Source organism: Macaca fascicularis, chromosome 1, assembly GCF_037993035.2.
Source record: "Macaca fascicularis isolate 582-1 chromosome 1, T2T-MFA8v1.1".
NCBI classification, from domain to species: Eukaryota; Metazoa; Chordata; class Mammalia; order Primates; family Cercopithecidae; genus Macaca; species Macaca fascicularis.
This window is the reverse complement of record NC_088375.1, coordinates 64,812,761-64,867,082: the sequence shown is the minus strand read 5'-3', so window position 1 is coordinate 64,867,082 and position 54,322 is coordinate 64,812,761. Positions and strand designations below refer to the sequence as shown.

At 43.1% G+C, this 54,322-nt stretch overlaps 1 protein-coding gene across 8 annotated transcripts; it reads left to right on the top strand.

Annotated features, from left to right (window-relative positions):
- The first annotated feature begins 7,319 nt into the window (after positions 1-7,319).
- Positions 7,320-24,044, top strand: C1H1orf116 (chromosome 1 C1orf116 homolog). 8 transcript variants are annotated; one of them, XR_012432468.1, is made up of 5 exons: positions 7,320-7,374; positions 12,401-12,586; positions 15,010-15,187; positions 15,644-17,377; positions 23,831-24,044. XR_012432468.1 is itself a non-coding variant. In XM_045396204.3 (4 exons), exons 2-4 carry the CDS (start codon positions 12,482-12,484, stop codon positions 17,194-17,196), a joined length of 1,836 nt encoding a protein of 611 aa, XP_045252139.2. In that variant the 5' UTR covers positions 7,320-7,374; positions 12,401-12,481; the 3' UTR covers positions 17,197-20,625. The 8 variants fall into 8 exon arrangements, 3 of the variants coding, with proteins under 3 accessions (XP_045252139.2, XP_005540723.3, XP_005540724.3); XR_006699478.3 differs by having other exon boundaries at positions 7,325-7,502; XR_012432467.1 differs by having other exon boundaries at positions 7,325-7,502; positions 22,806-24,044.
- Positions 24,045-54,322: the final 30,278 nt, after the last annotated feature.

The following is a 54,322-nucleotide window of genomic DNA, read 5'->3' as shown; positions in this document are numbered from 1 at the left end:
TAATAATCTATTTTTAGCGTCTATTATGTAGGACATTTCATAAAATTACTCTTCCTAATTATGGACAAAATTTTACAGTTGCTGGAATTCCAAACTTTCTTCCACTATGACTTAACTGTTTTGTATTGGGGTTGATAACTCTTTCTCTAACGAATTTTATTGGATTGAGTTACTTCTCCCAGAGCATTAATATTATGGAGTAAATTGATCAATCTGAGTTTTTAAACCTACAAAACTAAGGAGCAGATTTTGCATTATGTTGACATACTGCCAAAGTCACCCTCTCATTAGGTTCATCCTTTAACATCCAAAGATCTAGCCTTATTTTTCTTACTCTTACAACGAAGACCAAGAAAATGATCTTGAATTTGGCTAGGAAAAGCTAAGGTAATAATTTATCTCTGAAAAGTGTTAAATGGTTTAACAAATCCTTATTGAGCTTTTACTTATTGCAAAATATGGTGTCAAATACCTCAAGATTGAGATAATATTAATTCATTGAATAAACATTTTTGAATGCTAATGTCATGCCAGGAACTTCTCTAGGTGGTGGGTATAATTTGGAGGCGAAAAAAAAACAACACTACAAAGAAATAAAAATGCAAGTCCCATAAGATCCTTTTGGCCGGGAGCGGTGGCTCAAGCCTGTAATCCCAGCACTTTGGGAGGCCGAGACGGGTGGATCTCGAGGTCAGGAGATCAAGACCATGCTGGCTAACACGGTGAAACCCCATCTCTACTAAAAGATACAAAAAATTAGCCGGGCAAGGTGGCGGGCGCCTATAGTCCCAGCTACTAGGGAGGCTGAGGCAGGAGAATGGCGTGAACCCGGGAGGCAGAGCTTGCAGTGAGCTGAGATCCAGCCACTGCACTCCAGCCTGGGCAACAGAGCGAGACTCCATCCTCAAAAAAAAAAAAAAAAAAGATCCTTTTGTAGTTCATAAGTGTGATGATGGGGGTTTTGCACTTATGTGTGGGATGTGATGACTCCCACACATGTGGGAATTATTTTAGGAGAAAGGTCAAAATGACGATGCAGGAGAGAAGGTTGCAGGGATAGAGCTGGTGAGATGAGATTCAGAACACACGTGGATGACGGGGTTTTATAGGAAAAACGTTTTGCTGTTGTTGGACCAACAGAGAAAAAGAAGAAAATGGTGCAAAGGAAGGTAGGTTTGTAAATTTGGGGATGCGAATGTGGCATTCCTGCCTCTTGACTACTGTTGTCTTACTGAAGCTTTCAAAATTGATGACAAAGTTGTTATATCAAACTGGAGCGAAAGAGATGTGGACAGTTATGGAGAGAGAAAAAGAGTGGTCTCAGAAAATGCGAAATGCAGCTTCCTAGAGAAAAGTAGTAATTGCCTGCAGTATAGAGTACCCATTTGAGGTTGTTACTCATGAATTTATAGCGGTACCAATCTGCCTGTTATGTGATCAACATAAAGATGTTAGTGACTCCAAGGAATCCAGTAACACCAAATCAAAAGCAACAGCAGGAAATGCTGATATGTGGAGTTGACCATTAACGGTGACATTTCTGGGAACCAAGAAACCAGCAGGTAGGAGACAAGTGGTTACAGTCTATTCAGTCTGCCTTGCTTAGAGCTGTTGGCATGTGATATAGTGTGAATGTTCTGTCCCCTCCAAATCTCATGTTGAAATGTGACCTCCAAAGTTGGAGGTGGACCTAGTGGGAGGTGTTTGGGTCATGGGAACAGATCCCTCATGAATGTCTTGGTGCTGTCCTTTTGTAACGGGTAAGTTCTAAGTTCTCACATGAGATCATGCCCAGCCATACCTCTTTTCTGTATAAATTACTAGGTCTCAGGTATTCCTTTACAGCAATGCAAATAGACTAACACACTATGTGGTAAGTGTATATTCCATGGCCCTATCTACTGTTAATAATGAGTCATTATAGCAAATAAAAGAAATATTAATAAATGTATACAGCGTATGCATGTTAACACCTCCTTCCTCTTTCTTGCTCCCTCTTTCACCGTGTGACACTGCCGGCTCTCCCTTTGCCTTCTGTTATGTAAGCTCCCTGAGACTCTCACCAGAAGCTTAGCAGATGCTGGCACCATGCTTGTACAGTCTGCAGAACCATGAGCAAAAAAATCTCTTTTCTTTTTTTGTTTTTTTTTAAGACAGGGTCTTGCTCTGTCACCAAGGCTGGAGCGCAGTGGCACAATCATGGCTCACTGCAGCCTTTATCTCCCAGTCTCAAGCCATCCTTTCACCTCAACCCCATGAGTAGCTGGGACTACAGGCACGCACCATCATGCCTGGCTAATTTTTGTACTTTTAGTAGAGACAGGGTTTTGTCATGTTGCCCAGGCTGGTCTCGAACTCCTGAGCTCAAGCAATCCCCCTGCCTTGGCCATCCAAAGTGCTGGAATTTTAGGCATGAGCCACCATGCCCAGCCGAACCTCTTTTCTTTATAAATTACTAGGTCTCAGGTATTCCTTTATAGCAATGCAAATTGACTAACATACCATGTGGTTAAGTGTGTATTCCATGGCCCTGTCTACTGTTAATAATGAGTCATTATAGCAAATAAAATAAATATTAATAAATGTATACTGAGTATGCATTTCATGCAAATTTAATGAAGAATGTTCTAAGAAATAACAAATTTGGAAAGCAAAAAATAAAAAATTAGATTGGGAATTTCAACAAGTGATTCTGTGTAGAGCTGTTGGGAGCTTCCTAGGAGATCCAAACAGAATCTAATAAAGTTACCTGACATTTCCATTATTTGAATATTTGCTATAAGCTACAATTCTTTATAAATTCTATTAATCCTGATATTTCTTATTAATTTTTAGATATCCATAATAGTTAGTAAAGAACATGAAGAATGGTAGGAGCATTTTGTTATAAGAAAGATAAAGGAAATCAGTCATCCCATCACTAGATATGTGTTCAATCACTGCAGTGTGAAGCATCATCAACTCAGGGCCTTCATAGGCATCTTAGATTGATAGACATATTCATGACATCAAAAGGTCAAAAGCCTCTGAAAACAATCCTAATGAGCCAATGCTCATTACTTCTAAGAGCAACGCAGAGTTTAATAGCATGTCAAAGGACAAGAATCGGGAAAAAACAATACAAGTAAAATTGTAGTAGTAGAAGGATTATCTTTCAGCTTGATCATGAAGAATAAACTTTTTAGGGCAAGTTTCTTAAGGAGTTCAGTTGCCAAAGAGTTTATCAGCAGTTTTGACATTAATATATAACTATTACAATAGAAAAGAAAAGTAATATATAGAAAAAAAATTAGTGCCTTTCATGAATCTGAAATTTACAGGGAGAGAAAGAGGACAGTTATATCCTAGTGGGTTGAACATACAGATGTGTACATTGTGTTAAGAGACTACAGTGAAGCTGCACCTAATATTCTATTCCAAAAGAAGGTCATGCTTAAGCTGAACCCTGAAGGAAGCATAAGACTAAGCCAGGATGCCAAGGGTGGAAAGAGATCCAAGAAGAGTGTACTGCATGGGCAAAGGCCCAGAAGCACAGCAGTTTCAGAAACAGTGGATGTGGCTGTAGTCCAGAATATAAATGAAGATAGGCTAGGAGAAGCATGTAGGGCCAGCTCATGAAGGTCTTTTTATGTCATAACAGGGACTCTGAAGTTCATCCTGAATGCCATGAAGACCCATCGAAGTATTTTAAGAGGAGGAATGACTACTCAGATGTGTGTCTGTAAAATGGAAGAGGGGTAACAAGTAATTTCTGTAGCCTCCTCCATCTCTAGTGGTCCATGATCTCACTGACAGTGAAAATCTGAACCAGACTAGGGAGGATAAAGAATTGGAAAGAGGTATGAAAGCTATCTCACAGGAGGTATTTGAGAATAACTGTGAAGTATTCTCGAGCCTGGGTGAGAAGAAGTGTGGTGATGCAATTAGCTGGGATGGGGATAGAGGAGAGAGGACATTTGAGGGGTATGGACATGGACAATGTAACTACAATTTTGAACACATTAAGATTTGGTGTTTCTCGCAGAATTCTCTGATGCTAATTGGTGACCTTAGCCCTCGAACTTTCTTTAGTTCTAGGGAGAAAGGGGCAGCTGAATCCTCCAAATTTCCATGATAGATGGGCTGAAGAAACACTGCTCTCAACAAAGAAAGGAGAAAAAAAATACTCCCTAAAACTACTTAACGGTTAAGTGATTTCAGAACTCCTTCATCCAAATTTACTTAATTACATGCTTTAGTTCTCATCAAATTATTATGGTCTTAACACTAATATCACTTCAGTGAGAACTTGGTGATCTATTTGATGTCCTAATCTGTGCTATCCAGTCCCACATCTTACAGCCAAATTATAGTTACCCTCATCTGAATTCTTCCCTAGCTGTGCTCTCTTTAAAGAAAGCTCTTGTTCCCCCAACCCCTATTTGAGGAATAAAACCTTCTCTTCCCCCAGTATTTTAGAGGTCACACTCAGAGCCCCAGCATATAGTATCACGCCCAAACATGAATGCACTGAGTGCCAAGTGTTTCCTAAGGACGGTGACAGCATATGTTCAAAGTAACTTAATTTTTCCTTTGGAGAGGAAAGGGAAAGGAAGACACTGCTAGGGTGTAACTGCAATGTGAATAAATAAGTATCATGAATGGTTAGAATGGAAGTCCACAACTATTTTGCAGAGTCTAACTTTATAAGGGGCCTAAGAGGAAAGTTTGGCCAATGACTGTTTGTGGTATATTTCAGTTTTGAAATGACGTGTGTGTGTGTGCACATGTGCGTGTGTGCACACTTACATGTGCACTTAGGGGGAAGGGAGGTGCCTCAGTGGGGAGGTTGTACTCAGAAAGGAAATCATAAACTAGCCTCTGACAAAGAGATGACCTGACCACAACAGCATATGCAAGAATGGAGAAGGAGGGAACAGATGAATCAGGTGAGCTGGGCTGTAATTAGTTTCCACAGAGTCTGGTGATCAAACAGGCATTTACATACTAAGAGCAATGACACACATACCCCCTCAAATGATGACCGATATCAACCAGGAAGCCTTATTGTTTCAGGCTTTTGACTGACTTAGGAAATCCTTCCTTTTCTGTAGTCCAGGCCTCCTTCCAATTATCTTGGAATGTTAGAGACTTGGTACGTTTCTAAGCAAAAATAAAACAAAGCAAAAACAATATGAATTCCAGGGGAAACATTTAAGTACATGGAGAATGGGAAACAGAAAATTTGAGATAGTGATTTATTTCAGCTAGAACACATGTGTGTTTGCGGGGAAGGGAGGCTCAAGGCTTGTAAGTAACTTCGACTATGATGTTTATGTTTTATTTCCTGAACTGGGTGTTAGGTACAGTTGTGTTTGTTATGCCAGGGTATCTGAAATATTTCATAATTTACAAAAAGAAAACGTTTTTGAGAGGAAAGAGAGGAAAAGAAAGATGATTTTGTCTATGTCCCTGCTTCTACCTGGTAAAAGATAGGGGTTCCTCCTAGTTATCCTAATTTTATTATAACTGAAAAACTGTCTGTTCACAAATAAGACTGCCTACTGTCCTCTTGGAAGTTAATTCTCATAAGTCAATTCATTTTTTTTAGCAAATGTTCAAATCACACACCTATGGAGCTGGATCAACTTCATTGACTTCATCCATGGGTGTGACTCTGGTTGCATGGAACTGCTGATTTGGAGATGCCCTTCCTGTTTTGTTAGTATTATGACATCATACATGTTTGAATGACACACCCGGGAGAGAGGTCATAGCCTGAAGTGTTCATTCAGCTGTGATATCCATAGGCTGCTGACAGGGGACTGGGTTATCCCAAGCTTCCTCCAACCTCCTTCCTATCCATTAGTCCTGCTCCACCTCATCTTTACCTTGGCCCCAGATCACTGTGCTTTTTATTTCCTATCCAACCGTGATCACAGAAAGAGAAAAGATGAAAGCCATGTGTCGTCTTGTTATAAAACATATTAATAGCTTTAAGTAGGAAATGAAATGGAAAAGGACGAATCTAATTGCTAGAATTACACTTGCAAATTATCTGTGTATTTCATGATTTCCACTTGAGATTCTCTCCAAAACAGAGGCAGATTGGCATTATGCTGATTCATGGCAATCTTGATGTTATATTGCCTGAATTAAAATCCCCACCCTGCCTCTTCCTAGCTACATGGCCTTGAAAAAGTTTTTTAACTTCCCTGTAAAATTTAGATATTAATAAATGTCTACTTTTTTAAGTTAAAGACTAAAGACTAAGATACATGAAAACGCTCAGCACAATACCTAGCAAATAGCAAGAACCTAATAAATTTTGGCAATTATTGTGTACATTGATTTTAAATTTTCTCCCTGCCCTTTTAATGCTAGTAAGTGGAATACCTCAAATCCTGATAGGTGTCAAGGATAACCAACCTCTAGGAAAAACCAGCTTCCAGTCAAAAATCATATCTGATAAGAGTGGTCTCTGTACTTGGAGGGAGATTTCTTCCCAAAAGCAGTAGATTCTTCTACCTACTCTCTTCTCCCTACAAGTGCCAAATGTCAGTCCACGAAAGGAGGTAGGAGTTGCTAAACTGGTTAGAAGTTTGTTTTGTTTTTATTTCATAATATGTATTGCCACCTTCCATGAACAACTAAAAGAGAGCAGAGGACCAAATGACAGAGTGCATGCTCTCCCCTTTCAAGCTGTCCAGTCACTCCTCCATCAGGATAGGGACCTCTCAGGGGATGAATGGTTTTATTTCCCCAGAAATAAATTAGGCCAAGGAGATTGTTGTCAAGCACTGGGGCGAGACTGGCCCAACTACAGCAACCCTAGCCTTGGGACACCCTCCTAAGTGAACATGAATGGAATTGCCAGACTTATGAGCTAGGAGTAGGCTTGGGGAAGAAAGTGACTTTCAACAGCTAGAAAAGCTAGCAGCAAAACTGACCACAAATGAGTTTAGCTTAGATAATTCAGGGGAAAACTAATCTCCTAGTGGAAGAAGGTAGTTCTAGATGAAAAACCTATTTCACGTAGACCTATGGAAAAGCACACTGCCCAGAGGACTGTCTGCGTTCCTTTATACCAACATTAAATATATATACTATCTCTGCCTGCTCCCTCCCTGCCACCTGTCCTTCCAGTCTCAGCCCAAACCAGCTCCTCCTCCTTCCAGCCCTCCTTTTTTAAAGAGCTCTTTATTAGCTCTAAACAGGGAAGGGGAGGGCATGAGATGATTGGCTAAGAGGGAGCAGCACCACCCTGCTCATTCCCCTCCCATTCCCTCCCTGAGGAAACAGCTGGAATGAGAGGTAGGGAGGGGAGCCTAGGATTGGCTGAGTCAGTGGCAGGGTGGGGGCCAGGCAGCACAGATGAAGCATTTACCTGTCTAGGTAAGTCAGGAGGAGGTCAAAAGGAGAAGAAAACAGTAGGAGGCAGGGGAAGCAGCCTCTGTCTCCGTCTCTGCCCTTTGAAATAAAAGGGTATTTCTTTCCTGTCTTCAGCCCCCAACCCAGTGGAGGTGAGTTAATCACTAACCAACTACTGCTTATCCTGCAGCAAGAGGAAGGGGTTTCATGGGAAATCAGAACTACAGAGGAAGGAAGGTGTCCCTCTATACCCAAGCTAGGGAGCTTTCCTATCTGTTCCCCAATTCTCTGAGTTCATTCTGGGGTCAGATCAGGTTGGTAGTGACTTGAGATTGTAGTATTTTTGTGGAGACCGGGGCTGGGAGGACCTTCTTTTTCATTTACCTCCTTAGGTTGGATAGGCATATTGTGCAAACAACACGAAAAAGAAAATAGATTTGTTTTGGAAATTTCCATCTCTGAACAATTGAAATTGAGTTGTGATTTTGGAAAATAACAGTTGAAATAGAGGGAGTCAAAACGGGGGAGAGTATCTTGGTTTTCCATCGCGATTATAACCGGAAATTCTCCCGTGGCTTTACCAACTCGGTGTCGATCTTTGTTTAAATAATGGGTGCAGTGTGTGTGTGTGTGTTTGATCATGCTCGTTTGATAATGGAGCTCTCTGTGGACAGGTGTGTTAGGCATGAGCTGCACTAGGTTGTTTGTAAAGGGATATAAGGTTTGGGCATGTGGGGAAAACTTCAACTCCAGCTACCAGCTCATCTTTGGAAAACCCATGGATAATCTAGCTGCAAAGCCAAGTTTATTTGGGTTCTACTCAATTAACTTTCTGACTCTGCCTGTTAATAGATGCAGAGACTGGCAAACAGAAAGCTACTTGGCTGTGCTGGGCCTCACCTACATGAATATTTCGCAGCTGCATGTCAAGTCTAGTTAGAGTTCCAAGTGGGGCTCAGGCCAAGGTAGTGTGGCAGAGTCCACAGACAGAGAATCAGACCAGGGTGGTGGCTTTGTTTTGTTTTCCTGCAGGTGTCCAAGTTGGCAGTTTGTGTGGCAGATTTACCTGCAGAAGGAAGGCAGATGTAGGAGTCGAGTCAGAGTAGCAAGTCGCCTCTCCATTATCCATCTTGGGGGGTTTAACCCTTTGGTCCCTAACTTTGATTCTTTCCCTCCTGCTGCAGAGAAGAGGGAAGTGGGAAGACCTCAGTGCCAGGCTCAAGGGCCTGGCACACACAGTCCTGAGTGAATATATGGGTTTTCCAGTCCTGACAACTGGAGATTCAGACTTGAGCTTACCTCACACCACAGAGCCAGCACCCCACACTCACTGACTGAGGGCTGCCCTAGATGGTGAACTTAGGAGTAAAGACCACCAGCAGTGTCTAACAAAGCTCTCCTATGCAGAGAGTATTTCTCCCTGCTCCTTGCCTCAAATCTACTGGTGAAAAGGAAGATGATAATGTTGCCTAAACACATACAGAAACTTGCCCATGTGCTCATGGAGACGGATATGCACATTGTGCAAGTTTTAGTCTTTCTGATATTTTTCTTAGGATATTTTCCAGCCCAAGGCACATCTCTGGGTAGTCAACAAGAAGCAGAGACACCTGGATTGAAAGATAGGAAACCTCTTTGACTAGTAGGCAGAGAGGCAGAGCTCTTGGAGGACATGTGGGTGAGTTCGTTGGAGGAGGAGGATGAGAGAGACCTGGGTCTGATTAGAAGGTGCAGATAAGCCAACCTGGAACGGAGCTGGAGCCCTCTCTCCACCCCACCCTCTCCAGATGCCAGAACTTCACCTGTTCTTTATTCCCTCTCCTCCAAGACTTGGCAGTATTTAGTATTTTAGTCAGTGGAGTAGTTAATATTTAATTCAGGATGGATGGCCCTGACTATTTAAGTGCTACATATTTCTTAACCCATTCCCTCCTCCCATTAAGTTCCCAAAGAGGTCAAGGGTTAAAAGATACCAAACTCTCACCTTGAGTGTTTTGTTTGTTTCTCAGTCTTCTTATCAGGGTTTCGATGGCTGCCCTGAGACAGCCCCCATCGTTCAAGGTTGTGAAGTCGGTGAAAGGAAATGCAGCTTTCACCTTTCAGATTTTTTAGGTCAGAAAACTAGGTATGGAGATGAGGTGACAGCACCTCACTCAGCTTTGGTTTCAGGTTCAGACTCCTCTCTGCAGGGAGTATGTAATCCCTAAAGACATGAGTTTCCTTGGCAGTTGGTGTCATTTCTTTACTGTGGAAATAGCTGCTGTTGGGGCAATACACCGGCCTGGAAGTATAAAGCTGAAGCAGATCATTTGTAGGGTTTAAGGTATGAAGTAGAAGAAGAAGGGGGTCTTAAGGCTTTTAGTATTTTAGTCAGGGGTGACTAGTAACCATTCTCAGGGGCATGCCCCTCTTGCATCCAGATAGTCCCTGAGATGCCCCGTGGAGGGCTGTCCTGTATATGCAAGTATAGGTCATTTCCTGTGTCCCTTAGGAAGGGCTAGTGGTAAGAGCCATAACTTTCTCACCTGTAAAATGAAGAAAATGTCAGATCCTGCCTATGTTTCCAGTTTATGCTGAAGATCTAATTAGCATATCTGAGAGCACTTTGCAAGCTATGGCATGCTGTGTTCTTGTGAAGCAGTACTTTTCCTACCACTTTTATCTCTTCCAGCTACTTGAAGGTATCCTAGGTTCTGAAACGAAAGTGTCATAGGCTTCGCTGGTAGGAAGGAGAGACTAGAAAACCTCTGTAAAGTCTAAAGCATACTTAGAAGCACAAGGGTAGCAATTTTCTCTGAAAGTAAGAGGCATCATCTGCTCACCCATTCATAGAGAATATTATGCTAATTACAGTGAGTCACTTTAAATATTTACTGCCCTGATTTTATAGAGAAGAAAATTGGAGCCCAAAACTAGACCCTTAGATCTACACTGACTTTTTGACAACAATGCCTTCGTCTTATACGGTTTTGTACCACTAGCACCTATTATTAGGTGCTCACAAATGTTAGTTTAACTGAAAACATTGCCCAAATTTCACTGAGCCATATATTATCCAGGAAATTAAATATTTAAGAAAAAGCTCACAGTAATAGGTTAGAAACCAAGAGGAAACCTTCCAAAAGCTCAACCCAATAGACCCTAGAACAGATGGCAAGTTCATTCATTCAGCATTTTTTGAGTGTTTTCTGTGTGCCTAGACTTACAGAGATGGATCTCCTTTGCTACAGTGGCCTCAGTCCTACAGAATGTTAGGAATGGGTTAGTCCTCCCTGAACTTGAGCATCATTCATGGAGTGGGTAGCTGAGATGACTGAACTTCACCCACGTGGTTTCTCATGTTCCTGTTTCTTTGAGTTTCTGGGTACTGGGGAGCTTAACCTCATGAAGAAACCCTAAGAACTTCCTCACCCCACGTTTATTTATCATTGGGCTTCTTTGGTGTCTCTGTCCCTCCAGTCCCCTCCTTATCTCCTAGGAGGATCTGGACCCCTATGAACCAGATGTCTGGCTCACTAGGGATCTCTCCTCTTTTCCCCCCACTGTCGTGCCCCTCCCTACCTGCCCCTTTTGAGAGACTCCTCCCAAGCAGAAGAGGAGCTCTCTCCATGGGGCTCCATACTTGCCAGCTCTATAGGGCTGGAAGGCTGACTCACCCAACCCAGCCCAAACCTGACTTTGGCACTGGAAGTGATTATTACCGGAGGCCAAGAGGACATCTGCCCTGGCATCCAAAGCCCAAGCCTCCAAATCTCAAATAGATCACGTTTTATTCTAGGACATTTTACCTAGTGTTGGGAGGGTTGGAAAGATGAAAGAAAATACAGGATGGCATTAAAGGGAAAACATGGATTTGAATCAGACAAACTTTATTCTAATTCTGGCTCTCCTCCAACTCTCTGTTTGATCTTGGAACGGTCTTTTCATCCTAATTCTTTTAGAATTTCATTTTAACAGCAGACTCACTTCTGGCCTGCCGTCTCCAGTGGAGTATTTCCCACAAACAGCCACATCAAAATTCTTGGGACTTTCAGAGGGAAGATGGCACTGCCTTCCTTTGCTACTACTTTTGTTACAATGATATTGAAACTTTTTTCCCCTAAGGAATTGGAGTTGGGAGGAAGCTATATGGGACATTTCTCTTGTTCATTTGACATGGGCTCGGGAATCTCATTGGGAATATGTGCAACAACAGAGGCACTAGAAAGAAAGAAATTCACTAGAAAGAAAATAGGTTTGTGTCAACCACTGCAGGTGCCCTGTTTATCCCTCTAGGCTAGGGAGTTAAAGATGGACATCGTAGTGGTGGTTGTGATGATGTTGGTGATATTGACTATGATAGCAGGTGACAATTTGCACCATGCAAAGTGTTTTACATGGTCTCGCAATAACCCTATGAGGTAGGTATTATTAAGGGACCTGTTTCTTCTCTCAAGTCTACAGTCTCCCATTAAACCAAAACCCTTCTTTTCTGAGCTCCTCTTTTTCTTGTTTCAATTTAGTTTGATCCTAGATAGATCTTGTCTTTTTCTTGTTACAAGAACAGTAATAGTTAATTATTGACTCATGAGGTCTTAGGGTATTTACTACCAACTAAACTGTGCTAACTGTCCTCTCATTTAATCCTCATACTAACATTATTTAATGAGGAAAAACAGACTCAGAGTAATTTGCCTCAAGTCACATAACTGTAAACGGCTAAACTGGGATTTGAGCCCAGACCCAACTAACTCCAGAACTCAAGCTATTGACCCCTGTAATATTTATTGCTTATAGTAATGAAAATGTAGGTTAAGCTCCTTGGTTCAGAGAAAAATGTAAGAGAAGTAGTAGAAGCTTCTTTCTGACTAGACTCCCTCTCCACCACCTAAGTCTGTCCTTCTGCATGTATTTGAGCCAGCTCCAGGGTCCTTCCATGCAGGCTGGGGGTTTCACGCCCCTCTTCCAGCTCTCTGCTTGCTTGGTGTCCTTCCCGCCATGCCACCCAGGGCCTGGGCAGAGCCTTGCCGAAGTCTTGGCTCACATGTGGCTTTGATTCTTCTCTTTTCAGGCCCAGCTTGGGACATTGTTCACTTCCCCTCGCTTCCCCTCTGGGAGCCCCCTTTGCCACCCCTGCAACTTGTTTTGGGCGATGCCCGAGAGGGAGCTGTGGCCAGCGGGGCCTGGCTCAGAACCCGTGACTCGTGTCGGCAGCTGTGACAGCATGATGAGCAGCACCTCCACCCGCTCTGGATCTGTACGTAATACTCTCCCTCCCGCAACCTGGTCTGCTCTCTGCACATCTGCCCTGCCCTGCCCTGCCCTGTTCTTTCCTGCCACCCATCCTGGCTCACTACACCTTCTCTTTCATTGTTGGGGAGTGAATCACAACACCAGTGGGTGCTTTCTGCCTGAGTCAGCCCTGGCTCTATAGAGAATAGGATGGGACGACCTTAGAGATCAACTGAGCAAATGAGACTTTTTCCCCCAATTTTCATTAGGTTGGGGGTTGGATTGAGCAGAAAGAGTAGGCCTGTAATCTGAGGTCATGGTGGAAACCAAAACGTAGATTTTCGTAGCACACGGATTATTGAAGTTCTCTGCAATGAGCAGCATTACTTTAGTCTCTTACAAAGATAAAAGAAAATAGGTAATTAGGAGTCTAGGTTCTGGAACCAAACAGATCTAAGTTCTCTACTTATAAGCTGTATGACCTTGGGCAAATTACTTAATTTCTCTAAGCTTTAGCCTCCTCTGTTTTCAAATGTGATAGTGTTCATATCTAATTCAATTTGTGGGGAGTAAATGAGATACAAGTAAAGCACCTATCACATGCCTCCATGTAGAAAAGAATCAGCCTTTCTAGGAGCAGAGACTGAGAATCTTCCAAAGTCACTGTGTTTAGCTACTTGTGAGTGGCATTTAATAAACTGTAATTTTTCTGGGCATGAATTTAAATCTCAGTTGTTGTAAGGTTGGTGAAAGAGTAAATCTGTGCTGCATCCAGACACAAACATTTGTTGTTCATGCTTGTCACATACATAAGAATCCTGGAGAATTTATGCTTTTTTACATTATATCCTATAGAAGTATTTGAAAATTTAAGGATTTTAAGGGTGTCTACTGAATATCAAGGCTGTTTAAGACAACCAATGGATTTTGATATGTAAAAATGGAGTAGAGAAAGAAACATACACGCACAAATCCGAAGTGCAGACCATCAGACAAATTTCATTTTGACCCTAGATAATGGGTCTGTGGAGAAGTCTTTCTATGTCTGTTAGACTGAGGCCAATGTGAATAGTCACATACCATTGGACACAGAATGTGACAGGGATTAAAGGTTTTCAAAGTGAATCATTCATGAAGGAGAAACTAAGAGTCAGCTTATCCTTAGCAAGGCTATTTTAGAAGTAAGAGGACAATAAAGATATTTTTCTTCAAGAAACTCTTGGAGTCAGCTTCAGAGCTTCCAGGGGTTATATTTGGGGCTTCCTTTCACATGTAGGCCCACATCAATCAACAGACAGGTGGCTCTTTAAGGGGCAGAGGCAACTGGAAGGGTTATTCCGCAACCCTCTCCCCTCCTTCCAGGATATTTTTAGAGCTGTCTCAAAATCTTTCCTGGCCATCTGAGTGGGCCTGAAGAATGTACAACTCTGAAGTGTCCCAAATATTAGGAAAAGGGGTGGAGGTGCCAAGAAAAGACTCAGCCCAAATTTCTTATATTCTAATTTGCCTTTTTGTTTTCCCTTCAACTTCCTCTGTGGAAGAGCAACTGTTCCAGCAACCTTCTAGCCCCGTACAACATAGACAGTAACTGTCTGAGATGACCGTTATCATTTTCTTCCAAAAACCTCTATGTACCCCCTCATAATGGATATGATCTACTTTCAGATCTACTTAACATTTAATACTAAGCTGCTTTTCCCTCCTCCCATACCATCTAGTTTCTCCACCAACCTCCCCCTTTAAGTTAATATTTGCTTTAGAAATGCACACTTATTTTAATATTAGCCAGAGCCAAATGCCATCACGAAAGTAAATATACAAGGGGAAAAAGTCCCGTATGGAATGCATTTCAAAGTCAACTACAAATCATTTAGTACATTTATCTATGGCCAGTCATGCCACGGTTCCTACTGGCCTGGCAGCTTATAGCTGGCTGCATTTCCTGCTTTTCCTCATACTGTCCTTGACATACCAGATCAAGTATGCAGAAGTACTTTTAAAAGTTAAAAGCAATACCACTGAAGTTTCAGGTCAAATGGTTATGTTGCCCTTCTTATTTGGAGCTAAATCAGAGGTGCCCAAAGTGAAATGTTTGACAAAGGCTGTCAAACATTGGAACTTGGGACTGCTTCTAATCTGTGCCCCTAAGCATTCCAGCCAGGACTAAGCAAAAGAAAGGCCCCTGCCATGTGCCTGCCCAGCTCCAGAGCTGGGTGCTAGCGGGCCAACCTCCGGACACACTCTGCGCTCCCTGGTGCCTACAGTTTCAGGAGGCAACTCCAGCAGCTTTGCAGAGTAGCAGGAGGGAAAGGTTTCCAGCTCTTCAACATTCCTTCCCCTTCGCAGGGTGGTTCTCAGGCCCCGCCAGTTTCTGCGGAGGGAGCGCTTTCTCACAGCTCTCTCTCCCTCTCCTGTTCTCACCCTTCCCCATCCCCCTGCCCCCAACAGAGTGATAGCAGCTACGACTTCCTGTCCGCTGAAGAGAAGGAGTGTCTGCTCTTCCTGGAGGAGACCATCGGCTCGTTGGACACGGAGGCTGACAGCGGACTGTCCACTGACGAGTCTGAGCCAGCCACAACTCCCAGAGGTTTCCGAGCACTGCCCGTAACCCAGCCCACTCCCCGGGGTAAGGCAGACCCTCTGAGGTAGAACCCCAGCAGAGGAGGGAGTCAGGGAGGGCTGGGTGGTTGGCTCTGGAGAGACTGAGTCAGTCTAGGGAGCTAATCTGGGTGACACAGAGGACAAGGGTAAGAGAGATAAGGAGAGGGAAGGGCTCCCCAGCTGCAGTGGGAAGCACCTCGAGGCCCTCGTTAGAGAGTGTGGAGAGCCAGTGGTGCTCAGGCTCAGCAGAAGGGAAACAAAACAACACACAAGTGTGGCCATGAGTGTGGGGCCGCATGTCCCAGGGTGTGAGGAGCATTTTACTCCTGAGGACAGTCCCTCTGGTATTGGGGCTGCAGTTTTGTGTTGTTTCATTTAGCAAATATTTATTAACAATTAGTTAGCCCCTCCCTGGAGCTAGAGCTCTGCAGCAGGGCCCTCACCTCTGTTCACTCTTTTATGTTCTTTCTGACCCTCACAGGAGGTCCAGAGGAGACCATCACTCAGCAAGGACGAGCGCCACGGACAGTGACTGAGTCCAGCTCATCCCATCCTCCTGAGCCCCAGGGCCTAGGCCTCAGGTCTGGCTCCTACAGCCTCCCCAGGAATATCCACATTGCCAGAAGCCAGAATTTCAGGAAAAGCACCACCCAGGCTAACAGTCACACCCCTGGAGAAGCGGGGAGGCTTGTGCAAGAGCCTGAGAAAGAACAGGTCAGCCAGAGCAACCAACCCAGTCAGGCACCTGCCAGCCCCCAGGAGGCTGCCCTTGACTTGGACGTGGTGCTCATCCCTCCACCAGAAGCTTTCCGGGACACCCAGCCAGAGCAGTGTAGGGAAGCCAGCCTGCCCGAGGGGCCAGGACAGCAGGGCCACACACCCCAGCTCCACACACCATCCAGCTCCCACGAAAGAGAGCAGACTGCTTCAGAGGCCATGTCCCAAAAAGCCAAGGAAACAGGTTCAACTGGGTACGCACAACAATCCCGGCCTCCTCCTGCAGTGTTGCCTCAGAAAGCAAGAGCTGAAGATGTTCCCTTCCCATTAGGGGAGGACCCAAACAGCCGACTAGCTCCTCTCACAACCCCTAAGCCCCGGAAGCTGCCACCTAATATTGTTCTGAAGAGCAGCCGAAGCAGTTTCCACAGTGATCCCCAGCACTGGCTGCCCCGCCACACAGAGGCTGCCCCTGGAGATTCTGGCCTGGTCTCCTCTTCACTGCAGGAGCAGAGAAAAGCACGTAGAGAAGCTCTAGAGAAGCTGGGGCTACCCCAGGATCAAGATGAGCCTGGACTCCACTTCAGTAAGCCCACCAGCTCCATCAGACCCAAGGAGACACGTGCCCAGCGTCCGTCCCCAGCTCCAGATCTGGCTCAGCCTGCAGCTCCAGCCCAGGCCTCAGCAGCTATTCCTGCTGCTGGGAAGGCTCTGGCTCAAGCTCCGGCTCCAGCTCCAGGTCAAGCTCAGGGACCTTTGACAATGAAGTCTCCAGCTCCAGGCAATGTCGCAGCTACCAAAACTATGCCAATTCCTATCCCTAAGGCCCCAAGGGCAAACAGTCCCCTGACTCCACCAAAGTCAGACTCAGGGCTGACTCCACCAAGGCCAGAGTCAGGGCTGACTCTCCAGGAGAGCAACACCCCTGGCCTGAGACAGATGAACTTCAAGTCCAACACTCTGGAGCGCTCAGGCGTGGGACTAAGCAACTACCTTTCAGCTGAGAAAGACGCCAGCCCCAAAATCAGCACTTCTCTGGGAAAGGGCTCCTTCTTGGACAAGATCTCTCCCAGCGTCTTGCGTAATTCTCGGCCCCGCCCGGCCTCCTTGGGCACGGGGAAAGACTTTGCAGGTATCCAGGTAGGCAAGCTGGCTGACCTGGAGCAGGAGCAGAGCTCCAAGCGCCTGTCCTACCAAGGACAGAGCCGTGACAAACTTCCTCGGCCCCCGTGTGTCAGTGTCAAGATCTCCCCAAAAGGTGTCCCCAATGAACACAGAAGGGAGGCCCTGAAGAAGCTGGGACTGTTGAAGGAGTAGACTCTGCCACCAGTGCGGACTTTGTCCTGGCTGAACAAGAAGAGACACATGCTCCACTTGGGAGCCTTTGCCACCGCACAACTGAGGGCTCAAGATGAACAGGAGGGAGAGATTTGAGTCCAAGCATACATTTATATTCAGAGTGTTGTGCCGTTGAGTGCCCACATGGATCATTTCTAAGGTGATCTCCACAAGAGGGGGTGTGTGCATGTGTGTTTGGTGTGTTGGGGGGGGTGCTGGATACATCACTGAAACTATTTATATAACACAATGAGTCACTGTTCAGAATTTTGCTCTTGTTAGAGGTTTTCTTACATTGGGTAGAGTCCAGCCTAGCCAGAGCTGAGTGAAGGGGCTGGCCATGCCTGAGAAGAAAAGTCAAATGAGACAATGGACATGTCCATGACTTGGAAAAAAGTTACATCCAGAAAATGCAGGGTCATGTGAAATATGGGCCTCCTGGAATCCCTACAGTGGATGGAGACTGGCTCATACCTTGCCAGATCCCTCTCTCAGTTCCAGCCTTCTGGACAAGGCCTGGGCTAAGCAGAGCTGATTCGTTATCTCTTCACCCACTGCCCTCTCAGTATCACCAGTCTCAAAGACAGGGTACATCCCTGTAACCCAACCTCTCGGTTGACTGATAGCAGAACAGCTCTTTTTGGTCTGAGAAGGCAGGATAAGTGACCACGTATTTATGCCACTACCTCCACCAGGGAGAGTCCTTCTCCACAGGCTTGATAAATTCAATCACTAACTGTGCTGTGGCCCTGACTCTGCTACTCCCGTTCTTCCTGCTTTCCTGCTCCCTATCTCAGTCTGCACTGACCCCAGGGCTGGGCTGACATCAAGGTGGGAGCCCAGCCCATGGGCTTTATAAACACCCAAGAACCGTTTCAGATCTTCTCTGTGCTGATGCAGGTAGTTTTAAATTTTTCTCAGTTCCAGTGATAGAAAACCCACACAATACATCCTCTGCCAGTCTTAATAGAATACCAGAGGTCAGAGGGGCCTCAGAGAAGTTCTGACCCAGTGCTGCTGGGGAAGGGAAGTGACTCACCCTGGGTCAGCCTGCCATTTGGGGAAAGAGCTGAGGTTCTTACCCTCGTTGCATGCTGTCACCTCTCCTTAGTCAGTGCTCTTGTACATCCACACAGCACCCTCAGGACCCATAGTCACCACCAAAGACTCAACCCTAAGGCCCTTCAAGATCTCAAAGTGTCTTCTGAAGCATCAGAGATTAAATATTGTTCAAACTAATAGTTATTGCTGTGACTTTTAATTTTATATTTGGAAGATAGCTATATGGTAACTCATCATTAACCAGAACACCCCTCCCCTCAAATTCCCTGACCAAGTCGTGCAGCTTGAGCAGATGCCGAAAGAGGGTATTATGGGTGGGCAGTGTGGGCTTGCAAATACAAGCTTGGAGGTGAGACATGGCCAGATATGACTCCTCCTTCCCCTTAGGAAGTAAATCTTACTTATAGGCTGTGAACTGCATGGAGTCCAGGATGCCCAGATGTGAGGGGTAGATAAAGGGAATGCTGTTGGAAAGGCGCCTTTTAAGGCTGCTGAGAATTTCTAGGCTGTGTCCTGATGGACACAGCACCATCAAAGTCCAGAATTTCTGAAAATGGTGACAAGGTTAAGGTAAGGACAACAAATACTCCACCCTGTCATGGTATGTGGGGTGTGGGTGTGGCGGTTTCTATGTACATTTGCTTATACACACACATCCAAAAGCCTGTGCCTCATTCCTGCCCATGGGTGAGGACTTAGTCTGTCATGGCTGATGGGGGTTCCCACAACTGGTCAAGTTATGTCTTATTATACACCCCCAGAAAGAGAGAAAATTGCCTTCTGGAGGACTGATTCCGCATGCTGTATTCAGCTGAGTTGATTTATCTGTCTATTTCAACTCAAAAGCTGAAGAATGATCACCTTATTCGGTATTCATTAATTTCCTTGATTAATAGGGAAACTTGGGAATAGCTATAAAGTAAAACTTGGGTGGAACCTGGGCCCTGGCATCACACAAGAGTGATTAAGATGGTCAAGGTCATCAGGAGTACAACCTATTATATTCCTACACCCTGAGAAAGGTCATTTCTCTCCCACACATGACAAAGTAACAGACAACCTGTACCTGCCACTTGGCATCCTCATCCTAGTAACATGGGCATTTCTCTAGTTTTCCTAATCTGAGTTTCCCTTCCCTTGTTATTTAAATATACTGCACTTCTCCACATCCTCATCCTTCAAAGAGTATATTTTGCTCTAAGGATAGTCTTTGGGATTCAAGAACAGAATGATAAATTCAAACTTGGTCATTCTCATTTTGAAGAGATGCAAGAGGGCCCAGTGAGGACATCCGCCTCCCTGAAAGTGGTGCTAGACCCAGCTGAGGTCATTGTATCTATCCTCTTGTATTCATATAGGGTTGCTCTTCATTCAGTGTGAATTGATGAAGAGGGAGGTAAGAGTAGGGTCAGAGTTATTCTTATCTCTTTTCACAGAATTGTGGGTGGAGGTTTGTAAAAGCCATTCATTTGGTTTTCAAAACCAAAGCAACAGCTCCACTTCCACTTGGCCTTAGATCTCTGCTATACCCTGCCATAGCCTTGAAGCCACTGGGCACAAGCCACCTGCCACGTACAGGAGTGGCCTCTCCCAGCCTGGCATGGGAGGGGGGTCTGTGCCCTCAGATGCATTGACAGCTGCTCTTCTGAATTACCACACCTGTGCTACCCTGGGAACTCTGCACTCTGACTCCGTGGGATAGGCCATCTCACACAGAGGTCAAAGGATGAGCCCATTCACTCATATGTGCCTTCTTCCACAGTGGGAAGCGTGATCTGGCAGGGGCCACCTTGTAGGCTGGGGGTGGGCTGGTGAGTGAATGTTGACATTTATTTCATGGAGAAAGGGGAGGTGAAAGATTGGAGAGCAGGTGCCCATCAATGTTCTGAGTTCTAGCTGGAGGTGTAGATTGAAGAGTCTACATGGTCTGTGAGTGTGTGAGATGAACCCTTCCATCCTTTGATGCCTGGTTGTATGTGTAGGCTAAGAAGGACCCTCTTGTCAGTCTGCAAAGCTGTAATCTCATGGACTAGATGAGAGGGGGCCGAGGGAATGGACAGGAGAAGTCGTGCAGAATCTAAGCAGGAATGCAGATAGAATACATCTAGGCCGTTTTCCCCAGGAGAGTGATGATGGAGCATATAGATGTGGCTCAAATTCAGCCTCCATCACTTACCAGTCAGGAACCCTGGCAATATCATTTTAACTTTCTGAACTTCAGTCTTCACCTATAAGATGGGGAAAACAATACCATCCTTTCAAGATTGCTGAGATAAATAAGTGATATAAAACATGTAAAGCTCAGTTCTGGACACAGTGTAGCTACCCAATAAATGATAATATTACCTTCTGGGTCTTATTTTTTTCTTCTCAAAGGAGGTGAATGTAGGGAGGGTTGGATGCCAAGGGCTGTCTCAACCCACTTCTGAGAGAAAGATAGAGTCTGCTGCACATAAAACTTATAGCACAACCAGGCTTCGGCACAGCCTCCAGGTGACTCAGCTTCACCCACGCCAGGCTTCCTGGAGTTTGAAAAGACAGCAATTGGCATGGATGTAATGTGTATGTCCTGGTGCAGCCTGAACCAACTATTTCCAGCTTTCATATCCTCAAACTCAACTTCTTTATCATGAGTCTCTTACTGCCCATGACCATAGAGCTTACTTCTTTTTGCTTCCTCTTACTTTCTTTTGCTGTGTGGCTCAGAGAATTATATGCTGTTCTACAGTTATTTATTTTTAAAATGAAGGTAAAAAAAATAAGCATTTAACAGGAGGAAACTCCTCAGAAAGAAATAAAAGCTAGAAAAGATTTTAAAATTCCTTTTTTTCTTTTAAATAGCACAGTCTTTTAAATTCGTTCATCTCTGGAATGAATCAGGCATTAGTTATCAGGAAGCAAGAAGTGCATTGGATGAGGTCTCTAAATCTCTTCAGGTATGGGGACCTGTGAATTGCTGGAATCATGACCACTGTCATAATCATCACTGACTGTTAGCATACACATGTGGTAAAAACAGATTACACTCTAATTCCAGGCTGTCATTATCTCTTACTCATTACCTAGTTGGATTGTTGTCCTTATCACCACTTGCCACGTATCCAGAGTTCAAAATCACGTGAAACAGGCAGGGGCCTGGACCAGGTCAGCTTTAGTGGGTCACTTCATCTCACTCTCAACATGAGGGACTTGGTCTTTCTCCTAGATCAATGCTAGCCCTGAAATGTATGTTTCGGTAAACCAAAACAAGTTAGTTAGGAAGATCAACACCTGCCAAAAATAATCAAAATATAATCTAAATTAAACTAAACTTCAAAGAACTTGAGAACTTCAAAGAAACTTTTAGGTTCTGTAATTCAACCTCCCACCTAAAGTGGAATTATCTCTATAGTTGGAGATACATATATTTCTCTCTATCATCTATCTATCTGTCTATCTATCTATCTATATTTATGATCAGAAATACACACACACACACATATATATATGTAGGACCAGAAAGAAGGGAGGTTCAGTTTGGGGCATACTGAGTTTGAGGTTGCTGTGGAACTTCTAAGTTGATATGGCCCCTGGCATGTCAACTTAGACATCTATCTATATCTATATCTATATCTATATCTATATCTATCTCCAACTATCTAAATATAGAGAGATATATGGTCAGAAATATGGATGGATAGATGGATGGAGGCTTAATGGATGAATGGATGGATGGATGAGTGGATAGATGGAAGAAGACAGAAAAGGAGGGAAGAGGAGGGGAGGGAAGAAAGATTGAGAATGTACAGTGGCCAAGAGCATAGGCTCAGGAGCCAGACTGCCGGGGTCTCTGCACTTCAGTTTCCTTTTCAGCAATTACCTTTTTCATCTTTTAACTTTCTTTGTTGTGTGGTTCAGGGAACTTTATACTGCCCTACAGTTATTGTTTATCTTAAAAATGGAGGAAAAACGAACTTAGATTATAACAGGATGGAACCCTGTAAAGTAAGGCAATAATAATACTTACCCTTTGCAGTTGTTATGAAAATAGAATCAAATGAGATACTACATATAAACAAAACCACAGCACACTGCTGAATAAATGATGTCTATTCATATTATTGTCACGTAGATGTGTAATTCAGATGTCAACTGGGACCCGCATGAGGACTGGTTCATCTTAGCCTGCACCTAGATTCCTCAGAACTGAAAGAGTCAAAGCCCTTCTCCAGTTTTAAGAGCCTCCTACAGTTCTGTCCTATCTGCATCTGTGTGTGCTGCTTTGGAGTCTCCCCACACCTGCCTCCTTCCCAATCCACACTCTGCCCTCCCCACGCCACACTCTCTGTCTCTGCTCACTGTTGGTCTAGACCCAAAGCCCAGGCCTTTCACAGATTCCCATGGGAAATCAGGTTACGTTAAGCATTTTGTTGTTTTCTGAGTTTTTTACTGAAGGTCAGTGTGGGAGATGCCAAGGGGCCTATCACAACCACATGGCCTCACATCATCTCCCCTTCCACCCTTTCTTTTTCTTTCCCAACTTGTAGCACAACCAGCAAATCCTTCTCACCTCCACCTGACACTTGAGAGCTCTTAGGATCTGAGCATCAACTCCTAGAGACTTTTCAAAAAATTCCTCTTACATGAAGAGAGTTGCTGCACCGAACTCTGTACATGTCTACAGATGGAAAGATTGTTCTGGTGGCTGGGTGGGGAGGGGACCAAGACAGGCTGGGATGGGTGTGAAGGGAACAGTTAGAAAGCTACTACTGTAGTCTGGGAGGGAGGTGGTGGGGCACTGTGCAGCTGTGGTGGTGGCAGAAAGAAGAAAAGAAAGAAGGTTTGAAGATGTTCATCACTGACATGATTTGGTGGACATATTACTGAGGGCGAGGCAGAGTGCGAGGTCATGAGTCATGTTTTGGTTTCATTCCTTAGCGACTGGATGGATACTAATACCACTCACTGAGACATAGACCACGGCGAGAGGCTCAGATCTGGGGGTCCCCTGCATGGGTCTGTGTTTGGACATGTTGAGAGTACAGCACTCTCTACCTCCTGGGACTTCATGCCTGAAAGTGGGACTGAGGCTACAGCACAAGTTGACTTGCAACATCAACACCTCCTCCAACTCACATCAACCCTGCCACACTCTGTTTTCGGGGGTAGGCAGGACTCTGCGAAGGCGTCGTTTGGATTAGTTCCTGGCTCTGTTCAGTTGCTTGGATCTGGGGAAATGTTTGTCATCTCCTCTTTGAGGGACTCTCCTGCCCCCATCCTTTAGGCAGAGGCTCCTGAAGGATCTGTCTTCATGTTCTCTATTAAACGCATCAAGCTTGTCCCAGCTCTGGGACTCTATCTTGGCTGTTCCTTCTCCTGGAGTTCTCTTCTCCTCATCTTTACATAGCTTGTTCCTTCTCATCCTTTAAGTCTCAGATTAAATTTCAGATTTTCTGAGAAGCCTTTGCTGAATGCTCAAGAGAATTACATGAGATATATATTTATGGACGCATCGGAGAATCTTTTCAGTGCTGTGTAGATGGTCGTGACTCTTCTTATTCCTCCAACCTAGGGACGGAGACCCGGAGCAACTCTGCATGGAGCTGCTGGCATGGTGCCTACTGTCTGCACAGTGAAAGGAGGCAGGCACAGGTTTGGGCTTTGGCTGCCCAGCAGCATGGGAATCACAGCTCTTGTCCAGGAACTGGGCATCCCAAGCGGGATCCTATCAAGACTGAAGACCACCTCTTTGCATGTCCACTTCAATTAAACATTTATTGAATCCCTCTTATGAACCAATAATTCTCATATTCAGTATCTCAAGTAATCTTCATAACAGCCCCGCACATTTCTATCTAACTTCCTGTCAATTAGGGAACTAAGGCTCAGACAGTTTACTCAATTTGCCCAAGTTCATAAGTTAATAATTATTGGAGTCATGGATTTGAACTTGGGTTGACCTCTCACCAAGGCCAGTGCTGTTTTGCTATTACAAAGCTGCCATATAAAAATAATTTCATTGACACCTCAAACAGCAAAGATAGAATTGCTCTGTTTTACTATGAGGAACATGAGTTTCAGAGAGCTCATGACATTATAAGAAGTAGAACTAGAGACAGAATCAAGGTCCCTGGTTCAGCACACTTATTCATTTGTTCTTTCATTATTTCTCAGTTTCCTGAGTTCAAACCCTCTATCCAATATTAGGAAAACAAAGATAAATAAGACATATCAGAAAATGAAGGAGCTCATAGTCTAGCAAGAGGAAGAGACAATAAGCTATAATTATATTCAAGATATAAGGATATAGAACCATAGAGGGTAGAGCTCTAAGAGAGGAGGGGAAAGACCTGGAAAGAAGAAGGTGTTCCAGACAGAGGAAAACAGCACATGCCAAAAAAGCACAAAGATGTGTGGTGTATCTGGAGAACTGTCCGTCATGCACAGTACCCAGGGATGAGGCCAGAGGAGCAGGCAGCAGGAGACTGTGGAGGGCTTATGTGTCATGCAAAGCAGTCTGATCTTTATCCTGTGAGCGGTGGAGAGTCAAAGGAAAATTTAAAGCAGGGAAGTAGCAAGGTCAAATTTGCATTTTATAAAGGCTCTGGCCAAGGCTGTGGAGAATGAAACATACCGCAATGATACTACAACAAAGAAACTAGCTAGAAGACTTTATCAGTCAAAGATGCTTTTGGCTGCAAGTAACAGAATCCCCTGTGGCTTAAATAAAAGGGGGTTTACTTTTTTCTCCCATAGTGAGAAATATGAGGGTAGGTGGCTATGGGCATTGTTCAGGGCAAAGGCACAGGAATTCTCTTTGCCTCCCTTCTGCAGTTGCAAGATGGTGGCTCCAGTCACAAATCTGGCATTCAAAGGATGAAGAAGGGGAAAAAGCTGGGAGCATCTGTATCTGTCTTTTTAAATAAGAAAGCAAAGTCTTTCCCACAAACTTCTGAACAGACTTTCTTTTCTGTCTCATTGACCAGAATTACATCACAAGCCACCTCTAGCTGTAAGAAAGCCTGTCTTGTCCCCTCTAATAGAGGCCAGCCTGGGAGAAGGGGGTGGATGTGAGTCTTCTGCTAGCTAATCCACAATGCTCCCAACAGTCCAAGTGAGACTTTAAATAAATCAGCGAAGATGGAGGTGGTGTACAATTCTAAATGTGCCCACAAGCCAACCAGCAGCTTAGTGACTAACTGGATATAAAGATTAAAGGAGAAAGAGGAGCTCAAAATGATGCCCACTTTGCTGGTCTGAACAAGTAGACAGAATTCATGAAGGTGCTATAGGGGTAGGACCAGGAAGAAGGGAGGTTCGGTTTGGGGCATACTGAGTTTGAGGTTGCTGTGGGACTTTTAAGTTGACTTGGCCCCTGGCAGGTAGACTGTGGCTCTGCAGTTCATGGGGGAGAGGCAATAACAGAGCCACTAAATGTAGGTGACAGTTGATCATGAGCATGGATAAGGCTGTCCAGGGAGGATGGGTAGAATAAGAAGAACAGAGCTCATGGATGGATCTCTGGGGCCCACTGACATCTAAAGGGAGGTAAAGAAAGAGAAGTCCAATGAGAAAGCAGCACCTCCAATTTCTACTTGATCACTGTTCTGTCTAGTATCTCTCAAATTAAAAAATTAACAACAAAAAAAAAATTAAAACCTTCCTTAACCCTACATCTTCTAGAGCAGAGTTGTCCATCAGAAATTTCAGCAATGATAAAACTATGCTCTATCTGCTCTGCCCAGTTGAGCAGCTACTCCTCACATGTGGCCCTCAAGCACTTGATTTTTGGCTAGTGTGACAAAGAACTAAATTTTTGATTTTATTGCATTTTAATTAACATAAACTTACATTTTTTAATTAGACAAGTGGTTATGGTGTTGGACAACACTGCTCTAGCACCCTGGCCATCTCTCTGCTCCCCTCTGGAAATGTTCCTTGAAATAATCACAACCTCTCCTTTCTCACCTGAACCTCACTCCTCCTCCCACTTCAAACAAGCATCTTTCCCCTCCACACCCCCAAGACTCTGTTGTCAAAGTTACCAATGACATCCATGTTGGCAGAACCAGTAGTCTGCTTTGCTCCCGTTTACATTATTTCTCTGCACATTCGACACAATTGACAACTCCCTTCATTTTGAAATACTGTCTCCTGGGTAGTGTGCTCCTCCTCAGAATCCTTTCCCTGCTCATCCTCTTGGGTTTCAAGGCTCTCTCCTGTGCTCCCTTCTCAGATCTGTCTTCATGTTCTCCTTTAAATGCATCAAGCTTGTCCCAGCTCTGGGACTCTACCTTGGCTGTTCCTTCTCCTAGAGTTCTTTTCTCCTTGTCTTTATATAACTAGTTCCTTCTCATCCTTTACATTTTAGAATAAATTTCAGATTTTCTGAGAGGCCTTTTCTGAATGCTCAAGCTAAAGATGACACTTGATCTTTGCTTTCATAGTACCACTCTTGAATTCTCTGCATAGTACTCACCACTGTTCAGAGAGAGAGAGAGAGATTTTGAAAGCTAAGGGGAAAAAAGAATTTCTAGAAAAGCACATGGTCAACAATACCAAATACCCCAGACACATCAAATATGATGAAACTAAAACATTTCTATTGGATTTTGAAATTAAGAGGTCACCAATAATTTCAGCAAAAGCAGTTTCAGAGAACTGAGTGTGAAAACCAACTTTAGCCAGTTGTAGAGTCAATGGAAGTGAAGACAGTGAGTATAGTTAAATCTACTTCCCTCCCTTTATAGCTTAGCTAGGGAAGAAAGCTAGGAAAATTGGGGAAAAAAATGTGATCAAGGGTACAGAAGGGGTTTTTTTTTTTTATTGTTTGCTTTAAGATGGAATAGATTCGAGCATGACTATATGTTAGAAGGAAAGACTCTGTAGAGAAAAAGTTAAATATATAGGAAAAGTGATCATATAGAGGAAGGCTCTTGAGGAAAAGTAAAGGAGACGAGATCTAATGAACGAGAATAAATTCTGCTGGGGAAAGAGGGTCAGCAACTTCTCCAGGTCAGGGAAGAAGAAGGGAAGGATGGGCCAGGCTCAGTGACTCACGCCTGTAATCCCAGCACTTTGGGAGGCTGAGGCGGGCAGATCACCTGAGGTCAGGAGTTTGAGACCAGTCTGGCCAACATGGCGAAACCCCGTCTTTAAACTAAAAACTAAAAACACAAAAATTAGCTGGTCATGGTAGCGCACACCTGTAATCCCAGCTACTGGGGAAGCTGAGGCAGGAGAATTGCTTGAACCCAGGGAACAGAGTTTCAGTGAGCTGAGATCATACAACTACATTCCAGCCTGGGTGAAAGAGTGAGACTCCATCTCAAAAAAAAAAAAAAAGAAAAAGAAAAAAGAAAAGAAAAGAAAAGAAAAAGAAAAAGAAAAAAGAAAAAAATTAAAAAAAAAAAACCAAAGGAAGGAAAGGATGGAGAGATGTAAAAAAAAAAAAAAAAAAAAAAAAGCAAAAAATCAAACCTTTGTGGGAAGAGGGTGGGAAATGGAGGGAGTTCCCTCCTAATAGATTGCATCTTCCCTTTTAATTTGGAGGCAATGTGAAAGCAAGGAGAGTAGGGTAGGGTGAGGAGTTTAATAAGAGAGAAGGTACAGAAGAGCCATTGTGGGAAGGGATGAGAAATAAAGTTAAACAATGACAGAAAAAATGTGTGGTGACACTGAGAGCCCCAGTGAGGTCAGAGTCACCTATGTGTTCCGCAGGAAAGTGTAGGTTCAGAAAAAGGAAGGTTGGGTTGATTCAGGTTCAGAGGAGTGCAAAGTTATCTCAGTCCCTGGTCCCTCAACCAGGGCCACCTCATCCACCATTCTACAGCTACCATATGAAAACATCCCCAACAGAAAGTAATTGTTCTGAACAATTGCCCCAGTTTTTGCCTGCTTAAGCTAAACCTACAGCTCTTGCCGCATCCTTGCTAATTCCTCGAACCTGTGAGAACCACTCCAGTATCCACACAGTACTTGAGAGAGCTGGCAGTACCTGAAGGATGCTCAAAAGGAACTCTAGGATACTCTCTCAAAGCACTGAGGAGCAGTGCTACACTTACAGGGGCAGAAAAGGCATGTTCTGGAATGGCCTGGGGTAGCGAGAGCTGACACTACTTTCCAGTGTCAGCCCAGCCCCCTGACATAGGTGGGGTGGGAGGACTGGGGAGGTGTGTTTCAATCAGGACAGGAGGTAGAAGGCACACTCTGTGAAATGCTGAGGATGCATGGGAGTTTTGTACGTAGTAGAAAACATAGGAAATGGAGAAAGGACCCAAAGGAATGTAGAGGGGCCTGCATTTGGGCACAGGTTGCCCTCCTTCGGTGGAGTCAGTGTTAAACTAGTCTGGGGCTTGGACAACAGTACACCGGCCAAGGGTAAACTCTTACTCCCAGGTGTTCACTTCTCGGTAACAGGAGTTGTGGTGTCAGAGGGAGAGGAGGTGGTTAATTAGGTTCAAAAACCCTTCCTCCTTACTGTAACAGGCAATAGCCTTCAGGGCTTGGAGGAATCCAACCAAACTCATTTTCTATCATATATTATAGTCAAGGCAGAACTACAGGTGAAATATATATGAGAAATAGCATGCTACTTATTCCAACCCTGAAAGTGAGAGAGCAAAAGAAAGAGAGAGAGAGAAAGTGGGAGTTGCCTCTCTAACTTTCTAACTTCTCTTCCTTTTGCTGAGTTAATATCTCCTGCACAGAGACCTTTCAAACACTATCCTTGGGAAAGGCTTGGCTAGAATCAGTGTTTAACAAACATTTAAAGAACAGGGTGTGCTTTATTCAGGCTTTGAGTAGAAAAGAAGGGAGCTCTCAGTCAAATGGAGAAGACAGGAATTGCGCCCTTGGAAAGCATTCCAGAGCCAGAGGTAAGCACACAGATGAAATGCCATGGAAAGACGAGGGCAAATGAACGCACTGCAGATGGCTGCATAACTGCTGAGAGGGTGAGGAATAGAGTGCTGAAGGAGCTGGTCAAAGGAAGCTGATGGAAAGCAAAGGATGTTGAACTCCATTTTGAAGGATGGTGTGCTTATTCTGGGAAGTGGGGGAAAGCATTCTTCAATAGGCTTCGGTGTACAAGGGAGGAAGGAAAATGTAAAATCCTTCATCTCCAGGCAGGAAGTCCTGAGCAAATGCATCACATCAACCTGTCCCTGGGTTTTTTCTTGCCCATTAATTGAGCCTTTCCTTTTTCCTGAACTGTTGCACTCAGAGGTCTCAAACCGAAACTGGGGGCTCTGGGAGGGCTCCCACCTCTGGAGGCATCCAGGCAGGGAGGTAACAAAGGACCAATGTTTAACTCAGGGAATAGAAGTCCCTTTGATAGGACCTTGGCCTTGGCACACACTTCCTCTGTGCAGATAAGCTTGGATTCCATTCACGAAAAGCAAGAATAGGAAGCAGTGGTTAGCAGGGAACCCCTTGGTTTTTCAGATGCCTTACCAAGGTAAAAGGTAGGAGAGAAAATGACACAGATGTTGGGTAGCTCTACAGAAAAATGGTGGCACTGAGTGAGGTCCACTGGCTTGAGACGCGGGCACAATATGCTGAAGATGAAGCCACCTCCGTATGGGTGGCTGAAGAGGGCTGGTGAGGGCACAGTGGTGGGAAGCTGCGAGCAGATCCCGGGCAGCTCCTGGAGGTGGTACTGCAGGCCCATCTACCACGATTCTAGAATTGCCCTCCCTGACATCCTTTCAGATCCCTCTAAGAGGTGCAGGAGGATCCCCCCCTTCTCTCTCTTCATGTTGTCCACCCACCCTCTCCCCCTGGATATTTTTCTTGGGATAGATAGAACACTCTCTCCAGGATTGGGCCATGTTATCCCAAGGAAGCCAGCAGGGCCAGTCCTGGACCCTCACAGCAATGCTGCACCCACCATGTCAGCAGAGTCCATGGCAGAAGAAAATCTTCCAGAGCACTGTTGGCAGAGCCTTTATTCCCTTCTCACTTGGGGCAGGAGAGCAAAATTTCCTATCAGGCTTTAGCAGGAGAGGGAGTCAGCCAAGTTCAGCTAGTTTCAGGAGTAATTGGTCAAGAATGACTCTGGGAAGAGGGAGAAACTGTATTGCAGATTATCAGCCATCGTTTGGGCAATTTGGATTTTATCAACAGGGGTGCAGGGGTGTTAGGGGCTAAAGTCAAGTATAGTCAAGAGGAGTTAGGAAAGAACTGCCACTGCAGGGGCCAAGGATATAGGAGGGCCACAGGGGAAAATTCTCAGTCCTGTGTCTCTCACACTATTAACAGTTGTATAGGAATGAATGAATGTGCTCCTTTCTCTGTCCCTTTGGTGTCAGCACATGTGCCTGGATGTAGACAAGGCGGCAATCCAAGATGGGAGATAGGGGAGCCTTGTGTTGCCTGGGAGAGGGATGGTCTCACTGAAGGCAGAGAGAGTCTGAGGGTCCTTGACGACCACTCAGCATTCTGTTATGTCCAGTTCCAACTCTCTGGGCTGTTGCCAGCCATTGGACAAAGCATCCAGAGGTACAAAGCATGGAGGCATAAATATCCAAAGCATGGAGGTACAAACCCAGGAGGTGTAGCAAAAGAAAGACTCCAGACCAGCCAGGGCTAATGGTCCCAGCTCCTCACCTGACCTCTGTCCTGGTACTCCGGGATGGCTACCATCACTTTCATGGCTGGCCTCTGCCCATCCTGCCTCTAGGGGCCCCAGACCAAGTGTAGACTATACCTATTTCCTCACTGGTTTAGCTGAGCCAAGGCTAGAATTTCCAGAGAATTATTTCCAGAGAATTGTATAGAAAACTATTTAAAAAGGCAAAACCCCTTGATATGGTTTGACTCTCTGTCCCCACTCAAATCTCATCTTGAATTGTACTCCCATAATTCCCACATGTTGTGGGAGGGACCCAGTGGGAGATAATTGCATCGTGGGGGCAGTTTCCCCCATACTGTTCACATGGTGGTAAATAAGTATCATGAAATCTGATGGTTTTTTAAAGGGTTTCTGCTTTCACTTCTTCCTCATTCTCTTCTCTTGTCTGCCACCAAGTGAGACGTGTCTTTGACCTTCCACCATGATTGAGAGAGCCAGCCACATGGAACTGTGAGTCCAATAAATCTCCTTCTTTTGAAAATCTCCCAATCTTGGGTATGTCTTTATCAGCAGCATGAAAACAGACTAATACACCCCTAAACAAACAAAACAAATGCAGAATCCATGAAATAGAAGTCTTCCGAGCCCCTATTCATCACTCAAGTCCAGCCCCAGATAGACTTGGCTGGCAGGAGTCCTAGTGATCCTTTCTGTGGCTTCGTCACAAATGACTGGGTTCATTGTTCTCTGCTCAGAAATTCAGTAAAGTCATGTGGGATTAATCCAGGAGTGAATTCCTAGCATACAAGAGTAAGGAGTGGCTTTAGTCATAAGCCACTTGTCCAAATGCCTGGCTGCCCTGAGAGAACTCAGCTTTTCTGTCATCTCCGAGAGTCCCCACCTTCAAGGAGTAGAGAATATCCCAAACAAACTGACAGTACACAACTCGGCTACAGTATTGGGAAAGAGTCAAGGGTATCTAGAATGCCCTCCTGGAGTGTGTTTCATTTTCAATGAAGTAAAACCCTCCTCGCTGGGCCCAGGGCAATGTCCCTTTTGACCTTCCCCTGGGGCTGTCTTTCTAGGTGGGCTCCTGCTCTCCCAGCTTTCTGTCAGCCCTTGGCATTTCAACCTCTCTGCCTCCCCTCTATCTTCCCCCATATCATGGGTCTGATCTTGTGTCTAGGATTCACTCCACACCAGCCTCTCTGGCCCTGATCTCCAGAGAAACCCACAGTATTTCCTAAGTGTTCAGGGCTGAGCAAGCGTGCACAGGCAACAGACAGTGAGCTGAAAGGTGAACATTCCCAGCTCATCTGTAGGGACACATGTCCCAAAGACACCTGTGAGCACTATTGTCTTACGTGGCACTTATGCCTAGGATGGATCTGGTACATCAGACACCTTGGGGTCATTGTGTTTTGTAAGAGTGGCACATGCACTTGAGCAATACACTGGCCCCTTTATTTTTCTTCAGAGGCTTTGGTACAAGTAAATGAAAACAGCTATACCCACTAATGCATTTTCTGCAATAAGTAAATTCATGAGCCATTATGCTGGCCAATGCATAGCATGTACTCCCTCCCCCACAACATGTAAAATGCTTCACATTAACTTAACCAGCAGCATAAACATTTCTGTGCCTTTTTCTTCTTTCTATAACTGAATTGGATGAGTTACACCTACAATTGATGACACAAATGTGTCACAGATGATGAATTTGGTGGAGAAGAGAAATAGAGAAATTCTGAAAGAATTTTAATATGTGTTAATATTTAGATATAGGTAACTCACTTTTTGCCAAAGGCACAGTGGATTTATCTCACTAGCTCTTTTAATATTCAGTGAAGAGGAAAGATAAAAGGAAGGGTATTCAGAGGACTGGAATAAGAATTGCTCACGTCGGTGACTTAAGTAGAGTGGGAACTTAATAAGTGAGCAATGGATTAATTGGAAGTGATAAAGTCAGAGGGAGAAATGGCTGATGGCAAACACCCAGCACAGGCAACAGCTCAGGGAGCACGTGTGGCCTGTCCTGGGTGAGGAAATGCCCACCTGTCCTCTGCCCTCCTTCAGCCCTGGGTCTGCCTGCCCCTCACTGTCACCATCCTGCCATCTGATAACAATCACCATCTCTTCCACCAACCCAGCGCTCCAGAGTTAAAACAAAACAAAAACAAAAACAAAAACAAAAACAAAAACAAAACAAAACAAAACAAAAACACACCTCCATAGTCACAAGCTCATTTGGGTCTCAAAACAAAAGATAAGGAAGATTAGATTTTAAATGTTATTTTACAGATGAGGAGGACTGAGGTTCCTGGAGGCTAAGTGACCGACCCGAAGTCCCAGAGTGGTACTTCCAGGGCTAAAACCTAGCTGCCCTGACTTCCCGCCCAAGCTGCTTCCCCAGCTCTAACTGCATCTCCTGAGACTTTGCTTTGGATTCTACTCTCCACATGGCTCCACACTGGACACTTCTCCTAGGATGGGCCCTTCACTGCTCCTGACTTCATTGCTGGACTTGTTAGAACAGAGCCCACCTCAACGTGTCCATCGTCAGGCTTTTAGAGCTGGGCCCTGGAGGTGGGCACACTTACTTTAGCTCAGGAAAGTCTCTGTACCCAAATCCACCACCCTGTGACTTCCCTGCTGCTGTAGTCACTTCCTAACTAGGCTCCCTGCCAGCCGTACCTTGAAATATAGAGGAAAGGTTGCTGGATTAGGAGGCAAAACACTCAAGCATTAGTTCTGGTTTCTATCTAGATAAGTAACCCTGGGGGAGTTAATAAATTCTTTTAACTCTAGCTTCTTTATTTGCAAAACTGGGATAATAATACATACTCAGTGTAGTTGAGAAGATTAAACAAGCTATCCTTTGGAAAGGACCTGCAAGGTGGACAACAAATGCTACCATTCTTTCCCTCCATTGTTCTATTCTTCCTCCCTCTTCTCCTCCCCCGCCTTCCTTTTCTTTCCTCTTTCTTACTTTTATCCCACACAACACTCTCAGGCTGATCTTCCCTGAACTTTACTCACAAGACTGCTCCCTTGGTCAGAAATCTGGAATGACTTCCCATTGCCAAGCCCAATGGCATCTCTGTCTGCCATGCAGGTCCCATGGTTCCTGGCACCACCTCTCCTCCCCAGGCTTCCTCTCCTACCAACTCAGGACGTGCATCGTCCAGTTGGTGGGGTGCCCATCCATACTGACTTGCTCCTGTCTGTTCCTGCTTCTGTCATCTCATCCTCTAGGAATGTCCTTTCCCACCTCTCTTTCCCTGGAGGCTTCACTCACCACTCCCTGGATCTCTCTCTTCTCTGATTTCCAATTTCACTCACTGTCCATATCAATTTCCTTGGCATGAAATCAGAGGAAACCATGTCTTCAGGTTGTTTCCTATGTGCCTATCTTCTTCAACTGTATGGCCTGTTCCTTGAAAACAAACCAAGGTCCTTTACCTCTCTGAGTTCCCCATCAGGCCAGGAGAGCTCAGTGGTAACAGGGGATGAGATCTGGACTCACAGCTCTAGGCCTGGGTTCAAATCCCAGGTCTAGCACTTATAACCTATGTAATTTGGGAAATCCTATGTTTCTCAGCTTTAAAAGAAATTATTTGGCCAGGCATGGTGGCTCACATCTGTGATGCCAGCACTTTGGGAGGCCGAGGTGGGTGGATCACTTGAGGCTAGGAATTTGAGACCAGCCTGGCCAACATGGTGAAACCCGGTCTCTACTAGAAATATAAAAATTAGCTGGGCATAGTGGTGCACACCTGTAATCCTAGTTACTCAGGAGGCTGAGGAATGAGAACCACTTGAGCCCAGGAGGCAGAGGTTGCAGTGAGCTGAGATCGCGCCACTGCACTCCCACCTGGGTGACAGAGCAAGACTCTATCTCAAAAAAAAAAAAAAGAAAAAGAAAAGGAAAGAAAGAAAAGAAAATATTAAACTTCTTTATCAGAAGGTTCTTTGTTAACATATTTGTCCATTGAATAAATATTTGTTAATTACCTACTTGTGCCAGGCCTATGCTTTTTAACATATATGAGCTCATCTAATCCTCATAACCTAATGTGATAACTTTAGCCCTGGGACTCCAAGCACTAGCATAAAGTTTGTGGAAATTAATTAAGAGTTCATATGAAGGTGCACCATGCCGGACACATAGTAGGTGCCCAGCAAGTCTTTGCTGAATCTGAGTGTTAGGTCCTCATAGTTATTAAATTGAATCAAATTGACTCACTCATCCACAGTACTGAAGGTATTATGGTGAATAAAACTACAGGCCGGGTGCAGCGGCTCATACCTGTAATCCCAGCAATTCGGGAGGCCAAGGTGGGCAGATCATGAGGTCAAGAGATAGAGACCATCCTGGCCAACATGGTGAAACCTCGTCTCTACTAAAAACACAAAAAATTAGCCTGGCGTTGTGGCACACACCTGTAGCCCCAGCTACTCAGGAGGCTGAGGCAGGAGAATCGCTTGAACCCAGGAGGCAGAGGTTGCAGTGAGCCGAGATCGTACCACTGCACTCCAGCCTGGCGACAGAGCGAGACAGAGCGAGACTCTGTCTCAAAAAAGAAAAAAAAAAAAACCACTACAAAATGCTTCTGTCCTCATAGATTCTGTCTTCATAGAGCATTCAGTCCAGCAAATGAGACAGTAACAACAGTAATTGTAAATTACTCTTGTAACACATGCAATATAGGGAAAGCATGGTGTACTCTGAGAGCCCATAAGGGAACATAATGCAGGCTACAGTGTCAGAGTAGATTCCTCTGCAGAAGATCCTGAGCTCAGATCTGGGGATCTGAATAACCTAAGTGGGAATAGACAGGGGAAAGAGCTTAAGGAAGGGAACAATGGGAATTGCAGGCAGTGGAAACAGCAGGGTGCAAAAGTCCTGGGTGAGAGAACAGGGGGCCCTGTCTGGAAACTGGAACTTAACAAGCAGCCAGGAGAGGGAGCAAGGTGGGGCTGAAGGCGGATTGCTTCAAGCCCTGCTGGCCTTGCTGAGGAATCCAGATTTGACACACAGTGGGGTGCCCTTAGGGATCTTAGGCCTGGGAGTGACATGATCAGGTCTGTTTTTGGAGGCTCACTCTGGCTGCTGTGTGAAGAAAAATGAAAGAGCAAGGCTGATGCAGGAGAACAGAATGGAGTTAAAGAAAACTGATGCCTGAAACACTCCCAATAAAGACTCCAGAGTGTGGGCCTGAAAGTGACTTGAGGGGCCTGTGCTCCAGGGGGCAGAAGCAGCCTCCAGTCCTGAGCGCCCTCTCTTCCTGACTTCCTGATGCACACTGGCCCTGACCCACTGCATCCTGTTTTATCCACTCTCTGCCTTCTCCATGGGACATTCTGGTTTGGTGTGGGGATGAGGCAAAAACAAATAAACAAACCTTTAACCACCACCCCATTCTGAAGTGCAGGCTAAACCACAGATTGGTTTGAACCTGTCAGTTCAGAGCTGGCTCCAAGGCCAAGACCCACCTGGCCTGGCTGAGAGTGGCCTCTCCACATTCTTGTCTCACACTCACCCTTTGAAGGGCGGAGGCAAGGCCCTCCTCCACCCCTTCCTGCCCAAAGGGCTGGTAGCAGCCCAGCCTCTGCTTACATAACCGGAGCCCAGGCATTGCTCCATTTGCGTCTGCGGGGCTGGGTGGCTTCTGGGGATGGGATTAATAGGTAGGTTCTGTGTGATAGATGGAGAAACAAGAACGAATTTCCAGTTCCTCTAGTTCCACCCACTAAGACCCAATGGTCTAAACTTTGGCCCTATTCACAGTTCAAACATCCTAGGATCAGATGGATTCCCAACACTCACTATTCAACACTCACCCCTTCTGGTGTGAGAAATTGGAGTTACTCGTTGCTAGGGTCAAGACACTTTGGTTTGGACTTTCACTCTGTCACCAATGTGGGCAAATCCCATAACTTCCCCAGGCTTTGATTTCCTTGACTATGAGATGGGGAACTTATCACTCCTGTTGTGTAGACCTCACAGGAAACAAAGAAAATAAAGATGAAGGTTCTCGGAAAAGTTAAAAACACAATACCAATTTAAAAGAGCATTAATAATAATATCAATAATAATAATAAACCTTATATCCACAGTGACTCATCGGTGGCCCTCAAAGCCCTGGGAACTCTTTAACTAGAGCTTGAAAATAGTGCTCCAACAAGCAAGGCTGATGTTCCCCACCCCCAATTTTCCCTCCTGTCCCCAGCCCCCAGTGGAATCAAGGCTGGGGCAGAGGCTCAGCCCTGCTCACAATTCTGCTGCACTAGGTTAACAACACTGAACTCCTCCTAAGGGCTATGCAGCCCTCTCTCCCAGCTGAGACACCCGGAAGTTCCATCTGACTAAAGTTACAGGTGCTTGCTAGGTAAGGGCGTGGAGATTGTTACCTCAGAAATGGTGGTTGCAACTGCCTCAGGTAGGATTAAAACCAGTGCCTACAACTGAGAAGATTCCTAGAAGGATTCAGTCCCAGAGACCAAGCAAAAAGAGGGTACTAAGGCTAACCAGAGGGTAAAATACAAAGTAGCTACATGTGCCTTGCCAGTCTCAATCTTTCTTCTCCCCGAGGACTGCCTTCTCTCCCAAGATTCATTGAGGTCTTTTGTGTAAGAAAAGTCATTAGTGTAAGCCAAAGGAATGAATCTCTAAGAATGCCCATACCTACATTAATGCACAAACCTACATTGGAAGTGATGAAGTCAGAGGGAGAAATGGCTGATGGCAAACACCCGGCACAGGCAACACCTCAGGGAGCACGTGTGGCTTGTCCTGGGTGAGGAAGCGTCCACCTGTCCTCTGTCCTCCTCAAGCCCTAGGACTGCCTGCCCCTCACTGTCACCATCCTGCCATCTGATAACAATCACGGTCTCTTCTACCAGCCCAGCGCTCCTGAGATAAGACCACCAGGTACACAGCTGAAATCCAACAAAATCGGATCTATTACCTCAATGCAGCGAGGGAGGGCATTCCAAAGGAACGGTAGAATGATGCTCAGCAGGAGTAAGGGAGGGACACATCTCATGTAAGGTTTGCTGTCCTGCTGTAGGATTTAGAGGAGAGTCTCAAGGAAGTGGGGATCTGTTCTGAATTGGTTGCCGTTTCTGACACAGGATTCGTATATATGGAAATTACTAGGGATTGGATGCTGTCATGAAGCTAGGGCAGTTTAGCAACTGGATATCCCCAATAATAGGACCCATTTGAGCAAAGTGGGCCTACAAGCATCATTGCTAAGACAGCGGTAGTCATCACTCAAAAAGGGAGCCTTCATGACATTTTGCAGCTGCTGCATGACTTTAGGAGAAAGAATGTTTTCTGTTAATGTTGCAGCTGGCTTTATCTGTGTCTGTCCTCCCAGCTTGATTACCAGCAGGGCTGCTTTTTATGTCTTCATTGTGAGCTGATTTTTCACTCTTCAGTTGGGTACAGGTTTCATACTCTTTCACCTACCACCATTGCTTGTAGGACCTTTGGGTTGAATGACTCTCTCCACACACAAATGTCACCTGATGGTTAAGAGCACATTTCCTAGATTCAGATTGACTGTATTCACACTCCGGTTCCACCACCTGCTTATCTCTGATATCTTGGGCAAATTACTTACCCAAGATGTCAGATATATTTGTCTCTGATATCTTGGGCAAATTATTTACTTGGGCAAATTATTAGATCTCTTAGTTTTCTCATCTGTAAAACAGGAAAAAATAAAAGCTCTTGCCTCATAGGGTTGTTGTAAAGATTAACAGAATAAGACATGCAAAGTTCTTAGAACAGTTCCTAGCCCTTCGTTAGTATTCAAGAAGCCTTAGTTCTTTTTCTTATTAATTTTATTTGAAAGATAACCTAATTTCTGATTTAAAATGATGGATTTGCTATACACATTTTCTCCTTTCCCTTCAAAGATTCCCTCCAAATAATAAACAGTATTAAAATATATCAACTCCAAGTAATGAAGAGACCAGTACAGAGATTATCAGCAGATGGGAGATGTCAATAAATGCTTGAAAGAAATGAAACTGATGGAGGAGTGACAACGGATGAAACAGAGAACAGAAACACAAATGGAAAAGGAGATTTGATTTTTAGAAATTAATAAATATACACATAAATAAGTATGTATATATCCAAATAGATAGATGATAGACTCACTGTATATATACATTGTGTGTGTGTGTGTGTGTGTGTGTGTGTGTGTGTGTAGGGAGAGAGAGTTTAAACTCACTTTAAAGAATAATATGTACTGTTAGAATAATGCCATGAACACTGGTTGATCCATCCACCACCAAGCGTAAGATAGAATATTATCAGACCCTGTGCCATCTTTGTGACTCTCCTGTGGCCCTTCCTGACCACATCTCTCCCTCCTCCTAAGGTAACCACTATCCCAAATTTTGTATTATTTATTCCCTCGATTTTCTTCATACTCATTCACATATATAGCTAGCCCTGAACAATGCATTGTTTAGATTTTCTCTATTTTTGATCTTTATATAAATGAAACCACACTTCGTGTACTATTTTGCATCATGGTTTTCACTCAACATTGTTTATGCATAACAGTTTTATTAAGATGTAATTTACCTAACATCAAATTCATCTTTTTGATTTTTTGTTTGTTTGCTTTTTGAGACAGAGTCTTGGTCTGTCACCAGGCTGGAGGGCAGTGGCACAATCTCGGCTCACTGCAACCTTTGCCCCCTGGGTTCAAGCAATTCTCCTGCCTCAGCCTCTCGAATAGGTGGGACTAAAGGTGCATGCCACCATACCCAGATAATTTTTGTATTTTTAGTAGAGACAGGGTTTCACCATGTTGGCCAGGATGGTCTTGATTTCTTGACCTTGTGATCCACCCACCTTGGCCTCCTGAAGTGCTGGGATTACAGGCGTGAGCCCCCACCAGCCCCAAATTCACTGTTCTAAAGCATACAACTCAATGGTTTTTGGTATATTCACAAAATTGTGCAACCATCACCACCATTTAATTCCAGAATACTTTCATTACCCCCAAATAGAAACTTATTAACCGTCACTCCCGAATTCCCACTCAGCCTAACTCCTGACAACCACTGATCTACTTTCTGGGTCTATGGACTTGCTTATTCTGGACATTTTGCATGCGGTTATGTACCCATATAACAACATTTTGGTCAACAATGGACCACATACACAACATTGGTCCCATAAGATTTTAATGCTGTATTTTTACTACACCTTTTCTATGTTTAGATATACAAATATTTACCACTGTGTTATGCTTGCCTACAGTACTCAGTACAGTAACACGCTGTACAGGTTTGTAGCCTCAGAGTAATAGGCTATACCATGCAACCTAGGTTTGTACTAAGCTATACCATTTAGGTTTGTGTAAGTGCACTCTATGATGTTCACATAATGATGACATTGCCTACGAATTCAATTCTTAGAACATATACCCATGCTTAAGCAACATATGACTGTAAATGGAACCATGCAATGTGCAGCTTCTTGTGTCTGGCTTCTTTCACTTGGCATGTTTTCAAGGTTCAGTCATACTAAGCATGTGTCAGTACTTCACTTTTATAGCCAAATAATACTCCATTATATGCATATACTACATTTTTGTTTATCCATTCTTCAGCTAATGGACATTTGAGTTGTTTTCTCTCTTGAACTATTATCAATAATGCTGCTATGAACATTACAGTCTCTTGCATGAATATATATTTTGATTCTCTTCGAGAATACCTAGAAATAGAATTACTGGGCCAACTGGTAACTCTGTATAACTTTTTGAGGACGTGCCAGACTGTTTTCCAAAGCGGCTACACCACTTTACATTCCCACCAGCAACATAAGAGGGTTCAAATGATGTTTTGAGAGCCATTCACGTGGATGCCTGTGACTCTTGTTTACCCATTTTATGTATATACCACATTTTAAAAATGCATTCCACAGTTGATGGATATTGGGTTATTTCCAGTTTGGGGCTGTTATGCACAATGCTTCTGCGAATATTCTTCTACAGGTCATCCGGTATAGAGGATCAAGCACTTCTTTAGGGTGAGCACAGTGGCCCATGCCTGTAATCCCAGCACTTTTGGAGACCCAGGCACGTGGAACGCCTGAGCTCAGGGGTTCATGACCAGCCCAGGCAACATGTCAAAACTCTGTCTTTATCAAAGCATACAAAAAAATATTAGCCAGGCATGATGGTATGTTTGTGTAGTCCCAGCTATTCGGAGGGGCTGAGGTGGAGGATCGCTAGAGCCTGGGAAGTGAAGGTTGCAGTGAGCCAAGACAGTGCCACTGCACTCCAGCCTGGGTGAAGAGTCAGACCCCATTTCAAACAAGAGAGAGAAAAAAAGAGCTTCTTCAGAGGTGGGATTGCTAGGTCATAAAATAAGCACATTTTAAACTTTCTTAGCGAATGTGAAATTGTTTCTCAAAGTCTCATTCTTAGTCACTTCTAACCTTAGTGTTGAAGAGTTTTTGTTTCTCTAAATCTCCAGCTGGAGACATTATCAGATTTCTTAAAATCTTGGCTAATGTAATGAGTATGCAATATTCTCTCATGGTGGTATTTGTTTATTTATTTATTTTTACCTGTATTATCTTATTAGAGCTTCAGAAAACCTCATGAATTAAACAAGGTAGCTACTTCTTTACAACACAGTGTGGTGTTACTATCAAAGATTAGACAAACAATATGCAGATCTCAGACCAGAATTCAAATCTTCTGAATTACCTATTGTGGTCCTTTCCTTATATTGCCTATTAACCAAATTACATTCTAATAAGTGATAAAACCAGAAACATAAGTAAGTCCATGCAAGGTTTGGATACATTCTTGAATATTTTATACACTTTATTAAAGGAGATAAGGAAATACATTAGCAAGTTTTTAACTTTTATGGCCAACACTCTGTTCTTCCACCTAGTTAGATATAGCCTCAATAGGATCCTTTTCATGATTTGAATCCCTATACAACAGTAGATTTATACGTGATCAATACAGGGTTAAATGGAAATTTGAATATATTCTTTTCATTAACCCTTCCAAAATATACACCAAGCTCCATGTTATCTTCTGCTACGCTTTTCTAAATAATTGTTTATTTTAAGGAATTAAGTAGCATTTTAAAGAATTGGGGCTTTTAAAATTTGATTTAATTTATTAGAATCTGCTTTTTTTTTTTTTCTTTCCAACTTTTATTTTAGGTTCAGGGGGTATACGTGCAAGTTTGTCATGTGAGTAAATTGCGTGTCAAGGGAGTTTGGTATACAGATTATTTCATCACCCAGATAATAAGCATAGTACCTGATAGGTAATTTTGGATCCTGGCCTCCCTCCCATGCTGCACCCTCAAGCAGACCCGGATGTGTATTGTTCGCATCTTTGTGTCCACGTGTACTCAATGTTCAGCTCCCATTTGTCAGTGAGAACATACAGTGTTTGGTTTTCTGTGCCTGCATTAATTTCACTGCGGTTTTTAAACTGTGTTCTCCTGATCATTCTTTTCACTGACCATCTTTTCTCATGATCCTGGGAAATTTAGGTTCCTTCTTCAGTGAAATGTGAGATGTCTTTTACCAATCTTCCTCCTGGTTTATTTTTATTTTTCTCATTGATTTGTGGGTATTTTTCTTATACTCTGGATCTAAATCCTTTGTCAGTTGTATGCGTTACAAATATATTCTCCCAATTTGTGACTTTTCTTCCCCTTCTTTTCATGGTATACTTTCAGAATCAGTATAAAACTATTCAGTGTATTCAAAAGTATACAATGTATTAATGTATTAAAAAGTATCCATCTTTTCCTTTAGTCTGTGATTTGTGTCTTATCCTTTTAAAGAAACCCTTCTTTGCCTTGAAGCCATAAACTTCTTCCATATTTTCTTCTAAATGTTTAATTTTATTGTCTTTTATATTCAAGTTCTTAATTCACGTGGAATTGTTTTTAGCTTATAAACAGTAAAATGTACTTCTTACAGCTCTGCGAAGTACAAGATCAAGATGTCAGCAGATTTAGTGTGGGGTGAGGGCCCATTTCCTTGTTCATAGATGGTCCCGTCTCACTATGTCTTCACATGATGGAAGGGGCCTGAATTCTGTGTTTGTATTTGGAGTGAATTTAGGGACTTAATTTTTTTTTTTTTCCTCATGGGCAAAAAAATCATCAATGTCAACCCTCTCATATACAGTTTCCATCCATATGTGGGCTGTTTCTGGGCTCTCTTATCCTTTCCATTGTTCATGTGTCCACCCTCTTCTAATATGACATTGTCTTAAATACTGTAGTTTTACAATAATCTTTTTTTTTTTTTTTTTTGAGACGGAGTCTCGCTGTGTCACCGAAGCTGGAGTACAGTGGCACAATCTTGGCTCACTGCAAGCTCCACCTCCTGGATTCAGGTGATTCTCCTTCCTCAGCTTCCCGAGTAGCTGGGACTACAGGTGTGCACCACCGTGCCCAGCTAATTTTTGCATTTTTAGTAGAGACAGGGTCTTACCATGTCGGCCAGCCTGGTCTCGAACCCCTGGCCTCAGGTGATCCACCCGCCTCAGCCTCCCAAAGTGTTGGGATTATAGGCGTTGGCCACTGCGCCAGGCCAATTTCACAATAGTCTTGATATCAGAGAGAACATTCTGTCCCACCATCACCACCAATCTCATTCTTCCTCAGGATAGTTTTGGATATTCTTGGCCCTTTGCTCCTCTAAGCAGACTTCACAGTAAACTTTTGAATGGAATTTTTGTAATGTTATCGAATTAAGACAGAGAAAATGGACGTATTCACCAACTTGATCTTCCTTTCCCACAAATATATTATGTCTTTCTATTTATTTAGAAAGATTCGCTAATAAATCTCCAAAATTTGTATTGTTTTTCATGTGAAAGACCTGCGTATCCCTTGGTAGAGTCATTCCTAGATACCATTTTCTTTATAATTAAAAAACTTTAAAATGATATTTTTCTGCTCATTGAAATTAACATTTGTATATTGATTTTATATCTGTGGGCTTTGCTAAACTATCTTAGTAATTCTAATAATAAATCTATAGATTATTTGTGGTCTCTCATGTGGCTATTCACATCATTGGCAAATAATGGGAGTTTTATTTTATCCTTTTTAATTCTTATACCGTTTCTCTTATTTTTCTTGCTTTGTTGAGCTGACTAAAGCCTCCACTGCAATTTTTATTTTGTTCCTGACTTTAATGAGAATACTTTTGATGTTTCACTGTAGATTTTTAAAAGCAGATTTCCTTGCTGAGGTCAAGGAAATTACTTTCTATGTCTAGTTTATTAAGAAGTTGCTTTTCATTAACAATAAATAAATGTTAAATGTCACCTAATGCTCTTTATAAACCTACTGAGATGATTATCTCTTTAAATCTCTTAATGGGATAAATTACTCTAATATAGTTTTCAACGTAACTTTCAATAATAGACCTATATATTAATTTTTTTTTTGAGATAGGGTCTCACTTTGTCACCCAAGCTGGAGTGCAGTGGTGCAAATATACCTCACAACAGCCTCAACCTCCCAGGCTGATATGATCCTCCCACCTCAGCCTCCTGAGTAGCCGGGACTACAGGTGTGCACCACCACACTCGGCCTAATTGTGGATTTTTTTTAGAGATGGGGTTTCTCCATGTTTCCCAGATTGGTCTTGAACTCCTGAGCTTAAGCAATCCTCCCACCTCAGCCTCCCAACGTGCTAGGATTACAAGTGTGAGCCACCCTGCCCAGCTCATATATTAATTTTTTAAAACATACCTGGATTAAATCCAGAATGTTTTAGGTCCTTTTATTTTCTTCTATATTCATGAATGTGACTGATCTGTAATTTTTCTTTTCAGACTGTCTTTGTACAGTTTGGGGATCCATGTTCCCTTAGCCTCATAAAATAAATTTGGCGATATTGCCCCTCCCACTATCTTCTGTAAGAATTTGAGTAAATTTGGAGTTTCTACCTCTGTCTCTTGAACACCTGGTAGAACTCACTTGTATAATTGCTTGGGCACAGGGTTTTCCTTATGATTCAATGTCTTTAGTAGCTGTAAAATCATTCCAGTTTTCTCTTTCACATAGAAGCAATTGTTGCCAGGTTTCTTCCTAGAAGTTTGTCAATTTCATCTAAGAATACAAGTTTACTGGTATAAAGTTACTTATAACATTCCCCTGTTATCTTTAATCTCATTAGCCCCTTTTTTCATTGCTGACACTTTTTGTGGGTACCTTTGCTTTCCTTATTTGAATGATTTTGTCAATGTTTCATTAATTACTTTGACGTTACTGGGTCTCTCATTTTACATTTCTTGTCTATCCCATAAGTGTTGTTCTCGTCTTATAGTTTTTTTCTAAGACATCTTTTTGTAGCATATTTTCATTCTTCTCCTTCCCTTGGGTTTCCTCTGTGATTCTTTTTCTAACATCTTTATTTGGATACTTAATCCAGCTTAATTATTTAATGTTCAGCCTTTCTCCTCTTCTAATACAAGCAATATAAAATTAAAAATTTCCCTCAAATTTCTACTTCAGTTTTGAAGCAGCATTTTTTAAATTTAAATATTTGTCTAATTTATATTATTATTTATATTTTAATCCTTGATATAGTTAGAGGTCTTTTTTAATACTCCCAAGTATGTCACTTTTTAAAAATAGGTTTTTGTTATTGAGTTTTGACATAATTGTTTTGCAAAAGATAATGAGATGTGTTTGATACTGATTCTTTGAAATTTGTTGAAAGTTGATTTATGACATATGATGGTGGTCAATTCTTAAAAATTCAGAATTTTTCTTTAAAAGAGTGTGTGGTGTTTTTTTTTTTTTTTAGTGAAGTAAAATATTTAATATATGTCCATTAGGTCAACCTTGTTTTAGTCATAAAGATATTTTTAGAAATGCAAAAACTGGAGAAATGTATTTATCAAAACTTCTTTGGTTAGTAAATCATTAACAAGGTGCTACAGCAAATATAGGAGAGAGGCAAGGCAAGGAAAACATGGGACCCAGGAAACAGTGGCTCTCACTCAGGAAAATAGTGATGCCCCAGGTGACAGCTATGCAGCAGGTCTTATGAGCAAATGATATCTACCGGAATAAGACATTCCAGGCTCCAGGAGGAAGGCGTGCAGCAAAAAGCAGGATTCAAGCAGTCTAATATTATCCTTAAGACCCTGGGAAAATGTGACCCAAGACAAAGTCCTATCCACTGTTATGCCAAAGCCACAGTCTGTTAGAGTTGGGGGCTTGAGTTAGCCTCAGCAAACTAACGCAGGAACAGAAAACCAAACACTGTATGTTCTCATTTATAAGTGGGAGCTAAACGATGAGAACACCATGGACACATGAAGGGGAACAATACTTACTGGGGCCTGTTGAGGCCTATCAAAAAGAATAGCTAATGGAGGCTGGGCTTAATAGCTGGGTGATGGGTTTATCTGTGCAGCAAACCACCATGGTACATGTTTACCTATGTAACAAAGCTGCACATCCTACACATGTGCCCCAGAACTTAAAATAAAAGTTGAAGAAAAAAAAATAAAATTAAAAAGGAGAAGAAAGGCCGGGCGCGGTGGCTCATGCCTGTATTCTCAGCACTTTGGGAGGCCAAGGTGGGCGGATCACCTGAGGTCAGGAGTTCAAGACTAGCCTGGCCAACATGGTGAAAGTCCATCTCTACTAAAAATACAAAAAATTAGCCGGGCATAGTGGCACACACCTGACAACTCCCAGTTACTCAGGATGCTGAGGCAGGAGAATCACTTGAACCTGGGAGGCAGAGGTTGCAATGAGCCGAGATCATGCCACTGCACTCCAGCCTGGGCAACAACAGCGAGAGACTCCATCTCAAAAAAAAAAAAAAAAAAAAGGTGGGGGGAGAAGAAAATTTTAAAAAATTATTATATAAGAAGAAAAAAAAAAGAACTGGGGGCTTTGAGTTTATCAGGACATCCAGAGCTCATGGCCCAGGCTGCTGGGTTCGCCTCCATAGAGTGAACTGGGTTGAGATTGCATGAACTGTGGGGAAACTGATCAATAGTCACTTGGTCTCTAACTACAGCAGAGATCACACAGTTAGGTGCTGGCCCCTCTATCCTTGTCAAGAGTGGTCAACCCACTGGGGTTCACAGAAAGAGCCATTGGAGTGATGGGAGAAAATGTTCAAAATTCCATTTATCTCACTCTTTTTATTTGATTTGTATGTATATTCTAATGTATATAATACATTAGGAAAGGAGAAAGTGTATATGTGTGTATATCTCTGTGTACATACGCAGAGCACATGCATATTCCAAAATTTTTAGGTCATGAGGTGCGTAATTATAAATACTTGGAGACCCTTAGTAAACAATAGCTATGTAGGGGTGAAACACTTAGATACTCTCCCACAGTCAGGTAGAAAAATCATGATGGCAACAATGACTGCACAGTGATTGTGTGTCAGGAGCTCTGGAGATGCTTTTAATTGATTATTTCAGCTAATCCTCAAAACTGCCTTTCAAGAAGAATACTGTTTTTCTTACTGAATAGGTGAGAAAACCAAGGCACAGAGAAGTTAGACAACTTGCTTAAACACACATAATAAATGACATATCCAGAATTCCAATCCAGTTGGTCTCCAGGGTGCATGCTATTTTCTATTAGCCAGATGTTCTTTTTAAAAATTTCAACATTTCTACTTGTTATACATTGAATTGTGCACGCCTGAAATTCATATGCTGAAGTCCTAACACCCAGTACCTCAGAATGTGACCTTACTTGGAAATAGGGTAACTGGAGATGTAATTAGTTAAGGTGAGATCATATTGGAAGAGACTGGACACCTATCCAATATAACTGATGCTCTTATTAAAAAAAAAAAAAAATCCAGGCCCAGTGGCTCATGCCTGTAATTCTAGCACTTTGGGAGGCCAAGGCAGGCGGATCACGAGTTCAGGAGATCGAGACCATCCTGGCTAACACGGTGAAACCCCATCTCTACTAAAAATACAAAAAATAAGCGGGCATCATGGTGAGCGCCTGTAGTCCCAGCTACTCGGGAGGCTGAGGCAGGAGAATGGCGTGAACCCGGGAGGCAGAGCTTGCAGTGAACTGAGCTGAGATTGCACCACTGCACTTCAGGCTGCGTGACAGAGCGAGATTCCATCTCAAAAAAAAAAAAAAAAAAGGAACACCCATTGAACAGGTAGCTGTGCATACCAGGAGAATCTCGTGTGAAGGTTGGAGTTAGCTGCCACTAGCCCAGGAACTACCAGAGCTAGGAGAAGGGGCTGGAACAGATCCTTCTCTGGCATCTTCAGAAGAAACAGAGCCCTGCCGACACCTTGATTTTGGATTTCCAGCCTCCAGAACTGTGCGACAATACATTTCCATTGTTTAAGTTATCCAGTTGGTGGTGCTTTGTTATGGTAACCTTAGCAAATTAATATAGCAGTTATTAACTTACTTGTAAATGAGGTTAAACTGAATGTTTGGATTAGGAAATAAAATTTAACTGCTCATCAGTGTGTTTTTGAATGCAAGTGACTTATTGGACAATAATTCCCTAGTCTTGTTTTTAAGTGCCCTAAGTATATTACTAAATCTTCTCAAAGACTCACAAAACAAAGGCTAATCCTACTGAGATTAAATAAATTACCCGAAGTGACTTATTTTATTTACTAAATTATAGAACAAGCTACAACTATAAAGTGTAGCAGCTAAGAACCATTTCTGCAGAAGCTGATAACCTGAGACCCTACCTCCTCTAATGTCTAGGAAAGCTCATGCTCTTGGATCCCAAGAGCAAACCCCACAGCTAACAATGATTGCTGGTGTAGGGGTGAAGGGGAATTTCTCCTTCGTCTTCTGAAGGTTCACTGAAAATCAACTGACAAATGGTAGATTAACAGGAGAAAATGTATACACAACTTTATTTTAAGCTGCATAGCATGGGGGAATGGCAGGAGAATGATTACCCAATAACCCACTGAGGTACAGATGTTTATATAACCTTTCTTCATAGGGGAAGGAGAGATGGAGGAAACGTGGTATTTTGAGAGATAGTAAGGTATACAAAGATGAATGAATAAAAATATTTACTGAATCATTATTTATATTAACAAGTGATTGGTTATTAGCCACTAAGGAGTTTGTTAAATGACTTAGAGTCTCTGTATATGATGTAATGCTTTGTAACCATTTGAAGTGATATAAAGGTTAATGACATCAGTAAATAAGCCTTGATATTTTGGAAAATGGAAAAACGTGGGTTGAAAAACAGTACTTATAGATTGGCCTAATTTAGTGGGAAAATATGTGTGAGACATAAACCTTGAGGTATTAAAACTGCGTGTCTTGATGTGGTGGGGTTATGAGTACATTTAAATTTACTTCTTTGGTTTTTGTGTATTTTTAAATATACAACTGTGAAATGGTATTATTACTTTTATAATGAAATCCATTTTTAAATGGTAGTTTGCTCCTATCTCCACACAGCTGTCTCTGGGAATTGGTTTTGATGTATTGGGAGAGGTACTCATTCATTGCAAAAGAAGAGCAGGAAAACTGCTGGACAAGGACAGAGTGAGGGGAAATTCCACAAGACCAGTAAGGGTGGAGCAGAGCAGCTGGATGGGACAGGTTTTGCAGCCAGTGCTCTATTAATAAATGATACGCCCGTCCTTCAGTGAGCCCCGTCAGCAAACATCGGTTCTTTGCCCACTACGGAGGAAAAGAAAAATAGCCTGTTTGAGCCTCAGAGGGCTGATTAGGGAGAGAAAAATTGCATGAAATAATTACAAAGGTATGCATTAATAAATCCAAAATAATACAGCACTGACTGTATTATATATGTAGCAGGGGTGGTGCAGAGTAAATAATCAGAATTCTGAGATTTTGTTGAGAAAAAGGTAGGATGAAATACATTAATAAATAGGTCAATACTATCCAAAGCTCCTTAAGGGGTGCTTGAAGCCTGTTATGCATGTTAGGTTATCATGACACATTTATAAACGCAAGGGAGAGAGGAAAGAAGAAGGCAAATAGAAGGAACATTTCAGGTAAAAGGGGTGGCTAAGCCAGTGGTTTTCAAAGTGTGGTCCCTGAACTGGCAACATTGCCATAACCTGGGAACTTGTTAGAAATGCAAATTCTTGGGCTCCACCCCAGACCTACTGAATCAGAAAAACTGGCGGCAGCGTCCAGCCCTTTGTAGTTCAACAAATGCTCCAGGGGATTCTGATGTAACTAAAGTTTGAGAACCACTGGGTTAAACAAAGTCTTGGAAGCTGGTGTGAGCAGGTTGTGGGTAAGGGAAGTGGCCTTACTAGAAGGAAAAAGCCACATCAGGGATTGATGGGAGATTAGATGGAAAATACGGGGGCTAAGAAGGCTCTATATTATTGGAGGTAAAATAGATTAAGCTTTTTCGCAAACAGCATGGTTGGTATTTACACATAACTAATATGAAGGAAATTTGCTAAAGAAAAATAAATCCACATTCTCTCCTGATTAACACAACAATTAGCTTAAGATTTTCCTGGTTCCATGTGTTTGCCCATATGTATACCTAATGTTCACACAGTTATAATGAAGTTCTGAGGTTCTGTTTATTTTTGCATTTTATAGTACACTAATATTTTGATACATTAATCAAGGTTTCCATTTTTATTTTGGCTTCTCCTGTTGTATTTCACATCTTAGCTCTGCCTAGACTCTGTCTCTGGAGGGCTGTTACAACATAACCAAATAATAAAGCAATCAAATGTGGGTTACGCATTTCACAGTTGAAATCCAGGCCAAAAACAAAGGCATCTGGAAGTAAATGAACAGTCAGAGCCAGCTTTCCTTACCCCTAAAGGCTTGATAAAGTTGCCAACTAGGGTAGAGCTGCAGAGAATCAGAAAGAATAAGTGCATATCCTGGGGTCCATTCCCCACCTGGCGTGAACCCCCAGAACCCCATGGATATGGCCTAAACTCCCATCCTGAAAAGAATCTAGCTAGGGAAATGACAAGTGTCACAGAGGTCCTTCTACTTAACACCATATGAGAGCAGCAAAGGCTACACGTGACCCAGCTAGGACCTGAGGACCCAAGGCAACCTCTCAGAACTCCCCTCAGCACCAGGGTGATGTGATGATGCAGATGGAATGTGGCTAAGTCAGAGGCTGGCCTAAAACACCTCTGTATTAGGGAACAGAGGACAATCCAGGTCCTGCATGGATCAATGGTTAAAGAGAAAGAAGTCAATAGACATCCCATCCTGGTGGATGCCTGTAGGAGCAGGTAATGACAAACTGCTAGGTACTATCTCAGGGAAAATGCAAGCAGTTAGGAACAGGCCATGGCAACAGGACTTTGAATTGCCTGAGGTTACCCAGAATCAGCATAACAGGACCCACACCGGCGTGTACCACTAGTCAAAATCGGGCTTGAAAAGGAATGTAAATCTTACTATAGAAAATTGAAGAAAGTTATGTTTTGGCTACAACTGAGTATGTACTTTAAGATTATACTTGCTATAATTACATAAAATGTTTTCCATGTCTGACAACACATTGCTATTTTAGTAGACAATCTCTCCATTAAGTGACAGCACTGTATTTTATTTAGTCATTCTCCTATTGTTGAAAATTAAGATTGTTTCAGTCTTTAAGTATAATATAAATACTACAACAAAATAGTTATTCTGCAACATTTATTTGCCACCTTCAATTATGCCAGACTCCAGACTAAGAATGCTGATTCAGAGGTGAAAAAAACACAATGTCCCATTGTCTGGTGGGAGAGTCAAATGTGTCTAATGATCATCACAATGTAACATGAATGTGATTATAAAAAGCATAGCTATCTTGTGTGTATTTTAAAATTATTTCCTTAGGATAAATTCCAAATAGTGAGATTCTTGGATTATATTGACAAATTGCTTTCTTTTCTTTTCTTTTTTATTTTATTTTGTTTTATTTTATTTGAGATGAAATCTCACTCTGTCGCCCAGGCTGGAGTGCAGTGGCGTGATCTTGGCTCACTGCAACCTCCACCTCCCAGGTTCAAGTGATTCTCCTGCCTCAGCCTCCTGAGTAACTGGGATTACAGGTGTGTGCCACCACGCCTGGCTAATTTTTGTATTTTTAGTAGAGATGGGGTTTCACCGTGTTGGTCAGGCTGGTCTAGAACTCCTGACCTCATGATCTGCCCACTTGGGTCTCCCAAAGTGCTGGGATTACAGGCATGAGCCACAGTGCTCGGTCAACAAATTGCTTTCTTAAGGCATCAATTTAATCTGCAATGAATAGCAGTTTCTGTTATATAACCATGTAACATTCCTTGACTCGTATGTGCTGGAAATATTTTCCAAGTCTTTCGTTTTCCTTTTTATATATTGTTGAGGGGCAAATTGTTAAAAAGTGTTTTAATTTCTCTTTTCCTACGTTCTTTCTTATATGATTTTAAAGCTTAGAAAATTACTCCTTTAGAGATATGATACATATTTACTTCCATTTTCTACTAGTTTTAAAAAATAATATGGTTTTTCTTCAATTGTTTAATCCATCTGGAATTTTTTTTAGCAATTAATCAGAGCAATTTATTTTCTAAATTGCTAGCTAAGACTATTTTTCCTTTAATATTATTTGATGACTTTTTCAAATTCACAATTCTCACTGTAAAATAATAATATGTTTTCAGATATTAACCTGGTAAATCCTAGACTCTGATTAGCCTGTGAACCCCAAATGTTGAATTGATGGCATCCAGAGCTTCATGGGGAGCGAAGAACCATCAAAAATAGGGGAGTTCCTATTTCATTTTCTAGGCTATCGTGAGAACATTGAAAAAAAAAGTGAGAGGATTTTCAGCTGGCCAGAGAACTCATCAGAACAGATTATTGACCATTGATCGGAGAAGAATATGAAATATGATGTTAGTGAAGCCCTCACCATTGAGGAAGGAAGAAGTTCCTTCTAATCCTGGGATTAGGATCTGGGTGAGTGAGGGAGAAAAGAGGGGCAAAGGGTGACCTGAAATGTTCTGGCTCCCTTCCTCACCCCAGGATGGAACATTAACAAGAGGTGTTACAGGGCAGGAGGGTGCATCTTGGATAAAACCACACCCAAGATAAATTTGGGAGAGTCTAAGAACTTCAGGAGCTGCTGTCCTTCACAGACTGGGCAGAGCTTGGGAAAACCATAGACCTTGTAAAGAAACCCTCCACCGCTGGGAATGCTGCTTCCAACATGATCCAAGAAAGGGGAACTAGCAATCACAGGCACGTGCTGAGGGCAGTCTTCAAGGGATCACACACAACAGCGTGTTGGAGAGAAAGCAATCTAGAGTTTTCCGGCACCCCACTGAGATGCATGATAGCTGAGAGAGCGGAAAAGACCCAAGTTCCTAAGGAAGCTCAGAGTATATGGAGCTCTTGTCACCAGAGGCAATGGCAAGGACCCGTGTGTGTGCATGGTGGGTGGCAGATGCCACTATGATGCCCGTGAACCAGATCAAACTAGTGGCATCTTCATCATCAAGCAGAATGAGGGACATTTCAGCACAGGGTAGGGAGGACCAAGGACATCTGAGCAATACCACTGCACCCAGACACCATCCTGAGAAGGGGTAGGGGAGATCCCTTCGAGCTGTCTAAAGTCTAAGCTTTGAATTGGCTGCTTTACCTAAAACAGATCTGAGCAATGGAGATTAACTTTCCATTAATTGGTACATTTAAATATCTTGCCAATTCACCTCATCCCTGCTACCAACAGAAATTAGCACCCACACTAAACAATTATAAGACAAAAATTTTACTTTTATTTTTCCATATCTGAGTAATATGTCAATTTTGAAAGCACCAAGTGCGCACGCACACACACACACACACACACACACACAGAGAGAGAGAGAGAGAGAGAGAGAGAGAGAGAGTTAGGCCCTTTCTGGGCTTTTTGTTCCTTTATTGATTTAAAATGCACCCTTAAAGTCAGAACAAAGCTTTACATGTTTTTGGTGTATGTTGTGTTCAAAGGCAATGTAGAAAGACACTCTTTTCTTTTAGTAGGCATAGTTGGAAATTCATTCTTCTTTGTGCCAGAGGAATTCAGAACTCTTTCATGTATTGTTAACTTTGCGTGAGGTGTGATGGCCACCATAGGTGGCACAGGAAGCTTCATGCTGAGAGTAAATGTAGCAAAGTAGAACATCTTGGAAAACTCATATTTATTCTTGGGAAAATCCTTGCACATCCTGTTGTTCCCTTGCATTCCCCAGGGGTGACCATATGTTTGCCTGGGACAATCTCGATTTACACCTGCTGCCCCAGAACAATTATTAGACGTGCCCCTTCACAGTGACCTGATCTGAGGTCCCTGGTCACTCTAGCCATGGAGTCTTTCTGGCACAAGGTGGCAGCAGCTGCCCATAGTTGAAAACGTACTGTAACTTGTGGGCCCTTCCAGTATCTGAGACAGAGAAAAGGGTCCATTCATTAACCCAGGAC

Excerpts from the sequence above, each read along its gene's own strand:
- C1H1orf116 (XM_045396204.3), top strand. The coding sequence starts at position 12,482 with ATGCCCGAGAGGGAGCTGTGGCCAGCGGGGCCTGGCTCAGAACCCGTG. Across the intron at positions 12,587-15,009 it reads CCTCCACCCGCTCTGGATCT|AGTGATAGCAGCTACGACTT; the intron begins GTACGTAATACT and ends TGCCCCCAACAG. Across the intron at positions 15,188-15,643 it reads AACCCAGCCCACTCCCCGGG|GAGGTCCAGAGGAGACCATC; the intron begins GTAAGGCAGACC and ends TGACCCTCACAG.